Source organism: Medicago sativa, chromosome 3 (assembly GCF_051527215.1).
Source record: "Medicago sativa cultivar Bolivia chromosome 3, Bolivia_mono, whole genome shotgun sequence".
NCBI classification, from domain to species: Eukaryota; Viridiplantae; Streptophyta; class Magnoliopsida; order Fabales; family Fabaceae; genus Medicago; species Medicago sativa.
Genome location: NC_140751.1, coordinates 48,912,496 through 48,974,652, shown reverse-complemented (window position 1 = coordinate 48,974,652; position 62,157 = coordinate 48,912,496). Strand labels below are relative to the sequence as shown.

The 62,157-nt window shown below is 35.4% G+C and overlaps 2 protein-coding genes and 1 pseudogene across 2 annotated transcripts; all 3 read right to left on the bottom strand.

Annotated features, from left to right (window-relative positions):
• Positions 1-13,707: 13,707 nt before the first annotated feature.
• LOC146937912 (uncharacterized) lies at positions 13,708-14,190 on the bottom strand. Its single transcript, XM_085749554.1, has one exon. The coding sequence runs from the start codon at positions 14,188-14,190 to the stop codon at positions 13,708-13,710; it is 483 nt and encodes a 160-aa protein (XP_085605680.1).
• A 5,755-nt stretch (positions 14,191-19,945) lies between these two features.
• On the bottom strand, positions 19,946-44,397 carry LOC146937911 (serpin-ZX-like; annotated as a pseudogene).
• A 3,279-nt stretch (positions 44,398-47,676) lies between these two features.
• On the bottom strand, positions 47,677-49,039 carry LOC146937910 (serpin-ZX-like). The gene is made up of 2 exons (XM_085757809.1): positions 48,583-49,039; positions 47,677-48,495 (listed from the first exon to the last, which is right to left on the bottom strand). Exons 1-2 carry the CDS (start codon positions 48,976-48,978, stop codon positions 47,716-47,718), a joined length of 1,176 nt encoding a protein of 391 aa, XP_085613935.1. The 5' UTR covers positions 48,979-49,039; the 3' UTR covers positions 47,677-47,715.
• Between the last annotated feature and the right edge of the window lie 13,118 nt (positions 49,040-62,157).

Genomic DNA, 62,157 nt, shown 5'->3' with positions numbered 1-62,157 from the left:
TTGCATGATGTGTTTCATGTGTCGCAACTTCAGAAGTATGTTCCGGACCCATCTCATGTGATTCCTAGAGATGATGTGCAGGTTAGAGATAACCTCACAGTCGAGACCTTACCAGTGAGAATTGAAGGTCGCGAAGTGAAGAAGCTTAGAGGTAAAGAGATATCCCTTGTGAAAGTCGTTTAGGGAGGAGCGACCGGTGAAAGTTTGACGTGGGAATTGGAAAGTAAGATGTTGGAGTCTTATCCAGAATTGTTTGCATAAGGTACATTTTCGTAGACGAAAATTTTATAAGTTGGGGAGAGTTGTAATGCCTACTTTTAATATTTATTACTTAATTGATTTATTGCATTTTAGTATAATATTATGTGACTTCCTATGCTCAAGAACACAATCAAGAGACTTCTATGCTCAAGCACAACTGCAAGAGACTTCTAAACAAATAAGATTACAAAGAATAATGTTTGAGGTTGAACACTTGATATACAATAAGAGGTGATCACAATACAATCAGATACAGACTCTAAGACTTAAGAATTTCTAAGATAAGAACTTTTAGAAACACAAATTCTAAGTGAATGCAGAACAATTTCAGCAGAGGTTTGGCACTTGTAAAAATGTTGAGAGTCTTTTGTTCAGCATTACCAAATCTCTAAGTCTTCACTCCTTTAAATAGAGGTGTGAAAGAGACGTTGTGAAATTGTCAGCACATCAAAAGAGTCGTTGTTGAAGCTTGATCTTTCACCAATGATCTTTCGCCTGATTTGGTTGTTGCCCTATAAAGAACCAATTTGAAATCCATTCCCATTGTGAAGGAACATCTTTGCAGGCATAACTGTTATTCTGGAGCTATTTTCTTGTCTTGTAAAAATGTTGAGAGTCTTTTGTTCAGCATTACCAAATCTCTAAGTCTTCACTCCTTTAAATAGAGGTGTGAAAGAGACGTTGTGAAATTGCCAGCACATCAAAAGAGTCGTTGTTGAAGCTTGATCTTTCACCAATGATCTTTCGCCTGATTTGGTTGTTGCCCTATAAAGAACCAATTTGAAATCCATTCCCATTGTGAAGGAACATCTTTGCAGGCATAACTGTTATTCTGGAGCTGTTTTCTTGTCTTGTAAAAATGTTGAGAGTCTTTTGTTCAGCATTACCAAATCTCTAAGTCTTCACTCCTTTAAATAGAGGTGTGAAAGAGACGTTGTGAAATTTCCAGCACATCAAAAGAGTCGTTGTTGAAGCTTGATCTTTCACCAATGATCTTTCGCCTGATTTGGTTGTTGCCCTATAAAGAACCAATTTGAAATCCATTCCCATTGTGAAGGAACATCTTTGCAGGAATAACTGTTATTCTCGAGCTGTTTTCTTGTCTTGTAGCGTGGACACAAAACAGAGTAGTGGAGAAGGTGGTTGTACAGTTCGTACAAAGTACAATGTCAACGTTTTATGAAGATAAGCTTCCAAAGCCTTCAAATCTTCACCAAAATGACCGTTGCAAAGATCCACTAGTCTTCTACATTGTTTTCGAATCCAATGGACAACTTTTGAAGTGTTGATCCTTGAATCTTCAGCTTGTGGTGATAATCAACTTCTGATGAGCTTCAGCTTCTAATGAGATCGCTTCTGAACAATCTGCTTCTGACGATCGTCAGCTTCTGATGACTTTCAGCTTCTGATGACGTCATCATTCTTCAGGAGCACTTTTGTCTTCAGATGCACTTTTCAGATGCTTCTCTTCAGATGCTTCCTAGCTTCATTTTCTTGATTCCTTAGCTCTTTTTTTTTGTTCTTCATAACCCTTATATGATGTAAATTTATAACTATGGTCCTGTACACTTGAACAAATATTAGCTAGTCCAATCTACAATTTTTTAATACCTTGTTATCATCAAAACTCTTTAAGGTTCATTGTTAAACACATTTTGTTCCAACAGTAGTTGTTGATTGATAAAATGAAAATTGTTTTTTAACATACAAAACTTCCTAAAAGAACATGTAAATGACATTTTTATCTCCAATGGTAGTTAACTAACGACGATTTTTTTATATATAAAATGATTTTTTTGCTAACAATTCAAATTATTTTACCAATGATTGTGATTGACATGACAAATAATCCATGCTGAGCCATATGGGGTTCTGATTGCCATAATAAAGATTTAGCTTCAAACAAAAAGACATTATAAAAGCAATGACGCTTAAATTTAAAGAATTTCTTCTATGAACCTCATGTTTTAAAACTTTGTCTTGAAGTGGCCTTAGTTGATTGATTCAAGTGACAGTGTGATTGTTTAGTGTCTTCTCTTGCAAATTTGACTTATGAAAGAAGCAAGAAAAAAATGGAAAATATCCACACAAAAAGTTTGACGTATGAAAGAAGCAAGAAAAAAATGGATTTTGATTCAAGTGACAGTGTGATATAAAACGGGCGTAAACGAAGGGGTTATGGATTTTGATTCAAGCGACAGTGTGATTCCTTAGTGACTTTTCTTGCAAATTTGGCGTATAAAAGAAGCAAGAAAAAAATGGAAAGTATCCATACGAAAAGACATGGAAAAATGACTTGGAAAACCTAAAATATTTTCTTTTGAAATATCTATACTATATATAAAGAAAACTACCACTTTCAGATTGGACTGGATTTTTCTTTCTAAAAATGTCTTCAATTTTCAATACAAATAACACATTTAACAAATAAGAGAAGAATAAATTTAAATATTAAAAAAATGTAACAAACACGATATGAATATATATATATATATATATATATATATATATATATGTCTGTTTTTTTTTTCTTTATCATTTGAAAAACAACTTTTTCTATAATAAAGATTGTTGTTGGTGTTATTGAAATAAATAATCATGTTTAATTTGGTTTGTTACAACTAGAAAGCAACAAACATTTATATTTCTAGTTTTAATCAAATTCAAAATTTCATAAAAAAAAACATAGTTCATAATTTTCAAATATTAGCGTAGTAAAAAGACCGGAAAGACGGGCACTCATGTGCCCGTCTTTTCGCTAGTTTATATAATGAAAGAGTTGCCCAATTTACCGAGTTCGACGCGAACCACTAATAAAGTAAAAAAAGATAAAATATGTTAAATAAAATCATAATATATAAAAGACCATCAAAAAATCAAATAAAACAAATGCAATTTTTTTTCATATTTTTCTGAGAATATAAAAAATTTTAAAAAAATTAAAAACTGGCCAAAACAAAGGAGTTTTTGATTTTGAGGGGTTGAATCCTATAATAAGTCTCTTCTAAAGGAGTCTTGATCCTTGATTTTTTTTCTTCTGATCAATTAATACAAAAACTGAATTTTCGACTGGGATCAACCAAACATAACATAAAATGGAAGGATAAGAGCTAGGAAGATTAATATGGTCCTTAAACTGACTATCCATGTTACAAACAAACTTAGAATTTATGCTGATACAATTTGGGTAATATAATCCAAACTGTTTTTCTCCAGAATAAGAGTTTTTACAGAGTGTTCGTATTCTATAATCCGAAAAAAACAAGTAACGCGTCCAATTTTTTGGGGTGTTTAGATTATAAAATACAAATTAGTGGAAAAATCATTTTCCACCCCAAAACATAGAAAAAACTCGATTCAGATTATAAAATCTGAAAACCACATGACATTTTAGAAAGTTAGTTTGATATTTTAGAAAGTTAGTTTGATTCAAATAGAATATTAATTACATTCAAACGATTAAAATGGATATTACAAGGCATTGCAACTCATTCACTATATATCAAAACAATAATTTTTCTGTCAAAAAAAAAATCAAAACAATAATTTTGAATGTCATTAACCACGTTTTTTCTAGTTTGAATTTGAATAACTCAAAATAATTTTGTCAATTTATTATAGGTTTAATTATTATGCAGATTCCTAAACTATTTTATAATTTTCAATTAGATATTTATGTTAAACTACTGATTTTTGTCAACACTAAAATGACATGCGTATTATTATATACCGACGTCCCTGAGCTAATCATCCTTTGATTTAAAGAAAAAAAAGTGGTTATTTTTTTGACAAAAAAACAAAATGGTTATAACATGGGTTAGGAATATGATTACACATGTTTAAGTTTATAGTTCTATTTAAAAATTCTAATATAGTATAGAGATAATCATATAAATGAAACCTCTATAAATATTTATCAATGATCCATTAAAATTTATTAAAAGAATATTTGAGTTTTACATATGGTTGTGGTTGTGATGGAGACGATATATCCCATGTTGATCCAAATGGGGTTTTGATTACCACAAAAAATAAATACAATCAAACAAAAACAAAAAGACTTTGTAAAAGAAATGAAATTTCTATGAACCTCATATTTTACAATTGTCTTGAAGTTGCCATAATTGATTTGGAAAACAAGAAAAAAGCAAGAAAAAAATGGGAAATGTCCAAACAAGAAGGCTTTGAAAATTGATTTGGAAAACTTAAATATTTTCTTTTGAAATATTTATTATAAATAATTAAAGAGCTGTCCAAAACAAATTATCAAGATATTTTCGTCCATTTTGGTTTAATGAGAAAATAATGATCAACATTTGAACCCATTCAGTGCCAATGAAAAGAGACATGATAGAATACACATGTTATATCTAGAACTGTCAAATATGCCCCAAATTCCAAAGCTCACACCTGTTAAACATCATGTTTTCCGTTGTGAGAACTTTTTTTAGTCTTAGTTACATTTTGTAATTATCATTTTAGTGGGCATAGATAAAGGGTTTTTAGGAACTTTTTTTTATTCCACAAAAAGGAAAATAAATAAAATTATGAACACTTTTTTATTCCAGAAAAAAAAGGAAAAGAAAGAGCAAATAATCACCAGCAAGATGTAGAGTTAGAGGCTAAAGTGACTATTTGTTAAAAAAAATTGTATTTAATCCTGAGTTAGAGACCTATGTGACTGCAAGGTGCAAAGTCAGGGACAAAAGTGACTATTTGCTCAAAAAAAATTATGAAAACTTCTATTTGAAAAAAGTATTTTCCCAAAAAAAAATTGTGAAAAATGTTGGGACCCAAAGACCTCAACTTTAGTTTTCATGACCTCTTGTGTAACACCCCGTTTTCCCAATTTAAGTAAATACAAAGAATATCAGAGTTTCTCATCAGAAACAGAGTATCACATTCATCTATAATACATTTTCCACTCATTAATAGAACAAAATACTATTTATTCAAAATAACCAGCCTTTATAGAAATCCAATAATCATATGCAGCGGAAATAGTTTTACATCATCTTATAAAATCCTTGACGCAAAAAGGCCACAACTTAACATCATAAAATAGTCTCCATGAAATTAGTCCAACAATAATAAAAAGAAATAATAACAAGGAAAACAATGCATCAAACAATCCCCATCCCATTACGTATCAGAGCATCCTAGACGACACGACGGAGATCACTCACAACTGCACTATTCTTCGTTACCTGCAAGTTACTCATACGAAGAGCAACATTTCAAGCAGAAGGGGGTGAGATTTCACATTCATTAATAGCAAGTAACAATTCATAAAGATTAATCAAAAACATATATTTAACATTAATATCATCACTTAACATCCTTTAATAAGGATAAAGCAACCAACAACATCTTAAACATCAACAATATATATATATATTCATCATTATATAACATCAACTAATATCATCCATTAAGGTCAGAACAACAACAACATCATCAAGGGCAGCAACAACATCTTAAGCAATTATCATTTATTTCATGTTATGACGACTCTACAATGCAACAACAACTCCTCATCTTAAACAACAACATCTTAGACAACTTCAATATGCATGTGGTACCACCAGGGCATTAAGCCCCCATCTCTAAGGTCATAAATGGACCTGTCGGGCAATAAGCCCCCATCTCTAAGATCATAAAGGACCTGTCAGGCGTTAAGCCCCCATCTCTGACTATGCAACGACACAACTCTAATCACTACAACATTTTTTGCTTTAGGCAACGACGCAAAAACGTGGCTAGAGGTACTAAATCCGTTGCCTATACGTTTAGGGCACGATTTTCAGGCGTGGTATATACGGCCGTTGCCTAAAAGCATAACATCATAATATTATGTATCATACAATACTCACATAATATATTCCAACATATCAACAACAATAACAACATATACATTAATCAATTACATTCATATCAAAATCCAAAACATTCTTCAAAAGCAAATCAAGTTTGATCAATAAGACATAAGCCAATTACTCATAAAACACCTCAACTAAATCCCTAATACTTAAGTTTGATGTTGGGAAACCAACCATAAGTTTTTGGACTAACTTGGGATTAGTTATGCTAAGTTTTCTTAAAGTTTTCTGAAGACCCACTTTGACTATTTTCATCATAACTCAAAATATACAAATAATTTTCTAGTCACTCCAAAGCCATTAGAAAGCTAACTCAATTATCTACAACTTTCATGTTTACACCTAAAGCTAATTCAAAACAGAAACGGGTGAAAAAGACGCAAGAACGAGAAACAGGGGATGCTGTCAAATCGGAGTACGATTTGGAAAATCGGAGCACAATTTTCTGGGTCAAAATTAGCATTTTCATTCGTAGATAATCGGAGCACGATTTGACAAAATCGAAGCACGATTTGGCACAGTCTGTTACGATTTTTACACCATTTTTCACCTCAAAAACCCAATTTTCAATCACCCAAACCCCAAATTTGATAGGGAACATTGCCTATGATCATTCTAAGACCTTAACATCAATTCAACATAGCAATTCATGGGATGTTCATGCACTTTCAACAATTAAATTCATAATTCAAAGACTTAATTTCTCAAAAACAAAGCTATAAGCAACAACATAAGATTAACCCTAATCCCCAAATTCACAACCTACAACTTCTGTCAAACCCAATTTTCAGAAGAACATACTTAAGATTAGAGAATATGAATCCCACCCTTACCTTAGATTATTTTTCTGAATTCCAACGGCTGCATTCTTCTTTCTTAGGGTTCTCTCTCTGAGTTCTCCTCTTTTCTCCAAAACGTACGTGTTCTGATTTTCTAACTCTTACTGACTCTTAACCTATTTTATAATTACTCTTCTCACCATAATTTACTTCCTCCCCTCTTACTTATTTATTTCTAATAATTATAATTCTCCCCCACATGCAGGTTGATAGAAGGATTTTCTAAGTTAGCACTTCCGTTAACTCAGTTGACCTGTAAAGGGAAAGCTTTTGTGTGGGATGTTCAATGTGAGAATAGTTTTAATGAATTGAAGCAGCGGTTGACAACGGCTCCGGTTTGATTCTACCCAAGCCAGATGAACCTTTTGTTGTGTATTGTGATGCGTCCAAGTTGGGTTTAGGCGGTGTGCTTATGCAAGATAATAAGGTGGAGGCTTATGCATCGAGACAGTTGAGGATTCATGAAAGAAATTATCCTACTCATGATTTAGAGTTAGCCGCGGTAGTTTTTATGCTTAAGATTTGGAGGCATTATTTGTACGGTTCCAGATTTGAAGTGTTCAGTGACCATAAGAGCCTAAGTATTTGTTTGATCAGAAGGAAGTGAATATGAGGCAGCGAAGGTGGCTTGAATTGTTAATAGATTATGACTTTGGATTGAAATACCATCCAGGAAAAGCTAATGTTGTTGCAGATGCCTTAAGTAGGAAAACCTTGCATATGTCTGCTATGATGGTCAAATAGTTGGAGCTGTTAGAACAGTTTAGAGACCTGAGTTTGGTTTGTGAATTGTCACCTCAAAGTGTAAAGTTGGGTATGTTGAGGATAAATAGTGAATTTTTGGATAACATTAAAGAAGCACAGAAAGCGGATGTGAAATTTGTGGATTTGTTGATTGGTAGTAACCAGGCAGAAGATAGTGACTTCAAAGTAGATGATCAGGGAGTATTGCGATTTAGAGACAAAATTTGTATTCCTGATAATGACGAGATGAAGAAGATGATTCTTGAAGAAAGCCATAGAAGTAGCTTAAGTATTCATTTGGGAGCTACTAAAATGTATCACGATTTGAAGAAATTGTTTTGGTGGTATGGTTTGAAACGTGATGTGGCACAATTTGTGTATGCATGCTTGACTTGTCAGAAGTCAAAAGTTGAGCATCAGAAACCTGCTGGGTTGATGACACCTTTAGTTGTGCCAGAGTGGAAGTGGGATAGTATATCCATAGATTTTGTGATAAGTTTGCTAATTACTCCAAGAGGGCATGACGCGATATGGTTGATTGTGGACAGATTGACGAAGTCGGCTCATTTCATTAAAATTAACATCAGTTTTCCCGTGTCTCAGTTGGCAGAGATTTATATTCGTGAGATAGTGAAGCTACATAGTGTTCCGTCGAGCATTGTGTCGGATAGAGATCCAAGGTTTACTTCTAGATATTGGAAGAGTTTGAAAGAGGCTTTGGATTCTAGATTGAAGTTGAGTTCGGCGTATCATTCGCAAACATATGGTCAGTCGGAGAGAATGATTCAGTCGTTAGAAGACTTACTGAGGGTCTGTGTACTTGAGCAAGGAGGAACTTGGGATAGTCATTTTCCGTTGATAGAGTTCACGTACAATAACAGTTACCATTCTAGCATTGGAATGGCACCATTCGAAGCTTTGTATGGCCGGAGGTGCAGAACTCCGTTGTGTTTGTTCGAGTCAGGTGAAAGTGTAGTTTTGGGACCAGATATCGTTCAGCAAACTACTCAGAAGGTTAAGTTAATCCAAGAGAAGATGAAAGCGTCGCAGAGTAGAAAATAGAGTTATCATGATAAGCGCAGGAAAGACCTTGAGTTTCAGGAAGGAGATCATGTATTTCTGAGAGTTACTCCTGTGACTGGTGTTGGACGTGCATTGAAGTCGAAGAAGTTGACTCCGAGGTTTATTGGTCCGTATCAGATTTCAAAGAGGATTGGAACGGTTTCTTATAGGGTGGGTTTGCCACCGCATCTTTCGAATTTGCATGATGTGTTTCATGTGTCGCAACTTCAGAAGTATGTTCCAGACCCATCTCAGGTGATTCCTAGAGATGATGTGCAAGTTAGAGATAACCTCGCAGTCGAGACCTTACCAGTGAGAATTGAAGGTCGCGAAGTGAAGAAGCTTAGAGGTAAAGAGATATCCCTTGTGAAAGTCGTTTAGGGAGGAGCGACCGGTGAAAGTATGACGTGGGAATTGGAAAGTAAGATGTAGGAGTCTTATCCAGAATTGTTTGCATAAGGTACATTTTCGTAGACGAAAATTTTATAAGTTGGGGAGAGTTGTAATGCTTACTTTTAATATTTATTACTTAATTGATTTATTGCATTTTAGTATAATATTATGTGACTTCCTATGCTCAAGAACACAATCAAGAGACTTCTATGCTCAAGCACAACTGCAAGAGACTTCTAAACAAATAAGATTAAAAAGAATAATGTTTGAGGTTGAACACTTGATATACAATAAGAGGTGATCACAATACAATCAGATACAGACTCTAAGACTTAAGAATTTCTAAGATAAGAACTTTTAGAGACACAAATTCTAAGTGAATGCAGAACAATTTCAGCAGAGGTTTGACACTTGTAAAAATGCTGAGAGTCTTTTGTTCAACATTACCAAATCTATAAGTCTTCACTCCTTTAAATAGAGGTGTGAAAGAGACGTTGTGAAATTGCCAGCACATCAAAAGATTCGTTGTTGAAGCTTGATCTTTCACCAATGATCTTTCGCCTGATTTGGTTGTTGCCCTATAAAGAACCAATTTGAAATCCATTCCCATTGTGAAGGAACATCTTTGCAGGCATAACTGTTATTCTGGAGCTGTTTTCTTGTCTTGTAAAAATGTTGAGAGTCTTTTGTTCAGCATTACCAAATCTCTAATTCTTCACTCCTTTAAATAGAGGTGTGAAAGAGACGTTGTGAAATTGCCAGCACATCAAAAGAGTCGTTGTTGAAGCTTGATCTTTCACCAATGATCTTTCGCCTGATTTGGTTGTTGCCCTATAAAGAACCAATTTGAAATCCATTCCCATTGTGAAGGAACATCTTTGCAAGCATAACTGTTATTCTGGAGCTGTTTTCTTGTCTTGTAAAAATGTTGAGAGTCTTTTGTTCAGCATTACCAAATCTCTAAGTCTTCACTCCTTTAAATAGAGGTGTGAAAGAGACGTTGTGAAATTGCCAGCACATCAAAAGAGTAGTTGTTGAAGCTTGATCTTTCACCAATGATCTTTCGCCTGATTTGGTTGTTGCCCTATAAAGAACCAATTTGAAATCCATTCCCATTGTGAAGGAACATCTTTGCAGGAATAACTGTTATTCTCGAGCTGTTTTCTTGTCTTGTAGCGTGGACACAAAACAGAGTAGTGGAGAAGGTGGTTGTACAGTTCGTACAAAGTACAATGTCAACGTTTTATGAAGATAAGCTTCCAAAGCCTTCAAATCTTCACCAAAATGACCGTTGCAAAGATCCACTAGTCTTCTACATTGTTTTCGAATCCAATGGACAACTTTTGAAGTGTTGATCCTTGAATCTTCAGCTTGTGGTGATAATCAGCTTCTGATGAGCTTCAGCTTCTGATGAGATCGCTTCTGAACAATCTGCTTCTGACGATCTTCAGCTTCTGATGACTTTCAGCTTCTGATGACGTCATCATTCTTCAGGAGCACTTTTGTCTTCAGATGCACTTTTCAGATGCTTCTCTTCAGATGCTTCCAAGCTTCATTTTCTTGATTCCTTAGCTCTTTTTTTTTGTTCTTCATAACCCTTATATGATGTAAATTTATAACTATGGTCCTGTACACTTGAACAAATATTAGCTAGTCCAATCTACAATTTTTTAATACCTTGTTATCATCAAAACTCTTTAAGGTTCATTGTTAAACACATTTTGTTCCAACAGTAGTTGTTGTTGTGCTATGATGTTCTCATCAATTTATGCTTTGGGTGTTGGTGAAAGTATTGTTGTGATTGAATTGTGGTGATTTTACAACTTTTGTGAAAATGGGTCGAAAATGAAGTTTGATTTTGATGATGTTGAATGAGTTAAGGAAGTTGTTAGAATGAATTCGAATGATATGATTTTCTGTTTTAATCACTTGGTTTTGGAGAGAAATCATTTTCGGAAGAAAACGGGTTTTTGAGTGAAAGTTGTTTTTAAGCGCTTTTGCAAAATAAGTAATTTTGGGATGAGTTAGATTAAGTTGTTTTAATGTTGAAATGTCAAGTTTTCAAGTGTGGTTTGTATGGTCTAAGTGTTAGGAATGCATTGGCAAAAACGGAACTGAAATCGGATTCGAAAACAAGATTTTATGCACGAAAACGTAAAAATGCATTTTGATGTACTGGTGAGGTGACACGACCGTGTTTCCTGAAGACGCGACCGTGTCAGTTCTGCAGAATCCCAAAACCTTGTTCTTTCATGTTTTTGAGTACTTTTAAGCATGCCAATGGATTCCATACACCTAACCTTATTCAATCAATTTATAATAAGCTTCTAAAAGTGTCATAGATTGGTTCTCACTTGGTTTTGTTTTGAAAATGAGTTGGTTTTGCAAAGTTATAAAGTGAGACGAACTTTGTGATTTTTATGATTTCGTCGTATTTAGCCGGTGAAACGCCAAGGTATACCCTACTGTACTTATACGTAACCTAGGGGAATACTTAGTTGAGGCATTGGATCTTGTTTGCTTGGTTTGGTTCAATAACTTCAATTATTTTGAAAATGGGATAAGATAGACGAACTTTGTCAAAAACGGTTCCTTTGAACCAACTACCTTGTAAATCTTTTGTGAATGACTTTATATGATTAATTGAGGATATATGAATGGTTTTTGAAGGTTGAATATGATGTTTATCATGAAAGGTTGCGTTGTTCCATTTTACTTAGTTTATGTGAAGTATATGGATTTGTTGTGATATATTGTGAGTTAATGTTGAAGCATGATAATTGTGATGATGACTCGTATGTGAATTATGATTATTGAATGTGTGGACATGTATACTTGATAATGCAATGTTGTTGAGATAGTCAATGTAATTGGAGGTGTAATTTTACATTGTCGTTGTTGTGGTGAAGTTGTGCATTATCGGGTCGTTGTTGTATATCCATGCATCATATCATATGAGTCGTATGTTGAAATGTAAAAGGAGGTGTACTTTTACATAGTTGTTGTAAGAGGAGGTGTACTCTTACATGTAAGAGGAGGTGTACTCTTACATAGATGTGCGGTTGCCATCTAATGACTGTTGTTACGGTACCACATGCATATACGTGTCGAGTCTAGGCACATTGCATATTGAAATGTTATCTTGTTGTGATACGTGAATGATGTTTGTTGGTGATAAGTGTGTTTGATGAATACATACTTGTGACCTTTGGAATTGATTGGTTGATGAATTGTGTCATAATCAAATATGTGACTTGTTGAATTTTGTGCATTGGTGAAATTTGGTGAATGTTCTGATTGTGTAGATTATTGTATATGTACATTGGTGAATTTTGTTGATGGTTGTCAATAATTAGACCATGCTCTAATTTCATGTTTTACTTGTTTGTGCTTATACACTTGGTGAATCAATTTGATGATAACTATTTTGATAATAATGATGAGGTGAGAATTATATATGTATGTACATATGATGTGGTGATTTCTTTGTTGATGATTGCTTGCTTATAACTTGAAATGATGAATTGAACTTGTTGAGTTAAGTATGCTAAATGAATAATAAGGTGAGTTATCTTTTCGTTGATTGATGTTGATGAAAGATGAGCTTATGTCGATGACTTGATTAGAGATTGAATATGTCTGTTATGCTATGATAATAATGTGATAGCTTGAGATGCAAGTAATGGGGGATAATAATCATGTGATGCTAGTATTCTAGGAGGGATGGTTATGTATATGTGATATGTATGAATCCTTGAATGCTATGTTTGTTTTATGTCTATTATGATTAATGTAATACTTACCCCCAGTGGTTTCGACCGCCTACCTGTCTGTGTGGATGGGTAGACGTTGTGCAAGATTAGTTGCTTGGTGAGTTACTTGCTGAATGTTTGGATGACGGGAGCTTTCTCCGTTGTCGTGTCGGAGTCATAGGTCTAGGCTCTGATTAGGCTTTAGTGTCTGTTTGTTGTTTTCAGATTCTGTTATATTGTTGAGATTTGTTCGTTGTCGGACTTGGAGGATTATTTTTATATGATGATGTATTTTGACCATGACATGTATATGTTGGAGATTTATGAATTATATTCCGCTGTGACTGTTGAGATATGATATATATATATATATATATATATATGCATGTATGATTGGATTTTTGGATTTTGTGCTAGACTTAGCGTCTATTTCTTGAATATTTGTTATATTCGCGTGTTTTATCACTTTAATAGAAATATGGCGTTACAATGAATGGCCAAATCATAATATTTATTTGCAAAACAAAAAGATCAATATTGACAGACGTATACTATGATCGATTTTTTCTTTCTGTTGGTGTTGATAAATATTTGGCAAGTGTAGAAAAATTGTCAAAGTAATAAAATTAAATTCGTATCCACGAGGACTGTTATTAATTTTTACTTATCAATTTCATTTATATATGTAAAAGATGTATTAACTTGGGGTTGTCCTAGGCAGTTGGTTTGTTTGCATAAAAGTAAGAAGTGTGATTAAATTCACATTCCAATCCAACTTTAAGGCTGGAGTTTTGCTGGTACTTTAAGGCGCCAAAGCCAATTCATGTTACAATTCACATTCCAATCTCTATTTTGTTGAAGAAGCCAATAATATCCAGTCGAGCAAGTATATACACCTTTCTTTGCATGCCTCCAAGTCCACGCATCTGGAAGTCGTACATCCAAGGTATTGGGAGCTGGAAGCTGATGAATATATTGAACAATATCGGTCGGTATCATAGTGGCAAGACCTTGCAAGTTCCACCTACCATCCTCCCACACATCCTTCAAACACATAACTGAATCACTAATGTTAACAAATGGGACCAATTGACAAAGGGGACCAAGTTTTGTCCAGTCAATATTCCAAATCGATGAGTCTCCAGAGCCTACACGGAAACTATACCCTGCAGCAAAATTTTTAATGGCATGTTGAATACCGCGCCAAGTGATTGATGGTTTATTATGTTTCTTATTCTTCCATAAAGACGTGTTTCCCATGTATTTATGGGAAAGAATTTTCACCCACAATTTATCTTTATTATGAAGCATGTTCCACATTAAATCTAAGTCATAAGTCTCAATCAAAACAACAACTAAAATTGCTTTTTGTACTTCAACCAACGCGAACATAATTGCGTAATCGTTTCACAGAAAAGTGGATTAGGATTCCACCAAATTGAGATTTTGTGTAGAGTGGTTGTTTAATGTGTGTGTCTGATTTGTCAAACCATGTGATTTCTATCCTACAATTTGAAAATAATAATGACAAAGTTTCACATGTTACTCAAATATTCATCTGAGATGAATAACTAAATAAGTGCAAGTAGCAGGTTTATGGCACATTGCCTATCTAAATTATGCTACAAGTTTGTTGAATTGTACCAAGTAGTAAACTAGTTTATTTCCAATGTTTTAAATTAAGGCTTTGTTTGCGAGTTTTGAGTGGAAGGAAAGGAAAGGCTTAGGAGGGGAAGGGAAGGAAAGGGAGGGAAGGGAGAAAGGAGAGAAAACCTTCCCCTTGTTTGGGAGTTAAAAAACCAACAAGGAAAGGAAATGGAGGGCTTATGTTATAATTTTACTATTTTACCCTTTTTTTCTCTTAAAAACAATACATTGTGTTATACCTTGTAATGTATCTTGAAATTTATTCAAAGCAATTTATCTCATAAAAAGTAAATTATTACGATCTATTTTTAAAATACAGCTTATTTATAAAAAAAAAAAAGCTTATTACGATATTTTTTTTAAAAAACAGCTTATTCAAAACAACTTATTTATACAAAACAACTTATTATGATATCTTTTTCAAAAAACAACTTATTTGTCCAAAACAACTTATTATGATCTCTTTTCAAAAAACAACTTATTCAAAACAAATTATTTATGCAAAACAACTTATTTATGCAAAACAACTTATTACGACCTCTTTTTCAAAAACAAATTATTCAAAACAACTTATTTATCCAAAACAGCTTATTACCACGTCTTTATAAAAAACAGCTTATTGAAAATAGCTTATTTATCCAAAACAGTTTATTACAACCTCTTTTCAAAAAACAGCTTATTCAAAACAGCTTATTTATGCAAAACAACTTATTACGATCTCTTTTTCAAAAACAATTTATTCAAAACATTTTATTTATACAAAACAGCTTATTACAACCTCTTTTCAAAAAACAGCTAATTCAAAACAGCTTATTTATGCAAAACAGCTTATTACGATCTCTTTTTCAAAAACAATTTATTCAAAACAACTTATTTATACAAAACAGCTTATTACCACGTCTTTTTCAAAATCAGCTTATTCAAAACAGCTTATTCATCCAAAACAGCTTATTACGACCACTTTTTCAAAAACAACTTATTGAAAACAGATTATTCATCCAAAACACCTTATTACAATCTCTTTTTCAAATTTTTTTATATTCAAAACAGCTTATTTATACAAAACAGCTTAATACGATCTCTTTTTCAAAACAACTTATTTATACAAAAGAGGTCGTTAAAAGTTGATTTGCATAAATAAGCGGTTTTGAATAAGCTGTTTTTTGAAAAGAGATCGTATTAAGCTAATTTGCATAAATAAGTTGTTTTGAATAAGTTGTTTTTGAAAAATAGATCGTATTAAGCTGTTTTGTATAAATAAGCTGTTTTGAATAAGTTGTGTTTGAAAAAGAGATTGTAATAAGCTGTTTTGGAATTTTAAAAAACTCCTTTTTTTAAAAAAAAATCGACTTTCCCACTCCTTTTTCATCCTCTATTCGATTCTGACCTTGAAATTTCCAGACAAATACTTCCCAAGCCTAGATCTAAGAGTTAAGAGGAACTACCTTTCTTTTTTTTTTTTTTGCAGATTTCGGTTTAAGTGGCTTATGTGGTGATATTGGTTTCTCGCGTGAGTTGGTGTACGGCCGTTTGTGGTGGCTTGATGGCTGTTTTCGTCGGTTTGGTTGTAGTTGTGTGAGTTACGTGAAAATGGTTTTGTGATGTGTGTGTACTGGTGTATGAGTGTTTGTAACTGTGTTTGGTGATTGTGATTGTGCGTGTAACACCCCGTTCTCAGAACAACGTAATATTAATGAATAAAATCAGAGTAATCACACAACGGAGTGTCACACTACTTTTCAAAATTTCATAAATAGAAAATATCTAATTATTTAAATACCAACATTTAGAATATCTTAATAAACTGCAGCGGAATAGTTCTTTAAAAATATAATTTCGACCAAATCCTACGTCAACGAAATTATTGGCACAAAGGCCTCAACGTAATAGACATTATCCTCAACAATAATAAATCCAACAACGAGGTCTTTTCAAAATATGATACATAAAAGAAATGAAGAAGACATTCACGACGATCCCCATCCTAATATGTATCAGAGCCCTAGACACTTGAGCCAATCAACCTACAAACCATCATTACCTGCACATTACCCACGGTCGAGGCAACATATACGCAGAAGGGGTGAGAAACTAATCCAATAATAATAAGACAGTGACACCAAAGCATTTGCTACGGGATAAGCAATCCATTAGAATCTTGTAGGTGACCTGAAACTATGTTTTTGAAGATTTGCCTCTGTTACATTCTGTTTCATCAAATCAGAGCAATTTCAAATTCATATACTCCATATAACAAAAGCAGTAAGATATGCTAATTTTAAATCATCATATAGTATATTTAAATCATCCATCTAATTAACGAGTCTATTAGAAATAAAAAAGAATAAATCTAAAACTCACTAAATATCTAATTTATTATCATCTTTAGGCTTTGTTTGCGAGTTTTGAGGGGAAGGAAAGGAAAGGCTTAGGAGGGGAAGGGAAGGAAAGGGAGGGAAGGGAGAAAGGAGGGAAAACCTTCCCCTTGTTTGGGAGTTAAAAAACCAACAAGGAAAGGAATTGAGGGCTTATGTTATAATTTTACTATTTTACCCTTTTTTTTCTCTTAAAAACAATACGTTGTGTTATACTTTGTAATTTATCTTGAAATTTATTCAAAACAACTTATCTCATAAAAAGTAAATTATTACGATCTATTTTTAAAAAACAGCTTATTTATAAATAAAAAAAAGCTTATTATGATCTCTTTTTTAAAAAACAGCTTATGCAAAACAACTTATTTATACAAAACAACTTATTACGATATCTTTTTAAAAAACAACTTATTTGTCCAAAAAACTTATTACAATCTCTTTTCAAAAAACAACTTATTCAAAACAACTTATTTATGCAAAACAACTTATTACGACCTCTTTTTCAGAAACAAATTATTCAAAACAACTTATTTATCCAAAACAGCTTATTACGATCTCTTTTTTACAAACAACTTATTTAAAACAGCTTATTTATACAAATCAGCTTAATACGATCTCTTTTTCAAAAACAACTTATTCAAAACAGCTTATTTATACAAAACTGCTTAATAAGATCTCTTTTCAAAAACAGCTTATTCAAAACAGCTTATTTATCCAAAACAGCTTATTACAACCTCTTTTCAAAAAACAACTTATTCAAAACAGCTTATTTTTGCAAAACAACTTATTACCACGTCTTTATCAAAAACAGCTTATTCAAAACAGCTTATTTATCCAAAACGGCTTATTACAACCTCTTTTCAAAAAACAGGTTATTCAAAACAGCTTATTTATGCAAATCAGCTTTTAACGACCTCTTTTTCAAAATCAGCTTATTCAAAACAGCTTATTCATCCAAAACAGCTTAATACGACCACTTTTTCAAAAACAGCTTATTGAAAACAGATTATTCATCCAAAACACCTTATTACAATCTTTTTTTCAAAAAAAAAAAAACTTATTCAAAACACCATATTTGTACAAAACAGCTTAATACGATCTCCTTTTCAAAAACAACTTATTCAAAACAGCTTATTTATCCAAAACAGCTTAATACGACCTCTTTTTCAAAAACAACTTATTGAGAACAGCTTAATCATCCAATAAGCTGCTTTGCATAAATAAGTTGTTTTAAATAAGTTGTTTTTGAAAAAGAGATTGTAATAAGCTCTTTTGGATGAATAAGCTGTTTTCAATAAGCTGTTTTTGAAAAAGAGGTCGTCATAAGCTGTTTTGGATGAGTAAGCTGTTTTGAATAAGCTGATTTTGAAAAGAGGTCGTTAAAAGCTGATTTGCATAAATAAGCTGCTTTGAATAAGCTGTTTTTTGAAAAGAGGTTGTAATAAGCTGTTTTGGATAAATAAGCTGTTTTGAATAAGCTGTTTTTGAAAAAGACGTGGTAATAAGCTGTTTTGAATAAGCTGTTTTTTGAAAAGAGGTCCTAATCTGCTGTTTTGGATAAATAAGCTGTTTTGAATAAGTTGTTTTTGAAAAAGAGATTGAAATAAGCTGTTTTGGATGAATAAGCTGTTTTTTATAAGTTGTTTTTGAAAAAGAGGTCATCATAAGCTGTTTTGGATGAATAAGTTGTTTTGAACAAGTTGATTTTGAAAAAGAGGTCGTTAAAAGTTGATTTGCATAAATAAGCGGTTTTGAATAAGCTGATTTTTGAAAAAGAGGTCGTAATAAGCTGTTTTGAATAAGCTGATTTTGAAAAAGAGGTCGTAATAAGCTGTTTTGGATGAATAAGCTGTTTTGAATAAGCTCATTTTGAAAAAGAGGTTGTTAAAAGCTGATTTGCATAAATAAGCTGTTTTTGAAAAAAAGGTCGTAATAAGCTGTTTTGGATGAATAAGCTATTTTGAATAAGCTGTTTTTGAAAAAGATGCGGTAATAAGCTGTTTTGCATAAATAAGCTGTTTTGAATAAGTTGTTTTTTGAAAAGAGGTCGTAATAAGCTGTTTTGAATAAGTTGTTTTTGAAAAAGACGTGGTAATAAGCTATTTTGCATAAATAAGCTGTTTTGAATAAGCTGTTTTTTGAAAATAGGTTGTAATAAGCTGTTTTGGATAAATAAGCTGTTTTGAATAAGTTGTTTTTGAAAAAGAGATTGTAATAAGCTGTTTTGGATGAATAAGTTGTTTTCAATAAGTTGTTTTTTGAAAAAAGAGATCGTAATAAGCTGTTTTTGATGAATAAGTTGTTTTGAATAAGCTGATTTTGAAAAAGAGGTCGTTAAAAGCTAATTTGCATAAATAAGTTGTTTTTTGAAAAGAGGTTGTAATAAGCTGTTTTTGGTAAATAAGCTGTTTAGAAAAAGTTGTTTTGAAAAGAGATCGTAATAATTAGGTTATATTTAAAATTGTCAATTTGAATTATTATGAGGGCAAAATTGTCAATTTATATGTTTAACCCCCCCAAAACCCCCCAATTTGGGGGAACTTTAAAATTGAACAAATGAAGCCCTTCTGAACCCCCCAAAACCTTTCCCTTGTTTTTTAAAACTCGCAAACAAGGGTTTACCTCTCCATAAGTCTTTCCTTCCCCTCCCTTCCCCTCCAAAACCCAACTCGCAAACAAAGCCTTAAAAAAAAATTAATTTATTATATTGGATAGACTATATAAATCACAGACCTGAGGCTAGTTTCTCCTCCCAACTAGTATTTATTGTTGACACTATCCAACAGTTGAAAATTGCAATGATAACATTATTCCATATTAGAGTTAACTTTCACTGGTAGTTCCGTGTCAAGGATGAAGAATCAAAACATGAAGAAGTAATCATTCAAAACCTAAACTATACTATCTTCATAAAACAATGCATTCTTATTAATTAAGCAAGATTTTACTTAATCTAGGGGTAATCCAATTGATTTGAGAATGGGACGTTAAGATCACATCACAAGAGGATTTAGAACTTGTCCAATAAAGAGTACCTGTTGGAACATGTGTGGAAATTGAGTTAAAAAGACTAAACACAAATTCTCATGTTGGGTAGAACTAGTGTTGTGTGAATTGAAAAAAGTGGAAGTTCCACATCGGATAGAACACACACATTAGTAGTGTTTATATAGTGGGGGTGTACCTCTAATTAATGGGGGTACATAAGCACTAGAGAAAAATATATATTGATATATATTTTATTATTTAGATTATTTAGAAATGATAAATTAAATAATTAATTTAATCATTATTAGAAAGTGCTTTCTTAGTCCCCAAGTTTTGCTAAAATATTTTTGTACTAAATCTAATATATTTTGGTACTCAATTGAGATATTTTTGTACTAAATTTAGAAATGATAAATTAAATAATTAATTTAATCATTATTAGAAAGTGCTTTCTTAGTCCCCAAGTTTTGCTAAAATATTTTTGTACTAAATCTAATATATTTTGGTACTCAATTGAGATATTTTTGTACTAAATCTAATATGTGAATTACTTAATGACAAAGTAATGTATTACTTGTTCCCAAAGTTTATCACTTATTAGTTGTGAATTTTCTCTATAAATAGAGAGCTCACACAGTGCATTCCACACACCAAATAGTTTCATTGAGTTGTCGGGAACTCTTTCTCTCTTCTCCCCTTTTTGACTTGTGTTGACGAGTCTTTCATCTCTTCTCCCTCCTTCGACTTGTTTAACAAGTCCTTCTCCTTTTTCTACTTCTTTCTGTCCCTTCGGAATTAAGAGTGTTCTTAAGACCATAGTCCCTTTTCGGTTTAATGGCCCTTCGGAATTAAGAATGGTCTTAAAAACGTAGTCCCTTCGATAATATAAGTCCCTTCGGAATAAAGAGTACTATTAAGATCATAGTCCCTTTTCGTAATAATAATGTCCCGTCGGAATTAAGAATGATCTTAACGGTATATAAATTATTTAAATAATTTTCTATTTGAGGAGAAATGGTGGTAACACCATATTTGAGTGGTCATAGTACCGTATTGATAGTTTGGAGAACTTAAAGGTTAGAATGGTGGAAACACCATATTTGAGAGGTCTTAGCACCATAGAATGGTAATAATACCATATTAAAGTGGTTTCAGTATTAAAGAGTGGTCTTAGTACCATATTTGAAGGTGTAATTCTCGAACGGTTTTCTACGGTGCAGTAGTTAACCGCACAGTTGTAGCTGGGCTTGTTTTATCCTGGAGGCGGCATGGTTGATAGTCTACCTTGCACAATTTTGGGTAGTGCCACGAAACGTCTTAAAGAGAGCGACCTGGTCGTGACTCAACCTAGTAACAACTTCGGTAGATAATAGAATTTGGAAATCCAAATACAACAGTTTGGAAATCCAAAAACAACAATTTTAAGACGTTTCGATTTGCTATGTCTACCGAAGAAGTTACTTATTGAGATTACGTTGGCCCTAAATACATTAAGGATAAATCAAGCTATAGAAATACATCTTTCGACTGAAACGATGAAGTGCTTATTATTTAAAACAACAACACTATGAAATTCACATATCTCTTTTTGGTAAAATGTGGAGTAAATTGTGGGTATCTATATTTGTCCCTGGACACCAACATGGTAATATCCCAAAATTCTTAAGTCTCTTGTGACGTTGATGGCAATGATAATTTGGCAGTATTATTTTAAGCATACGGTTTTAATTATGGTTATCTTGGTTCCTATGTACTGTTTTAAGATTTGACATCGCACATGAAGTGTAAATTATGGAAAAATTGCAGCCACTTCACTTGAAAAACAGTAACAAGAAAATTATGCTTCTAACAATATTGAGAGTTCAAGACTCCAATAAGTGCAACAACATTGTTAGAATATTTGGTACCAGGGATGAACCACAGACCGATCAAGCCAAAATAACTGCAACCTATAATTGTCCAAAAAGAAAATTAATTTCATATTTTTATTGAATAAGACTGAGTTAACTCAGACTTAAAGAGAGACTTGTGTATCATGCATTCTTGTGGGAAAAGGTTGTGCCTTTGATGACATGTTCAATATTAAATTCTCTTTCTATATAAGTTGGGTAATTTTAATGTTTGACATATCAAAATTTATCACGTGAACATACATTTAATTTTAAATTTGAGTAACTTGGATTTAATTCCAAAGTTATATGATTAAACAATTTTATTTTTTGCAGTCAAGATAAATGAACCAAAAGTTCATATAAATTGCAGTCAAGATAAATGAACCAAAAGTTCATATAAATCAATGTTTAGAGAATTTGAATCTCTAAACTTAATATTATGATATGTGTAAACTTGATGGCACATAACCTAGAAATGATAAAATGATTTATCATATTTATTGATGACTGTGAATTTTGGAAAATAAAATTGATATGCTTGAATGTTCAATTTTTTATAACAAAAATTGAAATTTATAGAGTACCCAAGTCTAAGAACAAAAATTCTAATTAAGAAATTTTTGAAGAAAGGACAATCCAACTTGTCTTATTTTTGAACTTGGGATTGTCTGAACTATATTTGGATTCTGGACCCCGAGAGTTGAACTCACTAGTAGAGCCTATGAATGTGTATTCGTCGGGTATGCGATAAATAACGAAACATAGGTTTTATGACCTAAATGTTAAAGTGATCATAGAATTTAAAAGATGTCGATTTCTATGTAAAAGTTTACCCCTTTAACTAAAGAATAGTGGGGGCACTAGTGGGGGGCTCTAATGGGAGCACGACATTAGTGGGGGCAAAATAAATTCCCTTCTAAAAATTAAGAACTAGTGGGGGCACTATATCTAATCACATTCATGTAATTAGAAATAGTTATGAAAACATCAAACGAGATGTTATAGAACCTCAAGGAGGTAAGAAAGCTAAAATTGCTAAAGAGTATGAACTTGGTTTATACATTGAAAGAAGATTCATTAAGCCTTAAAGAAGTTATATCCTCATTGGATGCTGAATTATGGCAAAAGCAATAAACGATGAAATGAATTTTTCAGAGTCTAACAAAACATGACACTTGGTTGACTTGTCTCATAGTTGCAAAACCAATCGGTTGTATTTGGATTTTGGAAAAAAGGAACTAAAACCTGATGGTACGGTTGATGAATACAAGGCTCTCCTTGTAGTCAAAGGTTTTAGACAAAGAGAAAAATATAGACTTCTTCGACATTTATTCACCAGTCATGAAAATCATATCCATAAGAGTACTAGTCCCTTTAGCCGCCGTTCATAACTCGATAGTACTACAAATGGATGTGAAAGTTGCCTCTTTTTATGGTGAACTAGAAGAAGAAATCTATATAGAACAACCTGAAAAATTTTGTGATTCATGGACAAGAAAACAAGGTATGTAAGTTAGATAATTCTTTGTATGGTCTAAAATAAACTCCTGAGGAATGGCATGAAAAAATTGACATTCTAATGCTATCGAATGAGTACAAAGTGAATGAAAGTGACAAAGAATATTTGCACGATCATATGTCTCTATGAAGACAACTTGCTCATATTTGGTTTAAAGATTCATGTTATGAATTATGTGAAATCATTGTTTATCAACAACATTGATAAGAAAGACCTAGACAAAGTTGAAGTAATTCTTGGTTTCAAGATTACTAGATCATAAAAGAGAACCTTTTTGACAAATCTCACAAAGTTGAGAAGATCTTAAGGAAATGTAACTATTTGACCGTAAACTTGCAATCATATATTATGATCCAAGTGTTAGAACACTTGAGATGGAGTTAGAAAAACAGAATATGTGAGCATTATTGACAGTACTTAGGTATGTCATTGAATGTATTAGACCCGACATTGCTAATGTCGTGAAACTCTTGTGCAAGTTTACTAGTAGACAAATGAGAAGCATTGACATGCTATTGAAAGAGTCATGAGGTGCCTTAAGAAGACTATGACTCTAAGATTAAATTATGAGGAGTAACATATTATATGGTACAAGATATAAAATAGAACATCTTTCAGATGAATATTTAGCGACTAGTGTTTGCACATTGAGCATCACTAGAGGAGTTATTTGTTGAAACAAATGATATTGACTCAGTTCACTATGGAATGAATCTGAGTTGAGAACACTAGAGAAAACTAGTGAAGAAGCAAGTTGATAAGATGCTTGCTAATTGAGAACCCTTAGTGGGTAAAACTGTTTCCGAAAGTGTTAATTTATTGTGATAGTCTGCGGCTATTACAAAATTGAGAATCGTTACCATAATGGTGAGAGACGATTATTTAGGCACGAACACATAAAGAATTAGAGAGCTAGCTACTCTCAAAAGGAACAGTTAAAGTATATCGTGCACGTACGGATAAAGAATTAGTTAATCCTTTGATGAAAGGAATTACTGGAAAGAAAGTCCTAAACACATCCAATAGGATGGGACTAATGCCCAAAGGTCACAAGTGATGGTAACCCGACCTACATGACTGGAGATCCCAAGAAATAGGTTCAATGGGTAATAACAAGTCACAAGTGATAGAACATGCTATGTTAAAAGTAAGAAAGCATGATTCCTGCAGCGATAGAAGGATGAGATAATAGAAACTCTTAATGAGATCTATACTCTATTTTGAGTGGAGTACATAGCTACAGGAGTACTCTTGATAGACTCACCTCTACGAATGTGGAACTAAGGGCCGGTTCCTATGGGATTCGGGGCAGAATACCTAGAGCGTTCGTTAAACCGGGATACACGTGCAAGGCCATAAACGCACGAGCTTTTAGAATACACCTTATGAAAAGGTGTGTGTGTGGGTTCTATGTCTGAGATAGAGTTCAATGCTGTAAGCAACTCTTGTTAATCAGAATTTTACTCGCTATGAAAAGGTTCAAGTTGTAGGTGACACCTTTGTTTACTAGCAAATCTTATGGAGACGTTTTTGACGTTATTTATGAAACCATATTTTAAATTCAAGTGGGGGATTGTTGGAACATGTGTGGAAATTGAGTTAAAAAGACTAAACACAAATTCCCATGTTGGGTAGAACTAGTGTTGTGTGAATTGAAAAAAGTGGAAGTCTCACATCGGATAGAACACACACATTAGTAGTGTTTATATAGTGGGGGTGTACCTCTAATTAATGGGGGTACATAAACACTAGAGAAAAATATATATTGATATATATTTTATTATTTAGAAATGATAAATTCAATAATTAATTTAATCATTATTAGAAAGTGCTTACTTAGTCCCCAAGTTTTGCTAAAATATTTTTGCACTAAATCTAATATATTTTGGTACTCAATTGAGATATTTTTGTACTAAATCTAATATGTGAATTACTTAATGACAAAGCAATGTATTACTTGTTCCCAAAGTTTCTCACTTATTAGTTGTGAATTTTCTCTATAAATAGAGAGCTCACACAGTGCATTCCACACACCAAAGAGTTTCATTGAGTTGTCGGGAACTCTTTCTCTCTTCTCCCCCTTTTTGACTTGTGTTGACGAGTCTTTCATCTCTTCTCCCTCCTTCGACTTGTTTAACAAGTCCTTCTCCTTTTTCTACTCCTTTCTGTCCCTTCAGAATTAAGAGTGTTCTTAAGACCATAGTCCCTTTTCGGTTTAATGTCCCTTCGGAATTAAGAATGGTTTTAAAAACATAGTCCCTTCGATAATATAAGTCCCTTCGGAATAAAGAGTACTATTAAGATCATAGTCCCTTTTCGTAATAATAATGTCCCGTCGGAATTAAGAATGATCTTAACGGTATATAAATTATTTCAATAATTTTCTATTTGAGGAGAAATGGTGGTAACACCATATTTGAGTGGTCATAGTACCGTATTGATAGTTTGGAGAACTTAAAGGTTAGAATGGTGGAAACACCATATTTGAGAGGTCTTAGCACCATAGAATGGTAATAATACCATATTAAAGTGGTTTCAGTATTAAAGAGTGGTCTTAGTACCATATTTGAAGGTGTAATTCTCGAACTGTTTTCTACGGTGCAGTAGTTAACCGCACAGTTGTAGCTGGGCTTGTTTTATCCTGGAGGCGGCGTGGTTGATAGTCTACCTTGCACAATTTTGGGTAGTGCCACGAAACGTCTTAAAGAGAGCGACCTGGTCGTGACTCAACCTAGTAACAACTTCGGTAGATAATAGAATTTAGAAATCCAAATACAACAGTTTGGAAATCCAAAAACAACAGTACCGTTCCAGACAAATCTTCTCTGATAAAAAACAAGAAAGGGTAGTCAGCTACAAAGTCAATCGGAATCGGCGGAGGGCTGATAAGCCCACTACCACAAGTCATAGGGGTATACAGTGCGAGCACCGCAGCAGCTTTGGTTCCTTGTTCATTTACTTCAATAAAAGACTTGTGGAATACTTCGGAAACATAAAGGTTTTTACTCGTAGGAGAGTCCACCATTTATGTCAAACCTCCTTTAGATAAAGGTAAAACCACTCCTAGCTCCTTAAGCATATTAGAAGTTTCAAGCTCAAAAGAAATTTTGAATCTTGGAATTCTGAAGTCACCTACTCGCACTGTGTGTTTAGGACATATATGTTCCAGAAACTCAGATTCAGAAGCTACCTTTTCAGTCAAAGCTAACAACCCATCTTTTGCATCAGGAAGAAAAAAGTACATAGAGAAATAACACTTATCACTTTGCCTATAAGCATCATGCTTATAAAAAAGACGGAGGACCTTAAAACCATCAAAAACACTAATAAGTTGTCTCTCCCGGCTTGTCATGAAGGGAACCTTTACTGAGCTGCCATTAAGAAGGTTAAAATCATAGTCTTTTGTTTTTGAAGTATCAAACCCCTGTAACCATGCTCCTTTGAAGTATAGTGCATTTGCAAAGATGAAGTTGGTTAAACTTTTATCCGAGTGGAGTGGAAGTAGATTTTTTATAAGGCCATTTGTCTTTTTTTCAGCCCACAAATTCACTTCTTTTCTCACTTCAAGAGCCTTTAAAACAATATCAAATATAAATTAATAATTGAAAAAAGATCAATTGAATTCTTTTAGTGAGCATTTCAATAGAAGAATTTAACTTTTTCATGATATGATTGTCACATATTTTGTTGCTAAATTGGTTTGATACATCAAAGATGAATTAATACCTTACAACAAATAGGTGAGACTGAATTGCAAAACAGCATTCATTTAATTAGCAAAACATTGATTGTTTACATAGAAGTTGATATTTGTTATGTACATAAGTGCTAAAGGATCAGGTGGGTTGTTTTGTCTTTACTGCAGGTAAATATGGACATAATTTTCTATTCAAATCCAATTAAACTTGGAGAAACCTAAGGTTTGGTGTCACAGAAAATCCTTTTATGAATCAAGTTTGAGAGTTCTTTTGTGTATCAAGTTTGTATATGATCAGAATGCAAACCATTTCATCACACTAAATTAAATATATAAAACTTACAAAAATAATTACTAACATATGTGCCTTGTCTCCTTTGTGTTGAAATTACTAAAAAAATTCTATTAATAGAAAAAGACAAGAATAAAAATGAATATTTAGGTCACAGTTTGTTTGAATATACCTTGTTCACGAAATCAACAGAGGCAATATTGGCTTTGAAATCAGTAGCCACAGTTTGTTTGAAGGAAGGTTGAAGAGAAAGTGATTGTTCAACCCACATACCATTGATAAAAGATAGCAGAGGTCCGCCGGCTGCAGTGGCATCGGCAAGCACGTAAGAAACGAGTTGAGAGGACAAGGATTTGAGTTCATCAGTGGATTTGGATTGGAGGAAGGTGAGAAGTTGATCTTGTGTGGGACCCTCTGCGCTGATAAGTGTTCAAAAGTGATATACTTCATATGGTAGTTTAGGCATTTTAGTGACTTGTTTTGCAAGATTCTCCATGGAAAACTCCAATTATTATGCAAATATGTCATTTATGCTTTTGAACCTTATTCTACCCTTTTTGTGCAGGAAAATACAAGCAAGGAGCAAGAAACGTCAAAGTTCAAATCCATACGCTATTAGCGTGATCAAGAGATGCCAATGTCCAGAGACATACGCCAATAGCGTACCTGGGGCGTGATTCTGGAGCACTTGTGAAGAATTCGCTATTAGCGAATATTACGCTATTAGCGTAATCACTCCAGACAGATACGCTAATAGCGTACCTGGAGCGAAGCCAAGGAGAAGTTGTCAAGAAATACGCTATTAGCGTAATTGCTCCAGAGAGCTACACCATTAGCGTGGTTTGAGCTACACCATTAGCGTATACATGTCTATGTGTAGCTATCATCTACTCTTGTAGTTTGAGGTAATCAAATAAGATATTATGTAATCCTTTGATCTTTTAATATATAAGGTTCTAGCTTAATGATTCAATATTGTTGTTATTCTTGTTCTTAATGCTTTCAATGAGATTCAAGATGATTTGGACACGAACTCTTGAATCTATAACTAGAATAACAATCTATCTTAATTTATATCACTCTTGACAAGTTTGTAAATCTTTGATAATCACTTTTAATCAAGAACTTAATGCTTTTGGACATTTAATCAGGCTGGACACGGTCGATTAAGTTATCCGATCGTCTTTATTATCGTTTAAAGGATTTGGACACGAATGTTTAAACGATACTTTAGAAATAACGATATCGCTTTGGACACGAATGATATTGTAGAAATGATTGTGATAATATTGGTTATAAAGCTAGAATCCGTTAATCGATCGAGAGATTGCTGCTATTATGCTTGGTTGATTTCTTGAGCCGCAAGCGAAATAGTTCTATCTCTTTTCGCTTTTATTTTATTGTCAATTAGAAGTAATTTTACAAACAAACAATTTATATCCAAACCCTTAATGTGAACTATTGTGAAAATGCTTATGATTAACGCAACTCCCTGTGGAAACGATCCTATATTATACTCACGTGTATATAGTTTTATGACATGTAAAAATCTTACATCAAAATGGCGCCGTTGTCGGGGAGTAACAGAATTTTATCATAAGTAATGAAACAATTTTGTCATGTTAAGCAATTTTGCACAAAATTCTTTCATGCATATAACATACACATATAACATTCATTAATCTTTTTGTGCTAACCACCTGGTATAATCTTTGTGAACTTTGTTTATGCGAGGTATCGTTGCTAAAGATCAACTTCAGTTTGATCCTGAGATTGAGAAAACTGCTCGATTACTTAAAGCTAAAGCAAAGGAAGCTAAAAGGTTAGCCAGGCTGGCTCAGCCGGGATCTTCCATCTTTATTCCTTCACCTTCTGGTTCGGTTCATACATTATCTCCTAGTGGGTCTCCACACTCGTCTGCACCATCATCTCCGAAGAGTGAACCATTTCTAGTCATGGCTAATGAAAGTGAAAATGAGAATGCACTTCCGTGTTGGGTTAGTCCAAGGAGGCTTGCTAGTCTTGGAAATCAAAATACTAAGCAAGTTGAGTTGAAGTCGGGGTTAATTCATTTGATAACTCAAAACCCTTTCACTGGTATGGATCATGAAGAACCCTATAAACATCTCACCAATATCTATGTTATGGCCGGAACACTTGGTTTGAAAGAAGATGAGGAAGAGAATATGTTTGCTAAATTATTCCCTCATTCTTTGATTGGGAAAGCTTAGGAGTGGTACTTGGATCAACCGACCTCTTTGATGAAGAATTGGAATGGCTTGGAGGCAGCTTTTCAAGAACGTTTCTTTCCGGAGGATAGGCATCTTGAAGCCAAGACATCTATTACAACTTTTGCTCAAGGTTCTAGTGAGACATTATGTAAGGCATGGGAGAGGTACACATCTTTGCTAAGGAATTGTCCGAAGCATGGTTATGATAGTCAAATGCAAATCCATCTCTTTCGTCAAGGGCTTCAAGGTGAGTCCAAGACGATGTTAGATACAAGCTCAGGTGGAGCTCTTATGTTGAAATCTCCTGCTGAAGCCGTGAAGATCATAAACCAAATGGCGCTCAACACTCGCAAATCGTCTCACAACCGGAATCCTTCACAACGGAAAGCCGGTATTCTTGAATTGGATGCAAATGATGCGGTGTTGGCTCAAAACAAGCTCCTCACTCAACAAATGGAGGCTATGCAAAAAGAAATAAGAGCCATGCCAAAGCAAATCTTAGAATCTCTTCAAAAAGAAGACGGAACTTCTCAAGTGAACACATGTGAGCTATGTACGGGTGATCATCCCACCGGTTTTTGTCCAGCACCTGGTTCTTTTGAAGAAGAAGAGGTCAATTTTGTGGGAAGCCAACAACAAAGGCCCAACCAACCTCAAGGGCAACAAGCCGGTAGCTCAAACCAACCAAGATATCCGGGTAATCCAAACTTTCAAAGACCAAACCCATTCAACCAACCATAGAGAACACCATACAACTACCAATATCCACAACCAAACTTCTACCAACAACCATTCAATCAATTCCAACAACCATTCAATAACCAATTCCAATATTCACCACAAAATAACCCACAACCACCAAATAGTTCTCAAAGTACCGATGAAACCTCAAAGCAATTTATGCAATTGTCAATGGCCAATCAAAAGAATACCGATGCGTCTATCAAAGGCCTTGAGACACAAGTCGGTCAATTGGCTCAACAAATGGCTCAAGGTAATCAACAAGGAGGACCGTTCACCGCCAACACTCAACAAAATCCTAAATCATAGCAATTAAAAGCTATAACAACAAGGAGTGGCAAGGTGATTAGTGAGGGGTTAGGTGATGTTATTGAAGGGAAAAAGAAGGTTGTCGAAGATGTTGTCGAGGAGGAAGATGTAGTGGAGTTAGAGAAGGATGTAGATATAGAAAATAAAGGACAGTTAGTTGAAAAACAAAAAAATGAAAAAAGAGAAATAGTTGAAGAAGAGGAGATGGAGAGAATAAAAAAAGATGTGCTGCAAGGAAAAGGCAAGAAGAAAGAAGTTGAGAAGAAAGTGGCTACTCAACAATACCGTATCCACATGCTCCATCAAAGAAAGATAAAGAGCATCAATACTCAAGGTTTCTAGAACTCTTCAAGAAATTGCAAATTGATATACCATTCTCAGAAGCCTTGGAGCAAATGCCGGTCTATGCAAAATTCATGATAGATATCCTTTCCAAGAAGAGAAGAATCAACGATGAAGAGACCATCCAAATTGATGCCAATTGTAGTGCTATCATTCAAAGAAGTTTGCCTAAGAAAGAGCAAGACCCGGGAAGAGTCACTCTACCGGTAGCTATTGGCACAACCAATGTAGGTAAAGCACTACTTGATCTTGGATCAAGCATAAATCTCATGCCTTTGTCCGTTGCCAAAAGAGTTGGCAACCTTTGTATCAAGCGGACTAGGATGAAATTGCAATTGGCGGATAAATCTTTTGCAACACCACTAGGAATGGCCGAAGATGTTCTTGTAAAAGTGGACAAATTTGTTTTTCCGGAGGACTTTGTGGTGATGGATCTTGAAGAAGATGAGGATGTGCCTCTATTAATGGGAAGGAATTTCATGCAAACAGCTCGGATGATGATTGATCTTGATGATAATATCATGAAGGTTAAAGTAAATGATGAAGAGGTTACTTTCAACATCCGGGAAGCTTTGAAGCACTCAAAAGACAAGGGTGCATGCTTCAAAATGGATGCAACTGAAGAAGTCATCTTGACAACTCGGAAGCAATTGCATAAAAGGACACCTCTTGAGAGTGTTTTGATGGATGCACTCAATGCTATCGATGAAGATGAAGCAAGAGAAATTGAAGAGTGTTTGAAGGAGCTAGATTCTTTGAAAAAGATTCCTCCACATGAAGCCATACTTGAAGAATTGAAAGCGGAATCTAATGAAGAAGCAAAAGTTGATGACACCAAGGTAGAGTTAAAGGTTTTACCATCAAATTTGAAATATGTTTTTCTAGAGAATGATGGTACCAAACCGGTGGTCATTACTAGCTCCTTGTCCATCGATGATGAAACAAAGTTGGTAGAGATCCTCAAAGTCAACAAGGAAGCGATAGGGTGGAATTTATCCGACTTGAAAGGGATACGTCCATCTTATTGTATGCACAAGATTATGATGGAAGAAAACTTCAAACCGGTAGCACAACCGCAACGCCGCTTGAATCCAAACATGAAAGACGTGGTGCGCAAGGAAGTAGTGAAGTTGCTTGAAGCCGGCATGATCTATCCAATCTCGGATAGTGCTTGGGTAAGCCTGGTTCAAGTAGTTCCCAAGAAAGGAGGGATGACGATGATTACCAATGATAAGAATGAATTGATCCCAACAAGAACCGTCACCGGATGGAGGATGTGTATCGATTATAGAAGACTTAATCAAGCAACAAGGAAGGATCACTTTCATTTGCCCTTCATGGATCAAATGCTTGAAAGACTCTCCGGTCAATCCTTTTATTGCTTTCTTGACGGTTACTCCGGTTACAATCAAATTGTCGTGAACCCCAAAGATCATGAGAAGACGGCCTTTATTTGTCCTTTTGGTATTTTTGCTTATCGAAGAATGCCATTTGGCTTGTGTAATGCACCTGCAACTTTTCAACGGTGTGTTCAAGCCATATTCTCCGATTTAATTGCTAAGTGCATGGAGGTGTTCATGGATGATTTCTCTATTTTTGGATCATCATTTGATATGTGTTTGAAGAGCTTGGATACCGTGCTGAAGCGGTGTATTGAAACTAGTTTGGTGCTCAATTGGGAGAAGTGTCATTTCATGGTTACTGAGGGTATTGTCCTTGGTCACAAGATTTCTTCTAAGGGTATTGAGGTAGACCAAGCTAAGGTCGATGTTATTGGAAAGCTCCCACCACCGGTGAATGTCAAAGGTGTTTGTAGTTTTCTTGGCCATGCCGGTTTCAACCGGAGATTCATCAAAGACTTTTCAAAGATAGCAAAGCCAATGAGCAACTTGCTCAACAATTATAAGTCTTTTATTTTTGATAACGATTGTCTTTTTGCATTTGAAACTTTGAAAGAGAAGTTGACCACAGCACCAATAATCATAGCTCCTAATTGGGACTTAAATTTTGAATTAATGTGTGATGCTAGTGATTATGTTGTTGGTGCGGTATTGGGTCAACGTAAGAACAAAATTTTTCATGCTATTCACTATGCAAGTAAGGTTTTAAATGAGGCACAAATCAATTATGCCACCACTGAGAAAGAATTACTTGCAATAGTTTATGCAATGGAGAAATTTCGTTCTTACTTTATAGGTTCCAAAATTGTTGTCTATACTGATCATGCAGCTATCAAGTATCTCCTCACTAAGTCCGATTCAAAGCCACGGCTCCTCCGATGGATGTTGTTGCTACAAGAGTTTGACTTAGAGATCAAAGATAAGAAAGGCATGAAGAATCTTGTAGCTGATCACCTTTCAAGGTTGAAAAACAATGAAGTGACAAAGAATGAACCCGAAGTTCTTGAAGAATTTCCCGATGAAAAGTTGCTTGTAGTCAATGTGAGACCTTGGTTTGCCGACATGGTAAACTACAAAGCAACTGGGTTCATTCCTGAATATTATACAAGGCAATAATGCAAGAAGTTCCTCCATGATGCTAATCAATATGTATGGGATGATCCATACTTGTTCAAAATTGGAGCGGACAATCTCTTGCGTAGGTGTGTAGATGATGAAGAGGCAAAGAAGATCCTATGGCGATGTCACAATTCAACCTATGGAGGTCACTTCAACAGGGAAATAACTGCCGCAAAGGTACTTCAATCCGATTTCTATTGGGCAAATTTTTTTAAAGATGCCAATTCACATTGCAAGCATTGTCATGAATGTCAAAGAACCGGATCAATGTCAAAAAGAAGTGAGATGCCTCTACAAAACATCCTTGAAGTAGAAGTGTTTGATTGTTGGGGTATAGATTTTGTTGGCCCTTTTCCTTCATCATTCTCCAATGAATACATCTTGGTAGCTGTTGATTATGTCTCAAAGTGGGTGGAAGCCGTAGCATCACCTAAAGCCGATAGTAAGACGGTAGTGAAGTTTCTAAAGAAGAATATTTTCACCCGGTTTGGTACACCAAGAGTTCTCATTAGTGATGGAGGGTCACACTTTTGCAACACACAACTTGCCAAGGCCTTAGATCACTATGGAGTCAAGCACAAGGTGGCATCACCTTATCATCCGCAAACAAATGGACAAGCTGAAGTTTCCAACCGGGAGATCAAAAGAATACTTGAGAAGACGGTCTCTACATCTCGGAAGGATTGGTCGGCTAAACTTGATGAAGCTTTGTGGGCATATAGGACTGCTTATAAGTCTCCTATATGCCTCACTCCCTTTCAAATGGTCTATGGTAAATCTTGTCACTAACCGGTCGAGCTCGAACACAAAGCATTTTGGGCACTCAAGTTCCTAAATTTTGATCAAGAGAAGGCCGGTGAAAAGCGAAAAGTTCAAATGCATGAGCTTGAAGAGATGAGAAATCAAGCTTATGAATCTTCAAAACTTTACAAGGAGAGGCTCAAGAAATACCATGACTAGAAGATCATCCAGAGACAATTCATGCCGGGGGAATTGGTATTGCTTTTCAATTCAAGGCTAAAACTTTTTCTGGGCAAATTGAAGTCTAAGTGGTCCGAACCTTTCATGGTTAAAGAGGTTAAACCATATGGAGCTGTTGAACTAGAGGATCCAGTTACAAAAGCCAGCTGGACAGTGAATGGGCAGAGACTTAAGCCCTATTTCGGTGGTGGAATTGATTGGAGTTTGTCGACGATTTCACTAATCGAACCATGATTTCTTCAAGTTAAATGCGTCAAGCTCATGACGTAAAACAAGCTCTTGCTGGGAGGCACCCAGTTTTGTAAGTATTTTAATGTTTATAGCATGTAGTAGTAGATCATAAGCATTCAAAGCAAAAATGAAACAACTTTGAAAAACTGATCCTGAAGCTTTTCGCTATTAGCGAAAATTTCGCTATTAGCGTGAAAGCTCCAGAAAGCTGCGCTAATAGCGTGTTTCTTCAGAACTTGCCCAGATTTTCAAAATTTTTGATTATTTTTAAATGTCCAATTGCATTTTGTGCTAATTCTTTCCATACAATATGTTGGTATTTCCTGGTTGTTTTGCAGATGGCACCTAAAAATCCACCTAAGACCACCGGTACCAAACGTCCCAGAGGAAAATCTGCCTCCACCTCAGCTGTACCCCAACCAGATAACCGTTTCCCCACACCAGCCTATTATGCCAGGTTTACTAAGATGAGACAATACAAGACCTGGCATGAAAAGACCTTTGACATACACCCATATGGTGTACACTTAGATATGCTCCATATATTCTTTGATCGCAAATGGAACAAACTCATCTATCCTGCAACTGAAATTAACACTGACCTAGTGAGGGAGTTCTATTGCAACGCTGTGCCTGATAGCTCACCTACCACCATAGCTGATGATTTTGCCTAGACTTCCTTTGTGAGAGGGAAGGAAATCCCTTTTGATAGAGATTCAATTAATATTTTCCTGAACAATGCCTTGGACCTTGAACCATCCCCTGATCCCACTGTACCTACCTTGTGTACGTATGGTAAAAGAAATGCCCAAGGAAGCTGGAAGTATGAGCAGATTGAGAGGGATATTATGAACAAGGGTAGGTACTTTGTTAGGAATGACAAAGGAGAGATCAAACATGCACTCACCAAAGAGATGAATGCTAATGATGTGCCCAGAGCCCACACTTCTGATGCCCCAAAGGCTGTTCTCCCACTCATCTGGTGTATCATGAAGGGAGTTCAGGCTGACATTGCTAGGATCATAGCCAATGAGATGAAGCATGTGGCTTTAAAGTGTGCCACAGGTGCGAAGAAAGTTGCTTTGATCTTTCCGGGACTTATCATGGGCTTGCTTAAGGCCAATGGAGTGACCATTTCTGGACCCTTTGATGAAGACATTGAGGGCACCATTACTGACAGTGCTATTCATACCTGGGAGCAAATGCCGGTCTATGCAAAATTCATGAAAGATATCCTTTCCAAGAAGAGAAGAATCAACGATGAAGAGACCATCCAAATTGATGCCAATTGTAGTGCTATCATTCAAAGAAGTTTGCCTAAGAAAGAGCAAGATCCGGGAAGAGTCACTCTACCGGTAGCTATTGGCACAACCAATGTAGGTAAAGCACTACTTGATCTTGGATCAAGCATAAATCTCATGCCTTTGTCCGTTGCCAAAAGAGTTGGCAACCTTTGTATCAAGCGGACTAGGATGAAATTGCAATTGGCGGATAAATCTTTTGCAACACCACTAGGAATGGCCGAAGATGTTCTTGTAAAAGTGGACAAATTTGTTTTTCCGGAGGACTTTGTGGTGATGGATCTTGAAGAAGATGAGGATGTGCCTCTATTAATGGGAAGGAATTTCATGCAAACAGCTCGGATGATGATTGATCTTGATGATAATATCATGAAGGTTAAAGTAAATGATGAAGAGGTTACTTTCAACATCCGGGAAGCTTTGAAGCACTCAAAAGACAAGGGTGCATGCTTCAAAATGGATGCAACCGAAGAAGTCATCTTGACAACTCGGAAGCAATTGCATAAAAGGACACCTCTTGAGAGTGTTTTGATGGATGCACTCAATGCTATCGATGAAGATGAAGCAAGAGAAATTGAAGAGTGTTTGAAGGAGCTAGATTCTTTGAAAAAGATTCCTCCACATGAAGCCATACTTGAAGAATTGAAAGCGGAATCTAATGAAGAAGCAAAAGTTGATGACACCAAGGTAGAGTTAAAGGTTTTACCATCAAATTTGAAATATGTTTTTCTAGAGAATGATGGTACCAAACCGGTGGTCATTACTAGCTCCTTGTCCATCGATGGTGAAACAAAGTTGGTAGAGATCCTCAAAGTCAACAAGGAAGCGATAGGGTGGAATTTATCCGACTTGAAAGGGATACGTCCATCTTATTGTATGCACAAGATTATGATGGAAGAAAACTTCAAACCGGTAGCACAACCGTAACGCCGCTTGAATCCAAACATGAAAGAGGTGGTGCGCAAGGAAGTAGTGAAGTTGCTTGAAGCCGGCATGATCTATCCAATCTCGGATAGTGCTTGGGTAAGCCTGGTTCAAGTAGTTCCCAAGAAAGGAGGGATGACGGTGATTACCAATGATAAGAATGAATTGATCCCAACAAGAACCGTCACCGGATGGAGGATGTGTATCGATTATAGAAGACTTAATCAAGCAACAAGGAAGGATCACTTTCCTTTGCCCTTCATGGATCAAATGCTTGAAAGACTCTCCGGTCAATCCTTTTATTGCTTTCTTGACGGTTACTCCGGTTACAATCAAATTGTCGTGAACCCCAAAGATCATGAGAAGACGGCCTTTACTTGTCCTTTTGGTATTTTTGCTTATCGAAGAATGCCATTTGGCTTGTGTAATGCACCTGCAACTTTTCAACGGTGTGTTCAAGCCATATTCTCCGATTTAATTGGTAAGTGCATGGAGGTGTTCATGGATGATTTCTCTATTTTTGGATCATCATTTGATATGTGTTTGAAGAGCTTGGATACCGTGCTGAAGCGGTGTATTGAAACTAGTTTGGTGCTCAATTGGGAGAAGTGTCATTTCATGGTTACTGAGGGTATTGTCCTTGGTCACGAGATTTCTTCTAAGGGTATTGAGGTAGACCAAGCTAAGGTCGATCTTATTGGAAAGCTCCCACCACCGGTGAATGTCAAAGGTGTTTGTAGTTTTCTTGGCCATGTCGGTTTCTACCGGAGATTCATCAAAGACTTTTCAAAGATAGCAAAGAGAATGAGCAACTTGCTCAACAATTATAAGTCTTTTATTTTTGATAATGATTGTCTTTTTGCATTTGAAACTTTGAAAGAGAAGTTGACACCGCATCAATAATCATAGCTCCTAATTGGGACTTAAATTTTGAATTAATGTGTGATGCTAGTGATTATGTTGTTGGTGCGGTATTGGGTCAACGTAAGAACACAATTATGCCACCACTGAGAAAGAATTACTTGCAATAGTTTATGCAATGGAGAAATTTCGTTCTTACTTTATAGGTTCCAAAATTGTTGTTTATACTGATCATGCAGCTATCAAGTATCTCCTCACTAAGTCTGATTCAAAGCCACGGCTCCTCCGATGGATGTTGTTGCTACAAGAGTTTGACTTAGAGATCAAAGATAAGAAAGGCATGGAGAATCTGGTAGCTGATCACCTTTCAAGGTTGACAAACAATGAAGTGACAAAGAATGAACCCGAAGTTCTTGAAGAATTTCCCGATGAAAAGTTGCTTGTAGTCAATGTGAGACCTTGGTTTGCCGACATGGTAAACTACAAAGCAAATGTGTTCATTCCTGAATATTATACAAGGCAACAATGCAAGAAGTTCCTCCATGATGCTAATCAATATGTATGGGATGAGCCATACTTGTTCAAAATTGGAGCAGACAATCTCTTGCGTAGGTGTGTAGATGATGAAGAGGCAAAGAAGATCCTATGGCGATGTCACAATTCAACCTATGGAGGTCACTTCAACGGGGAAATAACCGCCGCAAAGGTACTTCAATCCGGTTTCTATTGGCCAAATTTTTTTAAAGATGCCAATTCACATTGCAAGCATTGTGATGAATGTCAAAGAACCGGATCAATGTCAAAAAGAAGTGAGATGCCTCTACAAAACATCCTTGAAGTAGAAGTGTTTGATTGTTGGGGTATAGATTTTGTTGGCCCTTTTCCTTCATCATTCTCTAATGAATACATCTTGGTAGCTGTTGATTATGTCTCAAAGTGGGTGGAAGCCGTAGCATCACCTAAAGCCGATAGTAAGACGGTAGTGAAGTTTCTAAAGAAGAATATTTTCACCCGGTTTGGTACACCAAGAGTTATCATTAGTGATGGAGGGTCACACTTTTGCAACACACAACTTGCCAAGGCCTTAGATCACTATGGAGTCAAGCACAAGGTGGCATCACCTTATCATCCGCAAACAAATGGACAAGCTGAAGTTTCCAACCGGGAGATCAAAAGAATACTTGAGAAGACGGTCTCTACATCTCGGAAGGATTGGTCGGCTAAACTTCATGAAGCTTTGTGGGCATATAGGACTGCTTATAAGTCTCCTATAGGCCTCACTCCCTTTCAAATGGTCTATGGTAAATCTTGTCACTAACCGGTCGAGCTCGAACACAAAGCATTTTGGGCACTCAAGTTCCGAAATTTTGATCAAGAGAAGGCCGGTGAAAAGTGAAAAGTTCAAATGCATGAGCTTGAAGAGATGAGAAATCAAGCTTATGAATCTTCAAAACTTTACAAGGAGAGGCTCAAGAAATACCATGACTAGAAGATCATCTAGAGACAATTCATGCTGGGGAATTGGTATTGCTTTTCAATTCAAGGCTAAAACTTTTTCTGGGCAAATTGAAGTCTAAGTGGTCCGAACCTTTCATGGTTAAAGAGGTTAAACCATATGGAGCTGTTGAACTAGAGGATCCAGTTACAAAAGCCAGCTGGACAGTGAATGGGCAGAGACTTAAGCCCTATTTCGGTGGTGGAATTGATTGGAGTTTGTCGACGATTTCACTAATCGAACCATGATTTCTTCAAGTTAAATGCGTCAAGCTCATGACGTAAAACAAGCTCTTGCTGGGAGGCACCCAGTTTTGTAAGTATTTTAATGTTTATAGCATGTAGTAGTAGATCATAAGCATTCAAAGAAAAAATGAAACAACTTTGAAAAACTGATCCTGAAGCTTTTCGCTATTAGCGAAAATTTCGCTATTAGCGTGAAAGCTCCAGAGAGTTGCGCTAATAGCGTGTTTCTTCAGAACTTGCCCAGATTTTCAAAATTATTGATTATTTTTAAATGTCCAATTGCATTTTGTGCTAATTCTTTCCATACAATATGTTGGTATTTCCTGGTTGTTTTGCAGATGGCACCTAAAAATCCAACTAAGACCACCGATACCAAACGTCCCAGAGGAAAATCTGCCTCCACCTCAGCTGTACCCCAACCAGATAACCGTTTCCCCACACTAGCCTATTATGCCAGGTTTACTAAGATGAGACAATACAAGACCTGGCATGAAAAGACCTTTGACATACACCCAGATGGTGAACACTTAGATATGCTCCATATATTCTTTGATCGCAAATGGAACAAACTCATCTATCCCGCAACTGAAATTAACACTGACCTAGTGAGGGAGTACTATTGCAACGCTGTGCCTGATAGCTCACCTACCACCATAGCTGATGATTTTGCCTAGACTTCCTTTGTGAGAGGGAAGGAAATCCCTTTTGATAGAGATTCAATTAATATTTTCCTGAACAATGCCTTGGACCTTGAACCATCCCCTGATCCCACTGTACCTACCTTGTGTACGTATGGTAAAAGAAATGCCCAAGAAATCTGGAAGTATGAGCAGATTGAGAGGGATATTATGAACAAGGGTAGGTACTTTGTTAGGAATGACAAAGGAGAGATCAAACATGCACTCACCAAAGAGATGAATGCTAATGATGTGCCCAGAGCCCACACTTCTGATGCCCCAAAGGCTGTTCTCCCACTCATCTGGTGTATCATGAAGGGAGTTCAGGCTGACATTGCTAGGATCATAGCCAATGAGATGAAGCATGTGGCTTTAAAGTGTGCCACAGGTGCGAAGAAAGTTGCTTTGATCTTTCCGGGACTTATCATGGGCTTGCTTAAGGCCAATGGAGTGACCATTTCTGGACCCTTTGATGAAGACATTGAGGGCACCATTACTGACAGTGCTATTCGTACCTGGGAGAAGAGGGAGCAGAGGGCAGCCCAGTACCACTTTTCTGATGACGAGGGTGGCCCATCTGAGGCCACTTTTGATTTTGCTGCTTTTCAAACTTTTATGCAGGAACAACAGTTGCACAACCAGTATGTGCGGAACCAGAATTCTTTCATCATGGATCAAAATGAGGCTGTTTACCGGAGCAACATGGGCATCCATCAGGATCTATATAATGCTCATATGTATCCGGGGAATGCTGATTACCCGGTTATGACACCTGAGCAGTACCAGGCCTATGTTCACTGGCGTGAGGGCAGGCCAGGTCCTTATGTGGGGGTGGCAGATGTGGATGATGAAGCGACACCTGATGATGCTGGAGATGATGCTGGTGATGATGCTGGAGTTGGTACTGAGGACTTAGACATGGATGAGGCAGATGACGCAGAGGATGATGATCAGTGATCATTTTTTCTGTTTTTAGTGATGTTTTCATTTATGCTTTTGAACTTAATGTTTTTAATTTGCTGTTGGTACTTATTTTAATTTCGGTGTATTTTGTACTCTTCGAGCACTGTGGTTTTTAGTGCTCGACTTGATACTTTGGTACTTTATGTCGGTTTAATAATTTAGCTTTTTATTGGTTTAACTAACAATGGGATGAATTTTTTGTTTTAATCTTGCTTGTGTCTTTTGAAAGAAAAATTTGCTCATGAACATTAAAGTTGAAGTGCTCAAAAGAGCCAATTATTGAGCAAACAAACAGGTGAGTGATAATGATATTATTTGTGAGAAAGCGCAAAGCCAAGGTATTGGTTTCCCGTTATTCTAGGTTTTTACTAAGAATTTGAAACTTGTACTTTGCACAAAATATATCTCATCTAATTCTTGTCATAAACATAAATATTTGTGAACCACTTAGTACTTAACCTAATTGTGAGGAAGCTTCAATTTGTATATATGCTGGAGACCGATAATCACCGTCTAACTTGTTTTTGTTATGTTAAATCTGATAATTATTTTGAATTGTTTGAAAGCATGGAAAGGATCAAGGCACTTTTTGAATTGAGTTAACCAAATTGACCACATAAATCCTACTTGTGAGAAGAGTGTGTATCGGATACCCCAATATGAGCCAAACGAATCAAGTCCTCAAACATGAACTGTCAATATTCATAAGCACAATGCTCATTGAATTTGCCTGAATTTTTTCAAAAATCCAGTTCATGCTTGACTCATTTTAGGACTTTGATATTTTCACTTTGTTGAACCCTTAACTTTATTGTACTTTGTCCCTTGCCTTAGAATAGGGGAACATTCAATTAGAGTTTTGTTGTATTCAAGTTGGGGAGAAAAGGAGGCATTATATGTCAAGTATCTTGGTGAATTGTTAGAATAACCTGACAACATTGAAGAAAAGAAAAAAAAATTGTACATATGAAAAAGAAAAGAAAAGAAAAACAAGAAAAAGAAAGAAAAATCAAAAATAGAATAAGTTGTCAAGGTTATCAGTTAGATTGTTTATCACCAAGGGTTTGTAATGATTGGTAGGGAAGATTATGGATTTCAGTTGTTGATACGAAGAATGTTCCTCTTTGATAGGCTTTCTGATCAATTGCCCCACATATGACATTTCTTTTGTAGCCCGTCTAAGTTATAACCCTCTAAAGACCTTTAGATCCATGCTTTTGTGCTTTTTGAGATTATATTTGGATGGACACCTAACTTAATCAGGATGTTAGCATGATTGTTGGATGTGTGTTCATTACCCTCGCTTTTTGTTATTATATTTCATCTACTTTCAAAGAAGTGTGTTAGGTGTGGTTCATAGATAGTTATGTTTATGTTTTGAATTTCATGATGTATAGTTTGTGCTTAGGACATATTTCACATTCATAGTTTGCACTTAGAGTAGCGGACGACTTCATGCTTGCCCGCATAATCATATTTGAATCACCATTTGAAAATTTTTGTTTTGGATTGTTTGACACGGTGTTGAAAACCATGTCCAAAGCCTTGTAAGTTTCCATTTCGATTGATTTGTTTAAGGACAAACAAAAAGCCAAGTTGGGGAGAGTTTGATAAGTGTTCAAAAGTGATATACTTCATATGGTAGTTTAGGCATTTTAGTGACTTGTTTTGCAAGATTCTCCATGGAAAACTCCAATTATTATGCAAATATGTCATTTATGCTTTTGAACCTTATTCTACCCTTTATGTGCAGGAAAATACAAGCAAGGAGCAAGAAACGTCAAAGTTCAAATCCATACGCTATTAGCGTGTTCTACGCTATTAGCGTAATCAAGAGATGCCAAAGTCCAGAGAGATACGCCAATAGCGTACCTGGGGCGTGATTCTGGAGCACTTGTGAAGAATTCGCTATTAGCGAATATTACTCTATTAGCGTAATCACTCCAGACAGATACGCTAATAGCGTACCTGGAGCGAAGCCAAGGAAAAGTTGTCAAGAAACACGCTATTAGCGTGATATACGCTATTAGCGTAATTGCTCCAGAGAGCTACGCCATTAGCGTGGTTTGGGCGAAGCAGGGCAAAAAGGACCAACATGGAAGGCTTCCATTGGCCATTAAATAGGCCGACCTACTGCGCTATTAGCGTACATTTCGCTATTAGCGCAGGTGCAAAAACTTAGCCCATTTAAATAGCCATTTTATCTCTCTTTTAGGTCATTCACTATTCCATTAGATATTTTTCATACATTCTAAGAGAGAGGTTAGATCTATTTCTTGAAGAGAAACACAAAGCAAGTGATTTAGGAGTAGATTCAACCCTAGATTCATTGAGACATCAAGGATCTTGACATGGAATCTTCATCTTTCCTTCATCCTTTGCATAGTTTACATGTCTATGTGTAGCTATCATCTACTCTTGTAGTTTGAGGTAATCAAATAAGCTATAATGTAATCCTTTGATCTTTTAATATATAAGGTTCTAGCTTAATGATTCAATATTGTTGTTATTCTTGTTCTTAATGCTTTCAATGAGATTCAAGATGATTTGGACACGAACTCTTGAATCTATAACTAGAATAACAATCTATCTTAAGTTATATCACTCTTGACAAGTTTGTAAATCTTTGATAATCACTTTTAATCAAGAATTTAATGCTTTTGGACATTTAATGAGGCTGGACACGGTCGATTAAGTTATCCGATCGACTTTATTATCGTTTAAAGGATTTGGACACGAATGTTTAAACGATACTTTAGAAATAACGATATCGCTTTGGACACGAAGGATATTGTAGAAATGATTGTGATAATATTGGTTATAAATCTAGAATCCGTTAATCGATCGAGAGATTGTTGCTGTTATGCTTGGTTGATTTCTTGAGCCGCAAGCGAAATAGTTCTATCTCTTCTCGCTTTTATTTTATTGTCAATTAGAAGTAGTTTTACAAACAAACAATTTATATCCAAACCCTTAATGTGAACTACTGTGAAAATGCTTATGATTAACGCAACTCCCTGTGGAAACGATCCTATATTATACTCACGTGTATATAGTTTTATGACATGTAAAAATCTTACAACATGCGCCGGCCGCAATTATGCTGAGCATAATGTGGAGTGACAACGGTGAAAACACAACGTTATTTTCTTTGTATTCTTCTTTGGAGAACAAATGTTTGGCAACGGTCAAAGAAACCTTGGTTAGGTTGGTCATTGATTCGCTGTGGAAATTCATTGCTCTTCTGATTGAAATTGAACCCAATTCACTGCGGAAATTCATTGCTCTTCTTAATGAAATTGAAACCAACTTTGAAGACCTAACAGGCACAACCGAGAGTGTTTGCAATCAGGTAAAATATGTAATTAAAAAGTCACCTCACAAATATTTGTATTTATAGTTTTAATCAAAACCAAAAATTGATATAAAATGCAGTTCATAATTTATACATGTTAGTGCAATAAAAAGAGTGCAAAGACAGACACGTGAGTATGACTCGGTTATTAATTTTGCACTATTAATCTTTTTTTTTTGGTTACAAAAAGGGTGGAAGAGTGCACTATTAATTTTGATGGGATCCGATGCATTAATGCTGGTATGATCGCACCTATTTGCATTATTAATCTGATTCTATAAACTGAATTCATTATTTTAGTTTAGCCAATGACTTTTGTCAAACCTCTTGATTAGAAAGGTAAAACTACATTTCCTTCAACATATTTTTTTTTGGAGTTTCCTTCAACATATTAGAAGTTTCAAACCTAAAAAAAATAATATTGAATCTTGGAATCCTGAAGGCATCAACTTCCAATTTTTGACGAGGAAGCTTTTGTTCTAAGAACTCAGATTCGGAAGCTACATTCTCAGTCAAAATTGACAACCCATCTTATGTATCGGGAAGAAAAAAGTACATAGATAATTGACATTTATCTTCACCTTGCTTATATGGAAAACCAGGTACTTTGAAACCATAAAACCATTTATAAACAGCACCTTCTCGTCGGTTATGAAGGGAGCCTGGACTAGGCAGCCCTTGATACGGTAGAAATCACATTTTTTTTTCTTCTTTTGTGAAGCATTAAACTTCTGCTCCCATGCTCTTCAAAAGTTAACCTGCAGAGGTAAAATTTTATGTACTACCTCCGTTCCTACTTACAAGACCCTTTTGAAAAAATACGGGAATTAAGAAAATTAAAAGTGACAATAAATTTGTTTGTAATTACTATTGTTTTTACAAATTTGTCCTTTAAGAGAGATGGTTACTATAACTGAAAATCATCTTAGTTGTATACTATGATGCTAGCTAATCGGCCCAAAGGATCATTCTTTACTTACCTTCACGTCGAACTTCGGATTACCAGAGCTCTTTTCCCTTTTTCTTGAAAACCGGAGAGTTAATCCCATAAAATACAAACCAAAATTTGTTGTTATTATAAAACCAATTGTAGAAAGCTGCATACATTAAAATGGAACAAATTAACCACACTCTAACAACTTAATTATGCTGCTGCCAACACATTCAACTGTTAATCACAGATAGTGACAACACAATTATACAATTGTCTTGGTACTCATCAGTATCTGTATCCCTCCTCTACCATTTGCTCCACTTGCATCCAATTTTCATTATCGCACGACTTATACAAGTGCAATATTTTTTTATGGATTATCAGGAAACTTCTAGACAACCCAATGTAATGGATTAACAAACCACTGTGAAAATTGAATAGTCATAATTTTTTTGCTTTCAACTTCAACCAGTTACATGTTGTTATTTTTATTTCTTCCAACACTTATTCTAACTACCTCTTTGTTTAGTTAAAATCATTATTAAGTTATTAAAGTGAATGTTATTGAATACTAATTGAATAAATCTTAGAATGTGAGGGATGATGTTTATAATAAAATTTCATGTTGATGCGAAAAAGAAGCGACTTTTATTTTAACTATTCTTTATGTCAGAGTTTTATTTCTTTTACATTGTTTTATTTGTTATTGTTAAGGACACAAAAAATCTGGTCCAAGCCAGTTTTAAAAGCAAAAGGAGCATAAGGAATATAGTTTGATGCTGATTTACTGGTGTATAGTGGTTGAAAATCTGTAAGATAAGCTCATTAAATAGCTTTCAATTTTGCTATTGTTTACTTTCATCAACATTCATTGCAGTGGTTAAGCATCAATAATCGATAATAATTAATACAGCACTGCTATATATCCCGAGAAAACCACTCGGAAAATTTCAAGAAGAGTACGTGTCACTATTTAAAGTCATTTGTAGAATACATGGGGCTGCTATAGTTAGGAATGTGGCGGAAAACATGGGCAGCTGGCCAATCAAAATGATGTCGGGATAAATTCGCTACAAATAATTCGCTGAAACTAGCATTATTCTAATTAATATTCCTAATGACACTATTGCAATTTACCAAATGATATACCTTACTAATTAGGTGTATATTATTTTCCCCAGTTGTTTAATGTTGTGTGTCTGATTTGCACAAACAATATATTGTTTGTTTCCTACGCTACAATTTGAAGATAATGACAAAATGTTTCACATATTACTCAAATAATATGAAGCAAGAGCAGACACACACAAATACCGGATATTGTTACGTCGACACCGATAATAATTTGAAAAAGAAAAAAAAAATCTCAATGTAATCACATGTCTTTGTATTGTGTCAGTTTCAGAAACCGGACATGCCTTCGATCAAAAGTCTTGGTTTCATAGCTCAAATATTCATTAAAGATGAATAAATAAATAAGTGCAAGTAGGAGGTTTATGGTACATTCTCTATCTAAACTCTGTTACAATTTTGAAACTATTTGTGAATTATACTATGTTGGCTGTTCCATAGAAAATGGGCATTCCTGTGATGGCTCTTCCATTATTGGCTGTTCCATAAGAGTCCTTGTTTGTGATGTGAAGCTTTTCGAAGATTTGCTCCTCTTACGTTATGTTTCATCAAATCAGAGGAGGGGTTCGGTAGCTCAGCTGGTATGAGCTAGAGGTTAAGGAGTTGGAGGTACGAGTTTAAATCCAGACGAATGATTAAATATTAATCTAACAACTAACTACTAATATTTGTCATTAAAAAAGAGTGTAATCTCCTATTAAAACAAAAGCAGCTTAAGACATATGTGTTTACCCATTGTATTAGAATTATACACCTCAGAGTATTCTCAGCAACTTATAAATCATTTTAAATTCAGCAAAACTAACCAATTCAACAAAACTTACCACAAATTAATCAACATATTGATCCATTTCAGTTTTAAATAATCTTACAATGTGTGATTAAACCAAGCATCTAAGGAGTCTATTACAAATAAAAAATAATATAAATCTAAAACTCACTAGATATATAATTTAATCAAAATCAAAATTAACAAAAAAATTGTAATCAATCAATCAATAACCTTAGAACTTATCATTATCTAAATAAATTAGTCTCAAAAGCATAACAGTCTATGAGACAATCTTAATCCATTAGATCCACAAGTAGATCATATCTTATTGATGCGTAATCCATTGCAATTCTTGTATGGTAATTATGATCTACCAACAAGAGGATTGAGCACTTGGCCAACAAAGAGTATTGTACCAGACAAATCGTCTCTTATCAAAAACGTGAAAGGGTGGTCAGCTACAAAGTCTATTGGGGTCGGAATTGAAGTAGGACGAGCACATCCCGATAGTCCGGTTCTAGTGACTGCAGCAGCTTCAGTGCCTTTTTCATTTACTTCAATGAAAGACTTTTGAAATATGTTAGAAACCCAAATCGGAGAGTTCGCCATTTTTGTCAAACCTCCATCAGAGAAAGGTAAAACAACTCCTAACTCCTTTGACACATTAGAAAGTTCAAGTCCAGAATAAATTTTGAAACGTGGAATCCTGAAGTCACCCACTATCACTTCCTTACGTGGAAGTTTGTGTTTCAAAATCTCAGGTTTGGAAGCCACTTTCTCAATCAAAGCTAACAATCCATCTCTTGCATCGGGAAGAAAAAAGTACATAGAGAATTGACGAATATCGTTGCCTTTCTTATAAGGAAGACGAAGGATCTTAAAACCATCAAAAGCATTTATAAACTGCTTCTTTTTGCTAGTCATGAAGGGAACCTTGATTGAGCTGCCACCGAGAAGGTGAAAATCACGGTCTTTTGTTTTTGAAGCATCAAATGGTTGATGCCATGCTCCTTTAAAGTATAGTGCATTAGCAAAAACGAGCGTAGTTAAGCTATTAATTGACCCAGGTGAAAGAACATCACTAATACGTCCGTTTGTCTCTTTTTTAGCCCATACATTCACTTTTTTGACGGCTTCATCAGCCTTTACGACAGCAACAAATATAAAATTATATTAGAAAAAAAAAAGAATTTACTGTTCTAAAAAAAGAAGGAAAATATATATAGGTACCTTGTTTATGAAATCAAGTGATCTGAGAGTGGCAAAATAATTAGTATCAACAATTTCTTTGAAGGAAGGGTAAACAGAAAGGGATTTTTCAAACCAAACAGAGTTGACAAAAGACAACTGTGGACCACCATAGGGAGCAGCGTCGTCTAGCACAGAGGAAAAGAGGTGAGAGGATAAGGAGTTGAGATGGTCAATGGATTTTGATCCAAGGAAGGAGAGAAGCTGACGTTGTGTCGGACCCTCGGAACCGGCAGCTACTATGCTTAGCACAGTTTGGAGTGACAACGGCGAAAGCACGACATTCTTCTTCTTGAATTCTGTTTTTGATAGCAAATGTTTGGTGATGTTCATAGCATTCTTCGTTAAATTAGCGATTGATTCGCGGTGGTAACTCATTCTTCTTCTGGTTGTTTTTCAATTGTGAAAGTAGAGTGCTGCGGTTGAAATCCTCTGTGCTGTCAAGAAGAAGCGATTGAGACTATTGAAGACCTAAATATATCGTTCAATTGTGAGAGAGAGGTGTATTTAGACTTCTAGGGTTAGTTGTTTTTTTTTTGTTGATAATTCTAAGTTTAGATTTTCTTAGGGACTATCGGTATTTTTTTGTGTGAATAGTTTAGTTGTTACCTTTTGGCTAAAGTGCAACTTTGGCCCCTTATCTTTCAAAAAGTTGCGATTTTGGCCCCCTAACTTTGAAAACTACAATTTTGGCCCCCTAACTTTGAAAACTGCTGAGAAGGCGACACGTGTCCAAAAAAAAGGGCCATTTTGAAAAGATAAGGGGCCATAATCGCAACATTTAGAAAAGATAAGGGGTCAATAGACATATTTCCCTTAAGTTAGGGGGTTAAAAGAGCATATTTCCCTAAACATGGGGGACCAAAATTGTAGTTTTCATACTTAGGGGGCCAAAATCGCAACTTTTTGAAAGATAGGGGGCCAAAATTGCACTTTAGCCTTACCTTTTTTTTAGGGGAGTTTAGTTTAGTTTGTTACTTCTATACATACTACTACTAAAAATACAATATTTATTCTCAAATTAAAATTAAAATCTTCACCTGTAATTCTAGAAAATTTAGTTAAACATTTTGTCCCAATTTTTTTTCAAAAAAAAATTTTGTCCCAATTTTTTTCTTCAAATTAGATAATATAAAACAAACAATTAATTAAAATAAATGAATAAATATGTATAGAAAATACGGATAGGTCCTTTTAAAAAAATACGGATAGACAAGCATGCCAAGTACTAATAAAGAGATGTATAATTTGTCCTCGTCAGCTTAGCTCAGTTGGTATGGACAATGCATAATATATGCAAGGTCTGGGGTTCAAACCCCGTCCACCACAAAAAAAAATGTATAATTTGGTTTGGATGAGAATCCTTAAATGATTTTATTCTTGGTTTGGATGAGAATCCTTAAATGATTTTATTCTTAAATTCTTAAAAAATATATTAATTTTGATGATTCAGCATAAATATGTCTTTAAATATATTAATTTTGATGATTCAGCATTAATTTTGATGATTCAGCATAAATATGTCTTTGTTTAATCCTAGTTTTATCTGTAGTTATAAATATGATAAAAAAAAAAAAAAAAGAGGAACAGTGTCTTATTCAAACAAATATGAACAGTTTGCACTTTAAAAGGAGATATATGCTAAAAAGATTAAAACGAAAGGTTCTAATATAGGGTTAAACAAGTTTTTTCGTTAGTAAAAATCCAATTAATTTTGATTTTAGTCCATAAACTTAAAACCAAGATGCTTTTGTGCTCCAAATATTTTATGTTTCGGTTCAGAACTCTGATGCATAGTTTATGTTAAAGTTAATGTCAAAATTCGGACGCATTTATGTTCAAGATGTGTCCAAGTTATGTAGATCTTATGTTCAAGAAATGCTAAGGACATGTCAAAATTATATAAATTTGGGACCAAAAACAAAACAATAAAATTTTAAGAGGATGACTAGCCACGTTACTTAGAAAAGGATGCAGCGGGAGTTTTGAAATTATCTTGAACTTTGTTAGGTTGGTTCCTTGTTAACCCAACTTAACATTGGTAAAAAATAAAAAACAATAATTTCAAATAAATTCCTTAAGTCTTAAGGTTTTGTGTTTCCTGTAGGGAACCTTGTCTCAATCATACATACATGAATGAAAATAGTCGTGTTATGGCTATTGCCTTATTCATTTTTAGAGAATTTGTGTCTGCGCGTTTAAAGTTAAAATGCATTGAATAGCAAACCAAGATTAAAATTAAATTGAATTCACTGACTTGGTGAATAAAATTGTTGTTGCTTTTGTTATTTTAATTTCTAGACTGACTTTATCTACAAGCATCTTGAAGGATTTGGATGGTGTACTTTATCTAAATAAATTATCAATGTACATCTATTGTTATATGTTATTTATTTTTTTTTGACTCTGTTATCTGTTGTTCTGTCATAGTTACATATGTAAATATTAATAAATGGCTTCATTCAATCTATAAATCAGGTTTTAAATTCTTCTTCAATCTGCAGTTTACATTTGAGATTGACAATTGCATCACATCTCTCTTATTAACAGTGGAATTCTACCCCTGAATGTAATATTTTGGGTTCCAGTTTAATCGCTTCACAAAATGAGATTAAGACAATTAATCACTCTACATCCATTCCAAAGGTGAAGTCTCTTCCTTCTTTGCTTATGTTATAGAATCTGTTTTATTTGACAAGTTAGTTTCTATTTATTTGCAAATTTGATATATTATATGTTTTCAACTTAGATTTTGATGATACCTAATTCATTTTTCAGAATAGATTTTGTTTAGAAATCAAATCAACTCAGTTATGAAGTCTTCACTCATGAGGTTGATACGCCGAAGCAGTGGCAAGGAGAGCCAGAACCTAACAGTGGCTCACTCATGTAAGCTACAACTGGTTTTCCTTGTCGACGTACAAGGTTTTAATTTATAAATTTTAGCCCATTTGAATTCTCTGGTTTTTCTCCTTGTTGGAACAAAATGTGTTTAACAATGAACCATAAAGAGTTTTGATGATAACAAGGTATTAAAAATTGTAAATTGGACTAGCTAATATTTGTTCAAGTGTACAAGACCATAGTCAAAATTTTACATCATATAGAGGTTCTGAAGAACAAAAAGAGAGCTAAGGAATTAAGACAAGGAAGCTTGAAAGCATCTGAAGAAAAGTGCATCTGAACGCAAAAGTGCATCTGAAGACAAAAGTGCTCCTGAAGAATGATGACGTCATCAGAAGTTGAAGGTCATCAGAAGCTGAAGGTCATCAGAAGCGGATAGTTCAGAAGCAACTTCATCAGAAGTTGAAGCTCATCAGAAGCTGATTATCACCACAAGTTGAAGATTCAAGAATCAACACTTCAAAAGGTGTTTATTGGATTCGAAAACACTGCAGAAGACGAGTGGAAATTTACAACGGTCATTTTGGTGAAGATTTGAAGGCATTGGAAGCTTATCTTCAAAAAGCGTTGACATTGTACTTTGTACGAACTGTACAACCACCTTCTCCACTACTCTGTTTTGTGTCTACGCTACAGGACAAGAAAACAGCTCCAGAATAACAGCTATGCCAGCAAAGATGTTCCTTCGCAATGGGAATGGATTTCAAATTGGTTCTTCATATGACAACAACAAAATCAGGCAAAAGATCATTGGTGAAAGATCAAGCTTCAACAACGACTCTTTGATGTGCTGGCAATTTCACAATGTCTCTTTCACACCTCTATATAAAGGAGTGAAGACTTAGAGATTTGGTAATGCTAAACGAAAGACTCTCAACATTTTTACAAGTGCCAAACCTCTACTGAAATTGTTCTGCATTCACTTAGAATTTATGTGTCTCAAAGTCATATCTTAGAAATTCTTAAGTCTTAGAGTCTGTATCTGTTTTGTATTGTGAGCACCTCTGATTGTATATCAAGTGTTCAACCTTAAACAATTTTCTGTGTAATTTTGTTTAGTTAGAAGTCTCTTGCAGTTGTGCTTGAGCATAGAAGTCTCTTGATTGTGTTCTTGAGCATAGGAAGACTCTTTCAAAGTGTGCTTGAGCAAAGGAAGTCTCTTGCTGTGTGCTTGAGCAATTGTAATCTGATATTACATTTAGTGAAATCTCCTTGGAAGTGCAAGGGGAACTGGACTACTTCCGGATTGTGGAAGGAACCAATATAACTGCTTTGTGTCTTTCTTCTTCTCTCTCTCTCTCTCTCTCTCTGTTTTATTCCGCTGCGTTGAGATTCTGATTATCACTTCAGAAGCAGTATCACTTAGCTTCTGATCAGTGTGTTCAGTTTTTAGGAGAAACAAAGAATTTTCCAAAACACAATTCAACCCCCTTCTTGTGTTTTTCTCACCTTCAATTGGTATCTAGAGCCTTGGTCTGTTGTTCAACACTTAACCGTGCAACAGTAAAAGATCTGAGAAAAACATGGCTGGTCATATTCCTACTCCTACTCCTGGTCAAACTAGCTATAATAATGTCTCACATGATTATATATAGTGACAGTAAGAAATCCAGTGTTGGAAAGATTCCAAAGTTCAATGGGGATGCTGAAGAATTTTCTTGGTGGAAAACCAACTTCTATAGTTATATCATGAGTTTAGATGAAGAACTATGGGATATACTAGAAGATGGTGTTGGTGACATGGTTCTTGATGAAGAAGGAGCTTCTGTTGATAGAAAGAAACATACTCCTGAGTTGAAGAAACTCTACAAGAAGCATCATATTATCAGAGGAGCTCTTGTCACTTCTATTCCTAAAGCAGAGTACATGAAGATGAGTGACAAATCCACTGCTAAAGCTATGTTTGTTTCTCTCTGTTCAAACTATGAAGGCAGCAAGAAGGTCAAAGAAGCAAAGGCTCTCATGCTTGTACATCAGTATGAGTTATTCAAGATGAAGGATGATGAAACTATTAAGGAGATGTACTCAAGGTTTCAAACCTTAGTCTCTGGGCTACAAATCCTGAAGAAGAGTTATGTTGCTTCTGACCATGTGAGCAAGATACTCAGAAGCTTGCCTGCCAGATGGAGACCAAAAGTGACTGCCATTGAGGAAGCTAAAGATTTAAACACTTTAAGTGTCGAAGATCTTGTTAGTTCTCTCAAAGTTCATGAGTTAAGTCTTAATGAACATGAGTCTACTAAGAAGAGTAAATCCATAGCTCTTCCATCCAAAGGCAAGTCATCAAAAGCTCTCAAAGTAGTTGAATCCGAAGAAGAAGAACCATCTGGTTCAGATTCTGAAGAAGATGCTGCTGAGATGGCTATGATCTCTAGCAGACTCCAGAAGTTTCTAACCAAAAGGAGCAACTCCAGAAGCTCAAAGAAAGAAGATCAGAAGGGATGCTTCAACTGTAAGAAGCCTAGACACTTCATTGCTGAATGCCCTGATCTTCAGAAGGAGAAGTCAAAGGACAAGTCAAAGAAGTCAACATTCAAACCAAGCAAATTCAAGAAACAGATTAAGCAGAGTTTAATGGCAACCTGGGATGATTTAGGAAGTGAATCTGGATCTGATAAAGAGGAAGCTGATGAAGATGCAAAGGTAGCTGTTGGGTTAGTTGCTACAACAACTTCAGAAGCTGGATCAGAATCAGATTTTGAAGATGAAAAAGAGGTATATTCTAAAATTCCCAGAGATGAACTTGTTGAGTCACTTAAAGAACTTCTTACACATTTTGAAGTAAGAACCAATGAGTTGAAGGATTTAAAAGAAAAATATGTTGATTTGGTAAACAACAAAAATCAACTCTATTGGATCTGAAAGCTTCTGAACAAGGACTTAGGTGCTTTGACTTCATGTGTAAAACTTATGAAGATCAGCTCTGGTTCTTATGTCAGAAGCTACAAGAAAAGTGTAACGAAAAACCTTTAAGCAACCATGAAATTGCTTTTGAAGATTTTATCATATCTGGCATTGACAGAAGCAGAGTGGCTTCTATGATTTACAGCATTTACAGAAACAGTGGCAGAGGGATTGGTTTTTCAGGAGGGAAACCTAATGAAATTAGTCTCAAAGCATGTTGTGCATGCATCAAGGAAGGATTGAAAACCTTCTTTATACCTGAAGGTGCTGAGTTGGAAACTGTTGTTCATTCAGAACCTGAAGCTTCTAGCTCTAAGGCTAAGATTACTTCAAAGCCAAAGAACTTTAAGCCAAAGGCTATGATCAATCTGATGCCAAGACTTCAAAGATCAGGATCCTGAAAAGATCAGAACCTGTTCCTCAGAGTCTGGTGAAACCAAAATCTGAGATTCTGAAGTCTAAGTTTCAGAAGAAGACAGTTACTGCTTCTGAAGTACCAAAACCTAAGTGATGGTTAATCAGAAGCAACCCAACTCACAACACAAGGTACAAGAAGTGAAGAGTAAAGCCCCAAGTACTAACCTTCCAGGACCCATAGGACAATGGATACCTAAATCTAAAAATGTCAATGATGCAGGTATGTCTAAGAGCAGTGCCAAAGCAAAGATCATGGTACCTAGACAGCGGTTGCTCAAGACACATGACAGGAGAGAAGTCTAGTTTCCTCAGCCTAACAATGAAGGAAGGAGGAAGTGTGAAATTTGGAGGCAACCAGTCTGGCAAGATCATAGGTACAGGAACTATTGGTAATTCCTCTACCTCTATTAATAATGTATGGTTGGTAGATGGTCTTGAACATAACCTTTTGAGCATAAGTCAATTTTGTGATAATGGCTATGATGTGCTTTTTGAGAAAACCAACTGTACTGTAATCAACAAGGAAGACAAATCCATTGTGTTCAAGGGAAAGAGAGTTGACAATGTCTACAAAATCAATTTTTCTGAACTAGCTGACCAGAAGGTGATTTGCCTTCTGTCAGTGAATGATAAGAAATGGATGTGGCACAGAAGGTTGGGACATGCTAACTGGAGGTTAATATCTAAGCTTAGTAAGTTACAACTTGTCAAAGGCCTACCAGACATTGACTATCATTCAGATGCATTATGTGGTGCATGTCGGAGAGGGAAAATTGTGAAATTATCTTTTAAAACCAAAGACATTGTTTCAACCTCCAGACCCTTAGAACTACTCCATATTGATTTATTTGGACCAGTCAGTACTGCATCCTTATATGGAAGTAAATATGGATTAGTCATTGTTGATGATTATAGCAGATGGACTTGGGTAAAAATCCTGAAGAGTAAAGATGTTGCTTGTGATGTATTCAGTAGTTTCTGCACTCAAATACAATCTAAAAAAGAATCAAAGATTTTGAAAGTCAGAAGTGATCATGGTGGAGAATTTGTAAATGAGCCATTTGAAGCTTTTTGTGAAAAACATGGACTTGTCCATGAATTCTCTTCTCCTAGAACTCCACAACAAAATGGGGTTGTAGAAAGGAAGAATAGAACTTTACAAGAAAAGGCCAGAACCATGATCCATGAAAACAATTTACCAAAACATTTTTGGGCAAAATCAGTGAATACAACATGTTATGTCCAGAACAGGATCTATATCAGACCTATCTTGGAGAAAACAGCATATGAACTCTTTAAAGGAAGGAGACCCAATATCTCTTACTTTCATCAATTTGGATGTACATGTTACATTATGAATAACAAGCTCTACCTAAAGAAATTTGACGCCAAGGCCCAAAGAGGAATCTTCTTAGGTTACTCTGAAAGGTCGAAGGCATACAGAATGTATAATTCAGAGACACTCTGTGTTGAAGAATCTATGCACGTTAAATTTGATGACAAAGTGCTTGAAGATAAAAATTCAAAGCAAGGTGAAAGTTTTGCAAGGATACAGGTTCCTGAAGTTACTCCAGAACCTGATCAGATGGCTGAATCTGAAGATAGTCCAGAAGCTGAACCCACATCAGAAGCGCAAGATGAAGTTGCTTCTGATGAAGCACAAGATGGCTCACATCAAGCAGATCCTCCCAGAAACACCTTCAAGCATAAGTCTTCACATCCTGAGGAGCTGATCATTGGAAACAAAGTTAATCCAAGAAGAACAAGATCATACTTCAGACAAGAAGATTCAATGATTAGACTGATCTCAATGATTGAACCTACAGCAGTTGATGAAGCACTTTCAGATGATGGATGGATCTTAGCTATGCAAGAAGAGTTGAATCAATTTCAAAGAAATGATGTGTGGGATCTGGTACCCAAACCTCAGCACGAGAACATTATTGGAACAAAATGGGTATTCAGAAACAAGTTGAATGAGCAAGGAGAAGTAACAAGAAACAAAGCAAGACTTGTTGCACAAGGTTACAGTCAACAAAAAGGCATTGATTATACTGAAACATTTCCTCCAGTTGCAAGACTGGAAGCAATCAGGTTACTTCTGTCCAATGCAGTTAATCATGGCATAATATTATATCAGATGGATGTCAAGAGTGCATTTCTTAATGGTGTCATTGAATAAGAAGTGTATGTCAAGCAACCTCCTGGATTTGAGGATATTAAATATCCTGACCATGTTTTTAAACTGAAGAAATCACTATATGGCTTGAAACAAGCTCCCAGAGCTTGGTATGATAGACTAAGTAATTTCTTAATAAAAAATGATTTTAAAAGAGGACAGGTTGACACTACACTCTTCAGAAGGACTCTTGAGAAAGATATTCTTGTTGTGCAAATTTATGTTGATGATATAATATTTGGTTCTACTAATGCATCTCTTTGCAAGGAATTCTCTAAGTTAATGCAGGATGAATTTGAAATGAGCATGATGGGAGAGCTGAAGTTCTTTCTTGGCATTCAAACCAATCAATGCAAAGATGGAGTTTATGTTCATCAATCAAAGTATACAAAGGAGCTTCTGAAGAAGTTCAAGCTTGAAGATTGTAAAGTGATGAACACTCCAATGCATCCTACATGCACCTTAAGCAAAGAAGATGAAGGAGCTAAAGTAGATCAGAAGCTGTACAAAGGTATGATTGGTTCTTTGTTATACCTCATTTCATCTAGGCCATATATTTTATTCAGTGTATGCTTGTGTGCAAGATTCCAATCAGATCCTAGAGAATCTCATATGACTGCTGTCAAGAGAATCTTCAGGTATTTGAAAGGAATAACTAATCTTGGACTCCTTTATAGGAAATCGTTAGGTTATAAGCTAATTGAATAATGTGATGCTGATTATGCTGGTGATAGGTGTCGCGTCATTTTTCGGAGATCAAGGCTATTTGATTAGCTTATTGACTCACTAATTATTTCACGACTTTGAAAAAAATTTATTTAAATTGGGGGTCCGGGGGTTGGTTACATAAAGGGAAGGTGTTAGCACCCTTTATGTCCGTAGTACTCTACGGGAACCTTTTAGTTTTATTTAAATAATGTGCTATAACTTGCTTATTTTGAAAAAAAAAGAATTTTAAGTGATTAAAAAAAAAGGAGGACCTAATTATCTACATTTTATTGATTTGGAAGGACAAAGTCCTCTGCCTCCGTACCCGTGAGGGATCAAAACCTCGTAGTTCGGGGTTATAAACTGACGTTTGATTGGTTGTGTGTTTTTTATTAGTTTGAAAAAAAAGGTTTTAAAATGGAAAAGCCAAATGGCAAAATGAATTTGTTTGTGTTTTTTTATATTAAAGAAAAATGACTTAAAATAAAGTTAAGTTGATTGATATTTGATTAAGAAAATAAAATGAAAAAAAAGACATCACTTGATTTAAGATCAAGGTTTATTTAGAAAATGTTTTTGTGTTTTTGAACTATTTGCATGTTTTTTGTTGTTTTTTTGAAAAAATTGATTAAACTAAAATTGAATCTAACGGAGCAAGAAAATAAAGCGTAGGTGTTACGGTGGTGTTGGACCACCACAACGACCTTTGACCTAAACTAGCAAGAGAGATAAAGGCATACACACACGCACGCACCCATGCACCTAAACTATTACAAAAAAACCTATTAATACATTCTACGGTCTGCGATATAAATAAATAAATTACATTTAAACCTATTTTTTACATTCTAAGCATGTGCGAAAAAGAAAGCATAAGTGAATTACATAAAAGCCTAGTTACATTCTAAATTATATGCAATGAACTACAAACTAAATTAACTAAATTAAAATGTGAAATACTAAAAATAAACTAAAATGCATGAGTTACTTACATTTAAGCCTAATATACAATCTAATGATTCAAAAAAAATGCTAATAAAATAAGATGTGAAAGAATAAACTAAAATAATATATGATGCAATGAAATAGACTGTAATAAAACATAGAAACGCATGAAAAAAGAAAGAAAATAAATATGATAAAAAGATAGAAATGAAAAGAGTGAAAAATGAATGCAAGGGGAGGTGAATGATTTAAAATGGGGGTGCAGTGATCAAAAAACAGTCTGGGCATAAAACAGATACTGGGTGTTGGGTCGGACCCTGGGTGGATCGGTTCACTACCTGGAGCGGGTCATGGGCTAGAGGGGTTCGAAACAGGGGTCGTCTGATCGATCAGACGGTCTGAAATCGATCAGGAGAGGAGCTTCAAGGGCTGTTAGATTAAAACAAACACACAAGAGGCGAGGGTGCATGGCAAAACCATACACCCACGCGCACCAAAGCAGAACAGCATATATAAAGGTTGTAAGCCTTCATTTCTTCATTTTTTACAAAACGTTCTCTCTCTTCTCTCAATCTAGAGGACAACGTTCTCTTTTCTTCCTATGTTCTTCTCCGACGAGGAGAAAGGGTTGTCGGAGGTGGCAGCACGGCGGAGCTGCCGCTTTAAACTCTTTTTATTTTATATTTTTTAGTGTTTCCAATCCCTTCTCCTACTCTATTCTCAAATCAAAACAGCACCAACACCTAATAGATAGGCCTAGATCGATAATCAGTAATGAAAAGGAAAAAGAAATACCCTTTTTGTGTTGTCTTCTGGTCCGACTTTGAAGCGGCTTTGTGATACGGATTAGCGGCCCTGGTTGTTGCTTGCGGCGGCGATGGGGGCCTGTGTCTTGGCCGTTGTTTGTGCGGTTTACGTGAGGCTTGCGATGTTCGAATACGACGGCGTCGATGCAGCTGTTGTTATCGATTTGTGCTTTGAAACTGTATGTTTCGTATGGATTTGCAGCGGTGTGATCAGACCGTGTTAACGAACTGTGAAGGCTTGAGACGAGATTTTGAGATGTTGGGTTACGGTTGTGAGAGTTTTGATGCGGCTTCGTGTAGTTTGGATTTGAATATCAGTAGCGTGTTGTGGGTTGTAGCGTGCCACGGTTCTACGGGTTGGATTGAGTGGTGGCACGTGATGTGTGAAACGATTGTTGTTTGGGTGTTTGGATTTGATTCGTGTGAATGGTGTTGGGGCGTGATGCAATTGCTTGTGCTGTTTTTGTGTTAAGAATTGGCTTCTTGTGCGTGATTTGGAAGTGTGTAACTGTGCAGGTTTTGGTTGATCAATTCCCCCCTCTTGTGTTTCTGCAGATTCTATTTATAGGGATTGGACCAGGGTTTTGGGTTTGTTGAAAGATACAGAAACATTGTGGCTTAGGTTTGTTACTAGAAGCAAGAATTATGTGCCTTGGAGAGGAATGAAAGGAGGCAGCTGTTGAATGAAGATGAGGATGAACAAGAGGAGCGCGTGACGTGCTTGAGATGAACTTGGACCTCTTTTTGGACTTAGTAAATAAATAAAAAAAATATACAAATAAAAAAAATAGAAATAAACAAAGGATAAATACATACATAATTTTGATGTTATCACCTAATAAGTAAAAATAAAAAGAAAATAACACTTGGATTTAAAAAGAAAAATAGCAAAAGAATTAAAAGAAATAATGACTACTATATTTTTTAAAAAAACTAAAACTTAAATTAATTAATTAATAAAAGGAAAAAAATTTAAAAAACAAATTAAAAGATGGAAATAATAATTAAAAAAAGAAAGAGGAATTGGCCCGACTCGGAACAAAAATATGAGGTATTTTAAAATACCTCTTTGCCGAAATTTTCACCGAAATGTTTGGGACTGATCAGGGTCAGGTGACGCGTGTCAGTGGGACCTTAGGTCAAAAATTGGGGTATGACAGATGCCCCTATTTAAGTTTCTTCGTCCGGAGATTTGAAGATGAAATCTTTAATTCGATCGGACCGAAGAGACTTAAATACAAAGTACACCAATTTTGGACCTAAGATGCTATGAATGATTGTGAAATGCTTGTATGAATGCAGGACGACAAAGTTGACTTTGACTGAGACGAGAAACAACGACGGGATACCCAAATTTGTTGAAGAATGGGATCCGACTCCGCTAGGGGAATGTAGTTTCACTGGGGAAAAGATTTCCTACTACCGTATTGGTTTGGAATGATAGCTTTAATGAAGACAGAACTTTTTAGCGATATCACTTGAACAGCTAAACTGGGGATGACACTGAAGAAAATAAAATGTGATTCCAGACTGAAACATGACGAAAGGTAGACTCAAGCTGTCCGTTGTTTAGGACTTGCCACTTGAAACAAGATAAAGGTAGACTCAAGCTGTCCGTTGTTTAGGACTTGCCACTTGAAACAAGATAAAGGATAGACTCAAGATGTCCGTTGTTTAGGACTTGCCACTTGAAACGAGATAAAACGTAGACTCAAGCTGTCCGTTGTTTAGGACTTGCCACTTGAAACAAGATAAAAGATAGACTCAAGTTGTCCGTTGTTTAGGACTTGCCACTTGAAACAAGATAAAGATAAACTCAAGCTGTCCGTTGTTTAGGACTGGCAGCTTGAAACAAGATAAACATTTGTGAGAATCCACTCGGCTTTTGCGAGAATCCACTCGGCTTTTGATAAAAGTTTGCCAGAATCCACTGGGCTTTTGCGAGAATCCACTCGGCTTTTGCGAGAATCCACTCGGCTTTTGATAAAAGTTTGCCAGAATCCACTGGGCTTTTGCGAGAATCCACTCGCCTTTGATAAAAGTTTGCCAGAATCCACTGGGCTTTTTGCGAGAATCCACTCGGCTTTTGATAAAAGTTTTCCAGAATCCACTGGGCTTTTTGCGAAAATCCACTCGGCTTTTGATAAAATTTTGCCTGAATCCACTGGGCTTTTGCGAGAATCCACTCGGCTTGATAGACATATGCGAGAATCCACTCGGCTTTTGAAAAAAGTTGGCCAGAATCCACTGGGCTTCATAAGAGTTTTGCGAGAATCCACTCGGCTTTTGCGAGAATCCACTCGGCTTTTTGCGAGAATCCACTCGGCTTTTTGATGAAAGTTTGCCAGAATCCACTGGGCTTTGTAAGAGTTCGCCGGAATCCACCGGGCTTTGTAAGAGTTCGCCGGAATCCACCGGGCTTATAATGAGTGACATCTTCGATCCAGACACACTGGGGATGACACTTTTGATGATGAGAAGGTAAATGTTAGATGTTCATGTGCAGAAACTTGTTGATTGACGCAATGATAAGTGAAGATCGAACTGAAGAGACACAACCGAAACAAGATTTTGGTGACTAATGTAATCATGTATGAATTGATGTTGTGTATATGTTGTGTAGGCATGAGTGTATGAATGTGTGAAAGTATTACTGTATGAATGTACGATTGTATAAATGGATGTATGAATGTA

What these genes read in the sequence shown, in the direction of transcription:
- LOC146937912 (XM_085749554.1), bottom strand. Translation starts at nt 14,190, where the DNA reads ATGGGAAACACGTCTTTATGGAAGAATAAGAAACATAATAAACCATCA.
- LOC146937910 (XM_085757809.1), bottom strand. Translation starts at nt 48,978, where the DNA reads ATGAGTTACCACCGCGAATCAATCGCTAATTTAACGAAGAATGCTATG. An exon ending in CACTTGATTTCATAAACAAG is followed by an intron (nt 48,496 to 48,582) that starts GTACCTATATAT and finishes GCTGTCGTAAAG; the next exon opens with GCTGATGAAGCCGTCAAAAA.